The sequence below is a fragment of the Ochlerotatus camptorhynchus genome, unplaced genomic scaffold (genome assembly GCF_037179485.1).
Source record: "Ochlerotatus camptorhynchus isolate MF236.1 unplaced genomic scaffold, CSIRO-AGI_Acam_v1.1 ptg000203l, whole genome shotgun sequence".
Taxonomy (NCBI): Eukaryota; Metazoa; Arthropoda; class Insecta; order Diptera; family Culicidae; genus Ochlerotatus; species Ochlerotatus camptorhynchus.
The window spans coordinates 1,180,413-1,252,501 of record NW_027040693.1 but is presented as its reverse complement, the minus strand read 5'-3'; the positions used below and the strand labels follow the sequence as shown (position 1 = coordinate 1,252,501).

The following is a 72,089-nucleotide window of genomic DNA, read 5'->3' as shown; positions in this document are numbered from 1 at the left end:
GCTACAACTTTGCACAAGATCGCTTTTCAGCCAAACGTCAAATTAAATAGTTATTAATTGTTTAAGAGATTGATAATCTTATGGCAAGATAGAGCAACTGTATTGTGGGCAACACTGTATTCTGCAGTGTGACATAGTAGCCATGATTTTTGTCCTCTATTCTACGCGCCATAAACACCAATGTTGCCTGCTGAGCATAATCATAAGACATCAGCAACTTGAATCATTAATAACTTTTGTTCCTTAAATTTGATCGAAAACTGATCTTCAACCAAGTTGTAGCTGTGAAAATTTTCAACAAGCTTAGCAATCATTTTCCAAAGTAGAGTGGACTGGTGAGTTTTGAGATAGATATGAACCGAAATTATGGTTTCTCTATAGTAATTTCCACAAAAACTTCAAATGGTTTGTGCCAAGTCAGTTTCTCACTAAATGAGTTCAAAATTTGGGAGGCTAATCAGGACCCGATTTGGAACCGTTTGAGGATTGTGGAGCGAAAATTTTAAATTTTGCATCAGTCTACTGCATATGCTGCTTCCCCAACACAGTAATCAGAGAATCGTTTCTTGATGAAACAAGTCGAAGTGACATTCGCCTCCGGTCTTCGGGCGCGTACGAATAGGGAGGATGCAATTGCGGATCATTTTGCTGCCAATTCAGAACCACACGGCTTTACTTCCCTTCCGAAGAAATTCGTGATCAGAGATGTTATGCCTCAGAACATCCCGGTGCCGCCGACTGGGATAGAACCCAGGTAATCATCACGCTCACCTGAGTGAGAGGTAATTACGCTTACCACTACACCACCGGCGCTGCTGCTCTCCAGAGTTGTAATCCTGTAACCAAACTTGGAAGCAGGCGATACTCTATATAAATTATATTCTAACTCTTTTCTGAAATGACTTTTAACTTTTCAGGGCCACTAATGTTACGTTGGTGATAAGTTTTAACCTCCGAAACCATACAGAGTGCGTCCTTGTAGCTTCAGAGCGTAGACGACATCCATGGCCGTGACGGTTTTGCGCTTGGCGTTTTCAGTGCAGGTGACGGCATCACGGATCATAATTTCTAGGAACACCTTCAGCACACCTTGGGTTTCCTCGTAGATCAGACCGGAGATAAGCTTGACACCACCACGTCGAGCCAGACGACGGATGGCAGACCCTGGATGTTATCACGCAGAATTTCCCAATATCGACAATGCAGAATCATCATGACTGTATGTAGCCAATGGAAAGCGAGAAAATATGGTACCGGCAGAGCTGGTTGTCTATATAACAGGTTGCTAACTACGATTTTGGCGTAGTTCCGATTCACCCGTTCAATGACAAACATCAAGCAACAATGACTGGTCGTGGCAAGGGAGGCAAAGGTCTTGGAAAAGAAGGCGCCAAGCGTCATCGGAAGGTTCTGCGTGATAACATCCAGGGTATTAGCAAGCCTGCCATCCGTCGTCTGGCTCAACGTGGTGGTGTCAAGCGTATTTCCGGTCTGATCTACGCAGAAACCCGAGGTGTGCTGAAGGTGTTCCTAGAAAAATCCGTAATGCCTTCACCTACACTGAACACGCCAAGCGCAAAACCGTCACGGCCATGGATGTCGTCTACACTCTGAAGCGACAGGGACGCAATCTGTACGGTTTCGAAGGTTAAAACTTATCACCAACGTAACAAAAGGGCCCTTTTCAGGGCCACCCAGTTCATTTCAAAAAAAGTTAGAATAGAATTTATATAGAGTAACCCATGATTCACCCATTCAAATTGTCACTAAATACATCAAAATGATGCAAAAATCAAATAATTTGTTAGGGAAATAAACTATGTTCTAATTGAAGTCTTATAGGTGGATTAAATTTATTCCGTTTAACTTTCATAAACTGAGAAACCCTAATCGTATGCATTCTCCTGCTGCGTGACACCTTCGAAACCGTCCGAACCGTTAAATAATACAGAGTACAGAGGGTATAGACTTAAAGTACAGCTAGTATAAAAGGAGAGGAGCCAGTGTCGCTACTTGATAGCAAACTACTCATTATGGGAGGAGTCTGTGTACATTACCGGCGTGTTCAAAACGAAAGGCAATCAAAATTTCATTTGTCACATGCATGAGGCTACATGCCTGTGTGTTGGTGAATTATTTGGCGTGAATGTTCCCGAAAAGTTCAGTATTTTGCTATTAGAAAATGCAAAACAAACAAATTTATTGGGAAAATTTTGGCAACTTTCTACAAAAGAGTTGAGTTGAGAAATTCACTTAATTCCAAAATAAAATCTAGTGCTAACAACTTGTGTATGATTTTTTCAAACGGTGTACATATTGCGGTGATCAACAGTCAGTTCAGTTTTTACTTAGAGCCGTACACTTGACGTAGAACTGTAAAGTACTGCAGTGCCGTCCGTAGTGCCTGCAAACAGTGAAGTATGTCTAAACTTTCTTATTAAACTGAATGCAAGTACCGTAAATTACCAAGCCAAATGTCATCCGACTGACGATTAAAAACTTCCCAGTGGTAAGCACTGCCATTTGCTGTGATCTTGCCAACGCTAACAGTAGATTGCGCTGCTCGGGAACCGTTTGCTCATACCACCGTGTCGCGTAGAATGCTTCTGCCGTTGATGTGCTCTGAAATGACAGTTTTTTGAAGATTTAATCAGTCCTACCCAAAGCTAGCGATTTTTTATCGTACCGCAGATATGAGCTCTGTTCCCAGCAATGAATAAATGAATATATGAAAGTACGTGTATATCAACACTAGAACCATTTTGAAAAGTAAATCCCGATCTTCGCTTGCCTACAAATTGGAAAACAATTAATTGGAAAAAAAATCCCTGAAAACTTACCAGTGATGCTGCCGTCATTGCCATGCAGATTTCAATAACGCATAAACCATATATTATGAGCATTGAGACGTGAAGCGCTTTCTCCAAAGCACGAGCACTTCTGTATGCAGTTTCCTGTAGGTGCACTATCTCTACCAGTTCATCATGGCGAAGAACGTTATCCGTGAACTCATCCAGACGCATAATCTTCATTCTGACAATTTTGAATAAACCGCATATGTTATGTAGAAGACTCCAGAAGAAACTATGTGATGTGATGAGGAATAACACCAAATGCAGTGTTACTGCGAACGTAACTATAACAGAGGCCAGCCACAGCAGCACATTGTATCGATAATCAAATATGATGAAACTAGAATAACTCAGATTTATAACTAAACTTTACATTGGGGAAGTTACTACTGACTCTGATTCATAAACTGCACGCAATGGAGGAAGCACTCCTGTAGTAACATACTGCACTAGAATTACGAGTGGAATAGACAAAACATACGAGCAGCCGATAATAATTTCAGAACCAATGTATCCCTTGAATATCCACGTGGAAAACGTTTCCAGCTTCCTGAGCACAGTTTGCACATCCCTGTGCGGATCGGTTGAAGCTTCCCGAATGGCCGTCTTCATATCGATGAAGGTCTGCTCCAACAGACGACGGTGAATCATGACAATCACAGCCTGTGGGATGGCAAAGCCCAAGATGATTACTTCGATTAAGCATTGCATGGTAGAGGCAAAGTCAGGTTCATGTCGATAGATAAATCCAAATCCTGGAATCACTATCCATACGGTGACTTCCAGGACGAGGAATGCAGCTCTGCGTGAGTTGTAACCATAATCGGGATGACTCCAGAAGCCGAGAAGTTGCAGGTTTTTGATGATGAGGTTCATCGTCCCTGTTTTCGAAAACTGATGATTTTGAGCGCTTGGGTGAGCTTTTAAATGATTTCAAATGAATGTCTAATGTCTTGGTAGAGACACGTGAGCTCGAAAGTAAGTAAGAATCAGATACAGTAGGCGTTCATAACAGCGAGAACGTTCATTTTCTTTGGCTATATTACGTCTCAACTGGGGCTTTACACCGTCTCTCAACTTAGTGTTCTTATAGCGACTCCCTAATAGTTAATTGAGAGCTTTCTAAGCCAGAACCATTTTTGCATAAGTATAATTGTGTGACAAGCACAATCACACTCTATGCCCAGGGAAGTCGAGAAATGTTTCAACACGGAAAAATTCCTAGACCGAGCCGGGAATCGAACCCAGCCGCCTCCGGCATGGTCTTGCTTTATAGCTGCCGACTGAGCTAAGGGAGGCCCAATCTAGAGAACGTCTAGCGTACATATTCAATGCCCGCCAATTAAACTGTCAAACTCCATTAGATGAATATCATTACATACATTGTAACACTGCACCAATAATCGAAAATTTACTTTCTCAGATCCGTTCATGCATCGATAGTAGACTAGTCAATGGAGAAAAACCCCAGAAAATTAGTTCTCTAAACATACTTACCGAGATACAGATGATAGACCCAGGCAACCAGAATGCATATACAGTCTTCTTCTTCTTCGCATTTCAAGCTTATTGCATATCACATATTAGCTTATTGCGTGCTCTCAACTTAGTGTTCTAGATGCACTTCCACAGTTATTAATTGAGAGGTTTCGATGCCTGTACCATTTTTGCATTGGTATAATTATGTGGCAAGTCCAATGCCCAGGGAAGTCGAGAAATTTTCCAACCCGAAAAATTTCTAGACCGAAACCGGGAATTTAACCCAGCCACCTCCAGCATGGTCTTGCTTTGTAGCTGCGCCTTTACCGACTGAGCTAAGGGAGGCCCCATGCATATACAGTGGTGGCCTTTAAATTAGCACAATAGGCCAATTTTCATACAAACAAGCCAACTTTGGCATGTTGCAACTACGTTTTGTTTTGATCAATCGAGCTGAAATTTCGATACAGAACTATAAAAATGCTGAATTTTGCGTGTACGTAATATCAAATTATTAGAAGCGCTTGTCGGAAATTGACGGGCTGGTTGAAAATAATTCGAAATTTCCGAAGTGTTATAGTTTGTAAATTTTCAACCATATTGCTAATAAACGACGGCGATTATGGAGATTGGGGATAACGATTTTTCCACAGATCACGAGACCATTTTGAGTCAATGCTAATTTTTGAAAAGGGTGTATTTGTTTTCACATATGATTTTTTTAAGAAATTCTAACTCTTAAACAGGCTTACTTCCACTCACTTGCTATAAAAACATGATTTTCTGAATTTTGAAATCAATAGATGTTATAATCATATTTTGTACTTGTTATATACAAGAAGAGGTTGAAAGACAAGTGTTTGACACATGAAACCTGTCAAATTTGCTTTCAGATATAAAATCGCTGATTGTAACACTCTGGTAGCGAAATTGACAGATTTTATGAGTCAAACACTTGCCTTTCAACTTCTTCTTGTATCTAACAAGTACAAAATATTGTTATAATATCTAAGGATTTCAAAATTCAGGAAATCATTTTTTTATAGCAAGTGAGTGGAAGCAACCCTGCTCTTAAATACTTTATTGTATCAAACTTGTGCCTGAGAAGAATGGGGGAGGTAGCTCATCGATTCTTCCGGTTCGCCTCCTAGCATCGTGCTATAAGGTACCAGGCGATAACCAGGGTAGTTGATCGATAGCTCGATGACGTAATTTCGTTGACGTATGCAATGGGAAATTCTCATAGCAGGCGTTGACGATGGGACGTTGTCGAGTTGTTGAATAGCAACTATCGTGGTAACTCACCGATTACCTGTCGATCTGCCAAATTTGGAAAGACGTCTGCATTGAATTGTCTCATATAATAATATTCCGCCCACTATATCACAAGAAATTGCGAGTAGCTGAGTGGAATGGAGATAAGTTAAACATTGGGTACAGGACCAAGTCTCCCCTGGGTGGTGCCAGAAGATGAGCGCAATAGAATCATCAAGTTGCCATAAGGCACGGAATGAGACTATTGCATGGCTGGGTAGTCAAAGTCTTCCATTCGTTAGTCATTTCAGGTGGATTAGAATAGGTTTAGGTTTAGGGTGGGCGTTGGCCAGATTTGGATTTTTCAGATATAATCCTAAATAGGACCTAGATTATTTAATACACTAGTAACCTCAACTTCTGTCACAATGTTTCATTGCGACTAATCAACACTCAATGGGTAAAATATCAAATTTGCGGTAAATTTGAAAAAAAGGGAACTTGGAGTGTAGAGTGCACTGCCCACTGGACGATTCTGAAGCCTGACCAAGTGAGTGGGTTACGGGTTTATTTGATTGTACGTCATTTCCAAGTTATATATAGATACATTCATACCATTGGCATTTTGTATTTGAGATAAGACAGAGACAGGGTGCGGAGGGCCCGCTTAGGGGGAGGGCCCGCTTGCCTCAATTGAAACATTGAGTTAAACATGACGAATCATACCTCTAAAATAGTAGTAGTTACAGTGCCGCATTATCTAACTTTTGTTTTGTTTGTTTACATATAACTAATACTAATACCTCCTTGTTTTCTCTCTAATTTGTCTACTATGTCCCACCATCACGATGAGAGATGAGCTACCGTACATGGTAGTATGGTACACGCTCATATACACTCCCAAAATAGTATGCCGCAAGTAAGTATATCACAGAGGCAACTAAAGATCCAGAAACAAAAACCGAAAACGCTGAACGGCAGATTGGTTTACAGTGGTCGACCAGGGTGTGTGCTGATAAATTACAAAATTACAATTACATCATTATTTCATACATCACATCATTTACTGCACTACACCACCGGAGCCAGCAAAGTTCAACAATCCATCGTTGCTTATGCCTTTGTTGTCGTTTGGAACCAGTTTTGCGAGGTAGGTGACGATTGTGCGTATTTTTCGCGTAAATTTTGAAAAGGGCCTAGCCTGAACAATACGTAAAGAGCAAATTGAAACATTGTACGTCGCGTGAAAGTGGAACTTAATGAAGGCCTAAGTACTTTTTCGTAGTTTTTAGTTTTCGGATTTGAAAGATCGTCGGTTACAGTGGCCTGCTTACTGAGCAGAAAAACGCGGTCCCAGGTCCTTACATATCAAAGAGATTTATGGTAAAATCGCTTGTGTATCGTGTATTTTGCGAAACTCGTTGTTGTCGTTGGTTCCGGGTTTGAATGGACACACAAATTTGAGCAACGGTATTATGTGATATGAGGGGCTCGGTGGCCTTAGAGCAACCGTTTTTGCTTACTGAGCAGAACATCATGAGTCTCATCTCAGGCCCATCCACATTCAAGAATCGTCAATCGTTTTATTTGTTAATATGACTACATGGTAATAACAGCAACTCGGCGATTAAAAATGTGCTCGTCTGCCTAGTGGCAAACGTTTTTGCTTACTGAGCAGAAGACCGTGGGTTTAGTCCCAAGCTCCTTCGCGTTATACGATCGTTAGGACATCAATTCAGCTTATCGTTTACCAAAACGAACCCTGCTGCAAACCCAACCCTCTTATCCAACATCCCAGTGATTCCTCGTGGAAGTGCAGAGGTGTTCTCGGCTTCCATCAAAGCGAGTGTCATGTCAACACAATCCTTCCCATTCCTTTCTTGACCTGTGTTCGGGCGCGGCCGGCGCTGGTATTGCCTAATTTAAGATCACCAGTTTTTACACATTGAGGATGATTGCTAGTCCCAAGCATCGTCTATTGGTTCTCTGTGTAATTACAGCTGATCTGGCAATAACAGAGTAGCTACCGTGGGCGGTCAATCAAGCTCAAGCTCAAGCTCAAGCTCAAACTTGTGCCTGAGAAGAAGTTGTAGATAATTGATTGGACTTTAAAGGAAAAAAATATATTCACTAAAAAAAAGATAATTTTTTTAAAGCAATAAAAATATAAAATATATTCTTTTCATTCCAACGTACGATTTTTTTAATTTTTTTATGCGATGTCCTTATGTCATAAGGCAATTTATAAAGGTTAATCCAAGATGGAGCAATTTCAAATTAAAAAGTTTCTGGAAGACAAACTTTTCATTCATTTTTTTCAAATTTTAAGAATTAGAAAGATTAAGAATATTGTAATAATTGAATATGATTCGTTAGATCATAACAAATTAAAATGATTTTAGTGATCAACATCCTACCGTTTTTGAGATATATTGGTATTTCCTCGAAAATAATCCCTTTTCATAAGTTTCTCGTGATTCTCCATCTACAGTAGTAAAATATTGAAGGTGTGCATACAATTCCCTACAGGTCACGCGTTGACACCTAGAATATTGGACGAACTGTTTTTATGCAAAGGATGAGTAAGAAGTAAGTAAGTCAGTCAGCTTGATGTTAGGAAAAGCAGAGGGTATGATAATCTTCCGGCAGATTTAATGAAAGCTAACATTGGTACACTCTCTAAGATTATTTCCAAGCTCTTCAATAGCATAATAGGAACTGGATCTTATCCTAATGTTTTAAAAATCGCTAAAGTCACGCCAGTGTTTAAATCTGGCGACACTCATGACCCTTCTAACTATCGACCAATTTCAACCCTGTCAGTTCTTAATAAAATTTTGGAAAACTTTTAACAGGCCGGCTTCTAAACTTTTTTGTGTTCTAATAATGTTCTGTATAAATTCCAGTACGGCTTTCGGGAAGGCTGTGGAACAATGACTGCTATTACCGAGCTTATTGATGCGTTGATCTGTGATGTTGACCGAAAAAAGGTTGTTGGGGGCTTATTCATCGATCTAAAAAAAGCATTTGATACCATTAACCACGAAATTCTTCTGAAGAAACTTGATCGATACGGAATTAGAGGAGTTGCCAACGATTTGATGAAAAGCTATCTCTCAGATCGAAAACAATTTGTAGAAATAAATGGTGTTTGTAGTAGCTTTCGTCCGGTTAATCTTGGAGCTCCTCAAGGAAGTTACATAGGTCCTTTGCTGTTTTTGATATATAGCAACGATTTGGGAAATTTAAAACTTCTTGAAACACCAAGACTTTTTGCAGACGACACGGCTTTATTCTATCCTCGTTCTTGTATACAATCCATTTATAATGACATCGAATCAGATCTGGTGAGTCTTATAGAATATTTTAACGGCAATCGTCTTTCTCTGAATCTGACGAAAACAAAGTACATGGTTTTCCACTCGTAACGGAAAAAAAATCTCGCAATACCCCGATCCATGCGTCGGAAATTTGTGCATTGAAAAAGTTGAATCATTTAAATACTTAGGGTTGCACATAGATTCTTGCCTTTTATGGGACACTCACTTAAAGCATGTATCTAGCAAAGTTTCATCTTTATGTGGCCTCATGAAAAGAGTACGCTGTTTTGTGCCGAATGAATCATTGCTGCGATTTTATTACGCGTGTATTCATTTCATACTTCAATACCTACCCAACTAACATTTTCAGCTTTGTAAGCCAAATTTTCCAGCGTTCTGCTGTAAAGTAGCTGAAAAGAAGCTGCAGATACAGCTACAAGCAAAAGCTAGCAAAATAGTTTTGGAGAGCGTTTACTCAACTTTCTCACAACCATTATTCAATTTGTCAAACATGATGTAGTACTAGAATTTCGACTGAAATAGGGTACGTTAATCGATTTGCTTGGGACCAATAGGCTAGTCAAGTAGTGGTCATAGAGTTACTTCTATGGTATTACCAACCGATGGAAACTAACGATTTTATATTGGCTCACTACTTGACTAGCCTATTGGTCCCAAGCAAATAGATTAACGTTCCCCATTCCAGTCGAAATTCTAGAACTACACTATGTTTGTTTTGATTCACTATGAAAGTTTGACAAATAAAATGAGGGGCTTGTGGATTTTCCTATGTATCGATGGATGCATCGATTAGCTTGGGACCGAAGAGAGTACCAGAGCTGAGTCAAAAAATTGAGCTCGTTTCTTTGAGACTTTCTGGTCTTAGAGTTACCTCTATGGTATTTCTGTGCCGAGTGTCTCCTCTCCTTTACTATTGGCAGCGGTCCTTAACTTTTAGCGGGGGGATGAGCAAGGCTCCTTTATCGAAACCCCCCGGTGACGATGGTGACGAATCACCGAACCAACTACTCGCCGTAGATGGTCCCGATAGTCACCGCAGTGCACTACCCAGGCGAACGCTCCTTCGGTTCGGCTTGCTTCGTCCCTCCTTGGCTCTTAACTGCGGTGGCGAGACTGGCTCTACTGGCTGAGCCACCGCAGCGAGGACGGCGGTGTTCGGGAATCCTTGGTGGTTAGCCGGGAAGCGAAAGACACCCTTCGTTTATGCAGCTCACGAACCACGGCACTTTTCGGGAAGCTACGTCACCTCCACGCGACGATACTGGAAATTATCCCTCCAGCGGACACACGCCACGAAAAATGGCACTCAAACTTCTCGTTTCCACTAAAACGGACGGGGCAAATAAAACGCGTCGTATTCCAACCGTGGTTCGTAACTTCTCTTCGTTTTTCGTACTGGCTGACAATCACGAACAATACAACACCCACCATCAAGAATTAACCGCTCTTTTGGGACTTTTTCCTGACTTTGTAATATAAAATGCTTCCATCAAATCCAATTGAATGTTCAGTTAACCCATCTTAAAATAGATAGTTTAGTGCTTTTAATATGCCTCTCTCGCTCTCGAGTGTAGCTTCAGTGAAAACTTAGAGTGTAGCTCTACGGTGCGGATATTATGAATTTTGATAGTGATGGCACTAAACTAAACTTCCCACCTACCCAACTTTTTGTTTCACCATGTGTAAATGACAAACAACAGGCAAGAATACTACATAATTGTTTATTAATTTATTTGAAAAGGCTCAAATAAATTAACTTTACAGAGCAGAGGATTCTTGGTCACTACACAATACATATTAAAACTATAGTCAAAAGGTACAACACAATAAACACTTTATCTTCCGCTATCGAAAAAGCCTCCTCCGTCAGAACTGGAGCCACTTCCAGTGGTTTCATTGTATGGCTGTTACGCCAACGGGGGTCAGAGCACTTCCATTGCAGCAATGGACGCAAAACGTGGTCCAGCACTCACATACTCATCACTTAACGGTTGTTTTCCAAAGTCGACGACGCATCGACCGAAAAACCTGCTGACTAAGAACAATGAGGAGGACCACACAATGGTTGCTGCCGAGAAACAGACAATCGCGTGGCACACATCGAGAGTGGCCTGCTTTTGTCGACAGCCGAGTGAACACTGAAGAATGGTATATGAAAAGAGCGAATTTATGGTTTTCGTTGTGAAATGAAATAAATCCAAACGAATTGAAACCGATTTATGGAGGTTCATTTTTTTATATAATCAAATGGCAATAAGAATACTTTGCTGACTTCTATTTTATTGTGCTCTTGAATTTTTGATCAAAATTGTGCGATGAAAGCTTGCCATGAACCGTATGAAGAAAAAGCGTTTACTTTCCCGTGTTTCTATGTTCATGTGTGTTCTTCTGATATGCAAGATTTCTGAAACTGAACTGAAAATACTCGTTAATCACCACAAAAATTTAAACGTTGGGAAATTTTCCGAACGGCCATTTTCAAACCGCTTGGATATTAGATTATTACTTAATATTTTGACCTGAAAATGAAAATATTTGAAAAAATAGCGATCGAACATTTACCTTTGGCCTTAAAGTAACTTTAAAGTAGATTATTGGCTTGTAAAGTATTTTTTTGATTAATTAAAAGTTAGTCACAAAATTTATAATGAGAGAGAGAAGGATTAATAATTTCAATTTCATTCCACTACCTTATTTTCTTATCCTTGACAGATACGCGTATTTCGTCTACAATGTGCAGACTTCTTCAGTGTTTTGTACTATTACTCGACTATTATTGGTACAAGACACTGAAGTCTGCACATTGTAGACGAAATACGCGAGTTAACGACCCCGCTACCTGTACTTGTACAAATTTCATCGACGGTGTCAGCAACTTCTATCAACACGGCAACAGCAGCATGGCATCGATCAGCAGAATTCGTCAACCCAGCAGCAGCGGCATCGAGGGCGATCGTTAGACTTAGTACTCATCGCGCGAGGTGCTGAGTGTGCAGAGAAGGTGAACTGTAGCATAATTCGATTATAATAAAGCAGTCTTAGTTCAGTAGTGTAGGGGTTAAGTTGTCTTTTATATTTTTTAAAAAGAAACCCAGGTCGGTGGTTTTCTAACTGGCGCCCGAATAGGGACCTTCGCGAGTGGGAATAGTATAAGTTGAACGGTAGTGAAAAATCTTAAAAGTGTTGAAGAAAAAGCTTTCTGGCTCACAGTTGAAATCTTAAAAGTGATAATCTAAAAAAGTTCACATTTCCGGTTCAAAGAGCCGAACTGTTAGTGTAGTGAGAGTGTTAAACTGGTTCAAAGAGCCAGCCTACAGTCAACGAAGCGGAACGTGAGGACACAGTGGAAAACTCCCGATCGGTGATAGGAGCCTCAGTAGCAGACAGCAAACAGGATTACTCCGGCCCACCTGCCTCCGTTTCCCCCAACGAGCGAAGACCAGCGGACAACCCAAAAGTCTAGCAGCCGACCATGCTAGCAGTACTGTAAGTAGCAATTCTACTATTATAATTTTTGTGTGAACAAGTAAATTTTAAGTTATACCAATTTTAGTATTATAATTTTTGTGCGAACAGTGATTTTAAAGTCGCAAGTGAACAGTTTTACATTAAAATTTTCCAAAACTAAGAAACAGTACAGTAGATTTAAAGTTGTGAGTATAAAGTTTACATTAAAGCTACCAAAATTAAGAAACGGTGCAGGTTAGATTTTTATCATAAAACCAAAATGTCACTTCCAGTGCCAGCACCAGCGCCTGGCCTTGGGCCACGACCAGTACCAGAGCCGGTACGACCAACCGAAAATTTCATTGAGATTGGTAGGATTCCTGATTTTTTAAAAGATCTTAGATCTTTCAATGGAAATCCTACAGAACTAATGAACTGGATCCTGGATGTGGAAGGTATCTTTAATATGTACCGCCACATTCCTGTCGAATCATTGCAATATGACCTTATTGAAAAAAGTATAAGACGACGTATAACGGGCGAAGCAGCTGATGTGCTGAACGCCAATAACGTCGCGTCAAATTGGACTGAAATTAAGTCCACACTGTTGCTATACTATAGCGACAAACGTGAATTAAAGACACTCGACTTCGAGTTGACGACAATTAAGAAAGGGCAGACAGAGTCCTTATCCTGCTATTACAGCAGGGTGAATGAATTGTTGTCAGCCATTATAGCCCAAGTCCAAACCGATGAAAAATATAGGGACAATGCAGCGGTCTATATAGACTACTTCAGAGAAAAAGCCCTTGACTCCTTTATACGGGGCCATGAGAGGAATCTTAGCCTCTTGCTGAAGACAGCAAAACCTAAAACATTAAGTAGTGCGTACCAATTTTGCCTCGATTATCATAATATGGACATTAGATCTGGTCCACTAAGAAATGAAACGTCAAACGTTTCACTTCCAAAACCTAGAGAATTGGAGGTGCCCAGGCTTCCACCACGGCCACCACCAAGATTGCTAGTAAAGCCTCCTATGGCATTGGCTCCACAGCCACCACCTAGGAGATTATTTGCCCCATTTCCACAACGTCCGATGCAACATCAAGGGTTTAGTAGGCCATTTATGCCAACAAACCCACAGCGAGCAAACCAATTTGGTCAAATTAATCAACCGAAACCAGAACCGATGGATGTAGATCCCAGCGTTTGGTCAAGGAACATTAATTATGGAAACCGGCCACAATTCAATTTTAAGAGACCACATCCACCGTCTCAACAATTCCAAAACTTTAAGAGAGTTGCTCATCCGGTAGAGTATGAGGCAGATCCCTACGAGTACTACAACTATTACCCCGATCATTACTATCAGGAGGAAGAAATTGATTATTATGATCATTCCGATTTTTCTGAACAGTTTGAAATGCCGACATACCATGAAGATGATCCACAGCCATCAACTTCGAGTCAACAGAGCTCGGAGAGTAATGTGCTTAAAAATGACGAAAACACCGCTAATTTTTTAGAGTGGAAAACGAGTTGGTAAAACCAACTCTACCATATATTAATTTACAAACTACTATAGGCAGTTTCCCATTTTTGGTTGACACGGGAGCAAACGTTAACTTGATTTCACCGAAATTGGCTTATGCTTATGGTAAAACGAAACCATACGATTTCAATGCGAAGAACATAACCAGTGCTAATGGATGTTTCAATGCAACATCGGCAATAAATATAAATTTTTTTGAACCAAAAATTAACTTTCAAGCTCAATTTTTGTTACACAAGTTCCACCCATTTTTCCAGGGAATAATTGGAACTAGTATTTTAAAAGCACTCAACGCCGCGATTGATTTTTCGAGGGGAACTCTTTCCCTACAAAAAGGTAATGAACGGCTAGTTATTCCAATTTTGCAATACTGTCCTGGAACAGTAGAATCATCTTCTAATCTCACTTTTAGAACTGACCATCTTAGTCAATCGGTAAGAGACAAGTTAGAATCAATTCTGAATACTAACAAAGAAGTATTTCACGAACCAGATTCCAAGTTGACATGTGCAACTAGAATAGAGTGTTCGATTAATACTACTGATGACATACCAGTGCATCAAAGGGTTTACCCTTATCCCGCCGCCTATACCGATGAAGTGAACAAACAAATAGAAAAATTACTGTCAGACGGTATTATCAGACCATCGAGATCCCCCTGGACGTCTCCAGTGTGGATTGTACCGAAGAAAGCTGATGCTTCGGGCATAAAAAAATTTAGAATGGTGATTGATTACCGAAAAATCAATGAAAAAACCATATCTGATAGGTATTCAATGCCTGAAATTGGATATGTCATCGGACAACTTAAAGGACAGCAATATTTCACGACTCTCGATTTAGCCTCCGGATTTCATCAAATCCGAATGAAAGAGAGCGATATAGAAAAAACCGCATTTTCCATCAACAATGGAAAGTACGAGTTCACTAGAATGCCGTTCGGGTTGAAAAATGCGCCCGCGACATTCCAACGAGCCATCGATGACATCCTTAGAGAGCACATAGGGAAAATTTGCTATGTGTACATCGACGATGTGATAGTGTTCGGTCGATCGCTCGACGAACATTTGGAGAATCTTTCAAAAATATTAAAAACTTTAAATGACGCAGGGTTAAAAATACAGATGGACAAGTCTGAATTTCTGCATACCCAAGTAGAATTTCTAGGGTATATTATTAGTTCAGATGGAGTCAAACCCAATGAAAAAAAGATTGAAACAATTAGAGCATTTCCTGAACCTAAATCAATCAAGGATGTACGATCATTCCTTGGTATGATGGGTTACTATAGAAGATTCGTGAAGGACTTTGCGAAAATCGCAAAACCCCTCACTAACCTTCTAAGAGGGGAGGGAGTTCATTCGAACAAAAAAATTTCTCTTTCCTCTGACCAAAAAACGTGTTTTGAAAGGATGAAAAATATTTTAACGTCATCGGATATATTAATTTACCCAGATTACAGCAAACCATTTCTCCTAACTACTGATGCTTCTGATTTTGCCATTGGAGCAGTATTGTCTCAAGGAGAAGTTGGAAAAGACAAACCTATTCATTTTGCGTCTAGGACATTGTCAAAATCTGAGGAAAAGTATTCAGTACCAGAGAAAGAGATGCTCGCAATCTTCTGGGCTTTACAAACCTTTAGAAATTACTTATATGGAACACAGTTCAAAATCTTAACGGATCACCAACCGTTAACATTTTCATTATCACCAAAAAACACAAACGCGAAGTTAAAAAGGTGGAAGTCGTATCTCGAAGAGCACGACTATCAAATTGAATACAAACCCGGAAAGACTAATGTAGTCGCCGACGCTTTAAGTCGGATAGTATGCTCTTTAACGGGTACACAACACTCAGCCGAAAATAGCGATGATTTTTACATTATTTCTACCGAAGCACCATTGAATGCGTTCAAGCATCAGGTAATTATTAAAAAAGGTATAAATAATGTTAAGATCGAAACCCCATTCACAAATTTCAAAAGAATAACTATTTATATGAATGAAATTAACAACGCTTCTCTCCTACAGGTATTGAAAACACATTTTGACCCAGGTAAAGTAAACGGATTATTAACAGAAGAGGAAATTATGGGTAGGGTACAAGAAGTCTATAAAGAACATTTTGGACAAAAGAAATCGTTAAAAATCCGTTTCACACAGAGGTTATTGGAAGATATCTGCCAGGACGATGAGCAGTGGAATATTGTTCGGGATACACACCTCAGAGCACACAGGGGTGCTGAGGAAAACAAACGACAAATTCTAAGAAAATTTTACTTTCCGAAAATCCAACAGAAAGTAAAAGATTTCATTACAAACTGTCGCATTTGCCACGAATGCAATTACGACAGAAGCCCTATAAATTGTCCCGTGCAAAAAACTCCTATCCCTACCGGTCCTTTCCAAATAGCCCACATAGATATCCTCTTCCTAGAAAATCTCCACTTTTTAACGTATATCGATAAATTTTCAAAATTTGCACAAATTAAAATGACCGAATCTAGAGCTGCAATTGATTTGGTTCCTGCTATTAAAGATATTCTTCTAAAATATAAAACACCAGGAGTTCTAGTTATGGATGGTGAGAGATCATTCATGACGGGAGAACTAGTAAACTTTTACAATACATATAATATTGAAACATACATTACAGCAACAGGACGCAGTGAAATGAATGGAGCCGTTGAAAGACTACATTCTACATTGTTGGAAATTTATCGAATTACGAAAACTGAAAACCCAGGAAGATCAGTGATCGACCTTGTGAATATTTCTATCCACAAGTACAATTCCACGATTCATTCCAGTACCGGATATACCCCTTACGAAATTATCATCCCTTCCAGCAAATCCTCGACTATAGTTGAGACTGTTTATCAAAATTTAAAGACCAAACAAAAAAAGGACTTGACATATATCAATAAAAACAAAAAATATGCAAACATAAAGAGTAACATAGAAGCTTTCAAGAAGACCAGACAAAGACTAAAGCACAAAAATAGGTATAAGAAAGTTAAAATAAGTAATGTTAATAGAAGTACTGTAACGACTGACGATGGCAGGAAAATACATAAAAATGACATAAAGATAAGACAGATTTGACTGACGCAAAATTTATCATTATTTACAGACTCTTGGCACTATTGCCGCAGATTTGGACTTTGACTATACAGAAAATCGACGGACCAATCTTCATTTACGACCATGGCATTGGCCGAATTCAATATCAATACTACTACTATATACACCATTTTAATATAGAAGCTCTAAGACTCCATATGGTTGATTTGAGAAATAAATTTGAAGAGATAGAGAGGAATCAATTTTCCGAAATTATAATACAAAAATTTGATGATATCAATGACTCATTAGGAAAGGTTATCCATTCTAAAAGGCAAAAACGATGGGATGCCGTAGGCACCGTTTGGAAATTTATAGCAGGATCTCCCGATGCAAATGATTTGAAATTAATTAATTCTAGTATCAATAATCTGGTATATAGCAATAACAAACAAGTAAAAATTAATCGAGAAATAACTTTACAACTTAAGGAAACAGTATTCAAAACAAAACAAGCCATTCAGCTATTCAGATCAAAATCCTCAGAATTGCATTCCATAAACATTCTCTTCAATCTTAAAGATTTAAACTACAAAGTAGAAAACATAATCGAAACTATAATGTTAGCTAAACTAGGGATTTTAAATGAAAAAATTTTAACCAAAACTGAATTAGAAATGTTAAGGAAGGATTTAGAGAGAGAGAATGTTACAGTTCATTCATCATCGGAAGTCGTCACGTACGCCAAAACATCCATAGTCACCAATCAACGAGAGATGCTACTATTCATCAAAATGCCAAAACTAGATTTCAGAATTTTCCGCAAAGTTCATATATATCCAACATTCCATAGTCAACGACAAATCCATGCAACCAAGAAGTTTTTCCTGATTCATCGAACTGCAAAATTTACCGTTAAAACGTTAGAATCAACTATCTACAATATTGAAGATACTGAAGTAGCCGATAGTACATGCATACCGAATCTGTTAGATGGAAAAGCAGCTATATGTAACTACACGTCAAACCCCATAGAGAAGGAAGTCATGCCAATCGACATGCAACACATACTTATCAACTCAGCAAGCAACTTTACCCTATCATCCGATTGTGGTACTACCGAGAGAACTCTTTCCGGATCATATTTGATCCAATACGAAAACTGCACGGCACGAATCGATAACGTTTCGTATACAAGTAAAACCCGAAATATTATTGGAAAACCCATTCACCTCCCTTTGGACGGAATACCTATCAGCAAACACGGTGACATACTGAACCTTAGTATGGAACACCTTCACAAGCTTCAAATAGAGGCACGGAAAGATTTGGATTTACTTCGTTTAAACAGCAATAGCTTGCGTTTTCCACATTGGTCAATTTTTGGAGGAATAACCATTATTCCTATCGTAATCGGTTTAGCTATTCTCAGTATTTTCTCCCACAGAACAACCAAGGTCAAGCTACATACCACCATTCCCGAAACCATTCCAAACGTTAAGGATCATCATGGAAAAACGGAGGCCAAGGAGATCACTCATAACTTCAAAAAACTTACAATAGCGGATATTATGCCCCTGGAGGTTCATCACTAAGGAGGGGCGAGTTAACGACCCCGCTACCTGTACTTGTACAAATTTCATCGACGGTGTCAGCAACTTCTATCAACACGGCAACAGCAGCATGGCATCGATCAGCAGAATTCGTCAACCCAGCAGCAGCGGCATCGAGGGCGATCGTTAGACTTAGTACTCATCGCGCGAGGTGCTGAGTGTGCAGAGAAGGTGAACTGTAGCATAATTCGATTATAATAAAGCAGTCTTAGTTCAGTAGTGTAGGGGTTAAGTTGTCTTTTATATTTTTTAAAAAGAAACCCAGGTCGGTGGTTTTCTAACTCGCGTATCTGTCAAGGAAAAGCAAATAAGGTAGTGGAATTAAATGGAAATTACTAATCCTTCTCTGTCTCATTATACAGGTATTCCACTAAGACGCCCACATTCATCAGAGTTCAAAATTTATGTTTATCTTAAAGTTGAGATTGAGTATAGCTGTCTTCGGTGAAGTTTTAGCAACCGGTGGAAACTAACGATTTTAAATTGACTCACTACTTGGCTAGCCTATTGGTCCCAAGCAAATCGATTAACGTACCCCATTCTAGTCGAAATTCTAGTACTACACTATGTTTGTTTTGATTCGCTATGAAAGTTTGACAGATAAAATGAGGGGTTCGTGGATTTTCCCGAGGGGGGCGACACATCTAAATCTCAATTTTAGATGCTCAAAAAATCTCACACTTGCGAATCAATCTTCGAAAAATCTTCTTGCATCAATCTTCTTTCTATCTACTCAGCATGCGAGCAGCTAGCCACAGCACAACGCAATCTTTCCTGCAGCGTAGATAGAGTCGTCCCCGTCGGATGTTTCGACGGGTGCATCGATTAGCTTGGGACCAAAGATAGCACCAGAGCTGAGCCAAAAAGTTGAGCACGTTTCTTTGGGACCTTCTGGTCTTAGAGTTACCTCTATGGTTGTAGTGAATATCAATACAAGCAACTTTACTGATATGAAAACCCCTACCGCGATAATATCCAATCGCAGTCTACGCCACTTGAACTGGAACCAAAGGAGTCTAAATAGGAATTACTGGTATAAACGATAAATTTACGATGAGCATGAAAATAGTCTGATCCTGCTGAGTACAAATCAAATCAATATTTTAATATTTGTTCACATTTACGATAACAATTACTGCTCCATCACCCTCATTACATAGGGTGACAAATGCTATACTGTCCCACTTCTCTCCCGTTATGGTCAGTTCCCAATGAAATTGAGCCAATGTTGGAACGAAAGACCATTATGCATACCATCACCCAACGCAGAGTGTTACACAACTTTTAAACGCCGTTTAAGGGTTCTATGAGGTTGACACGGTGCATGTAAACCGTTTAATCGACCTCGCTGCAAATCATTTGATGACAGCGAGGCAGTCAATTATAGTAATTACACCGATTATGTCAAAAAAGACCATTGTCTTAAATACCGCCAACTGCAACTGCCATGAAACATTCTAGCGCACTATTGCCATGCAATCCATTATCAAATTGCTGCAGATTTTCGGCTTTTGGACCCAACCCTACCAGGGTCACAACTTGAGAAAACCCCTGTTCCACATGTCAATGTACATTATTTGGCTGCTGGGACCGGGAATCATCCACATCGTTCGACAACGGTCCAACTTTGCGAGCATCACCAGAGCCGCAATCGAGTCGATCGGATTCATCAATGGGATTCTTCTGTCAACGAATATGATCATCCATCGATCACTCCTGGAACGGACATACGGCGCTGTACGTTCTGTCATGCAATCAATTGCAAGCGATTTAAGCAAAGATGTACAATCGACGGTTAAACTTTTGGAAACATCCACCGACCTTTTCTTCAAAATATATATTGGATTTCAAGCGATAGTGGGTATTGCTTATACTTTATCCAATCCGGTTTTAACCTTAATCGACTATCTACAAATTGGGGTCTTACCTCCATTACAAGGGATCTTCGAGGCAGAGTAAGTACTATCAACATACTATAACATCGATACATTTAATAAATGTCATTTTCAGCTTCCTTTTCTTTGAGTTTTCATCCACGGTGTGGTTATGGTTGCTACTCATCGTTATCTGTGGCTTGACCATATTCGATTTGATAATAGTGCTCGTTTCAGTCAATAGTCTAAACTGGAGTTTAATACACCATGTGACTGGTTTGTTCAAGTTGGTGTGCATCAAAATTAGCCGTCTGGACGAACTCTCTGACGAGCGTGCAAGGCATAAGGAACTAGTCGACATAGTTCGACTGCAGGAGATTACGTATAGGTATTCTCCACTATTATGATATTTGTTATAAATATTGATTATATTTCATTTCCACTAGGAGTGCACGTGCTATGGAAGAAGCACTCAACGTATATTTGCTAATTCAATTTAGCACGTGCGTCATTGCTATTTGCATGACAATGATAACCCTCACCATGGTAGGTAGATAAACGGATGATTCTGTCAAATTGGTAGAACAGATTGTCTTTTGCAGGCACGTGACGATCGGGATTTGTTGATCAAAATGAGCCTCATGTTGGCATTTGTTCTCTTTCACATATTCGTATACTCAATGCTGGGAACAGAGCTCATGTTTGCTGTGAGTTCAGATTTCTTCCAATGAACCATTATGACTTCATCAACATACACCTCTTCCAGAGCACATCGGTGGCGGACGCTGTATACTGCACGAACTGGTACCAATGGTCAGTTTCCGAGCAACGCAATATACTTTTTATGCTGAGAAGATCGCAACTCATGACATCACTTACCACTGGGAAGTTTTTCGAGCTCAGTCGATCCACGTTCGGAATGGTATTTCTTTTCACTGTTATAACACTCTTGGTTTATCCAGTTATCGATATGTTTCAACACTTTCAGACTCTACAAGCAGCGATGTCACACTTTACGGTGGTAAGACAAATTTACGATTCACAATAATTGAATTTCAACACATCTATAAACGCTGGAGAAGGGCGACCACGTTAGGTATTAAAGAAGAAATCCTTATTTATCAACTTATAATCAAAATGTCAATATCGGTTGTAGTAAACGATAATTCGCAGACGTTTTCATTACCGTCACATGTAGGCAATGCCAAGGCACCTCTGATACCTTAGAACTGCCAAAAGTTTAATTTAAGTCAACACCATTCGAGCAGTTAAAATGAAGTTTACTACCACTAAGGATGAATGTATCGAGCCCAATTAAATAGAACTCTTCTCCAAACAACCCCTCATAGTTCCCAAAATGCCCATGGCAGTCATTTCGTCCGAAGCTCTTTTATCAAGTTCTTGTCTCTTCATGGAATCAATTGATTTTACCCTTAAAACCCTATGCAACTCAACTGAAGACCAAAACAATATACATCAACTCCAAAAGTTACAATGGCACTTCATACAATTTTATGGAAATCATATTAAATTCACCATAAGAATTATCTGATCTGAACTTCACTGTTTCGAGTCAAATAGTTAAGCCAAACCTAAAACTTTTAATAGTTCATGAATTTGAGGAAAATTTCCTACTAACGGGGTATTTATTGGAAAACAAGGGAAATGTAGCATTTCAATAATACAGCAGAAGCATCTTGAGCAGCATAATGAAGTTTATACTATGCATTAGTGGTTCTCAAATTTTTGTTGATTACGACCCTCGTTGAGAAATTCCATAAACTCGCAACCTACATATATTGTAGATGGTAAGAGAACAATGAACTTTTTTTAAAACTATTCTTTAATTTGTTAGGCTCGATTATCATTAAAATTTACCGAGCCGAGGTCTATCTAAATACAATAAATCATGGTTAAGATACATTGTTTTTCTTTTTCTTATTTTCAATTTGCTCTAAATAGATGGCATTAATCATCTTCTTGCTCTCCTCGATCAATGCACACTGTTATTGGTGCTGCAACGTTGCTTTCGATGAGATTTACGCTCACAATTGCGACAATTCCTCCTTTGTAGATGACACGTATTTAGTAGGATGCATGTCATATTGTTATATCTAGCAGTAATCAGTTAGATCTCACTGCTTATGTATTGCGTCCTTGCTGCTGAATCTTTGCCATCTCGATTATCGTTGAGTCCTGTTGAATAATTATAATCGGCATCTGTAGTGGAATACTCTTCTCTCTCTTTCTCTATCACTTTTCGATGTTTTTCGAATCTCTTCTCATGATTGACCGCCCACGGTTGCTGCTGCATTTACACAGAGAACCAACAGATGATGTTTGGGACTAACATTCATCCTCAATGTGTAAAAACTGAAGATTAAATATTTAGCAATACGCCGGCCGTGTCCGAATGCAGGTCAAATAGGGAATGGGAAGGAATGTGTTGACGTGATACCCGCAGTGGAGGAAACCGAGAAGTCCTCTGCGCTTCCACGAGAAATCACTGGGATGATGGATGTGGGGAATGATTTGCAGCAGGGTCGTTTTGGAAAACTAATTGTATAAAATAAGTTCACACACATGCATACGCACCACGCACTCACACACGCGCGCGCACTCATAACTATAAACTGCCCAAGTAACCATAGGCACAGCTGAATAACGACTTTATCAGTTTTTGTAAGTTCCGATGAGGCCCGCATATAGCCAAAAAGACGAAATAACGTGCCTATGGTTACTTGGGTCAACATCAAATGATAGATCCCTCGAAAAAAGAACTAAACTTATCTTTGTTTGCTTCTTCCGTCATGTTACATGGAGGAATCTTTCAAATCCCCATACTCCAGGCTTTTTACGATCCCCAGTGGCTGCACATTTCGGTAAACCTAGCGGAACTAAACAAAACATTCATAATGGCAATCCTCTGCTTCGTGCCCCACAAGCCAGCTGCTCATGCTACCCGGCAAGAGCTTTGAGTCCCATTCATTTGCACACAATTCACGTGCGTATCGGTTTTGCAATTTTCAACATTGATTTAAAAGCTTCGCGACACTATACTAGCATTACAAACATTAAATTGAAAATTGATGAATCAGCGGAAGAAAAATACGCTCCACCAAAATATTACGCAATTTGGACCAAAATAGACTACTGCGCTGAAAACAATCCCTCAAAACAAATTCGCTCCGCCCAGTATACATAAAAATAATTGTTTATAATTAATAAAGCAATAAATTTTACAATAGAATATCAAAACGACATAAAGGCAGACTAAAAGTAAATTGGTCCGCCCCTCGCACGCCGCTAGCACGCCTCTAGTGTTGGGAATCGAAAATCTTTGACATTGGTTTGTTTACACTTCTATAGCGAACAACTGGTGCAAGTTTGATCAAAGTAGTCGATCGCGTTCAGAAAAACGTCAAATGGAACTCGAAAGAAGAAAAGATATTATGCACAAACACTTGGAAAATTCGGAGTGGTCCGTTTCCAAGCTGGCTAAAGTGCTGAAGATTCAGAAAACAACAGTTTGTCGAGTGCTCAAAACCTACAAGGAAACCGTGAGTGTGGAAAGGAATCAGCGGACCTACGAAAAAACTGAACCCAGGGATTGTCAGCTGCGCAGCAAGGTGTTGAGGTGCGTTAAAGCCAACCCCGGTCCTTCGATCCGAGATGTGAGCAGAAGGTACAACGCCAACTTTCAAACAATGCGGAACATCCTTGCCGGCACATGAAGCAGAATTCCGTGGCCAAAAAGCGTGCAAGGCTTTTGTACGACCGTGTTTTGACGAAACACAAGGGTGTAGGAACCGAGACGAATAGACGAACGAAAACAAACTTTGATGACGGTAAGCTCCGATGTGCGGTATAAGAGGTGAGGAGAAAGGAAACTAGTGGACTCTTTCGTTCTCGCGTCTTCTTACGTAGCAACAGACGTGACGTCACGTCTGCTGTTGCATAAGAACTTCGTGAGAATGAAAGAGTCCACTAGTTTCCTTTCTCCTCACCTTTGTTACCGCACATCGGGTAAGCTCCACCTCAGATTAACTTTTGATCCCGTCCCTGTTTGGATGATCTGCAACATGTTTGCTTAGAGGCGTGTTGATTAACTCTGAAGTCGACATCAAAACAATCGGACATTTTGATCAGGACTTAATCCGAGGATAATACCGGTTGGAGCTACCACCATGACATTATTCACATGTTGTCATACATTGTTTAGAGATGTGAACAGATATGATTGAAACACTACAACGTTTGTTTTATAGGCTACACTGTTATGTGAACTTACAAAGCTATAGTCAAATGTGAATAAAATGAGTAAAACGAGTTAACAAAAATAAAGTGAAGATTATGCTTACATTTTGGTTGTATACGTAGTTACAACAATCTGAATGTGAAATTCATAATAAGAGAATCGAATTATACATTTGGATTAGCAGTTCTAATTGATTATAAATTATTTAGTTTATTTATGTGAAAAGTAAATACAAATTATTTGTTGATCTCAATGATGTTACTTTTACAGAAGAGGAAATAAATAATTCAGTAAGTTTAATTATATTTTATGTTCAGTGTGCTTATGAACGCACACTACACTGATAAATTAAACTATTCCCATTATGCTTGAAATTTAATTAATTTGACATTAAACTCAGTTTAATCATATCGAATGATTAAAAATTATTACTCTCTTTCTAAAAAAAAATAAGCGTCTGATATTAATCCCAGTTTAATCATGGTTGATTAGATTGTAGATTATCTTTTTTTGAATAAATTTTAATCATTTTTGATTCTATTTTAAAAAACTTTGATTTCATTTTAATCTTTTTTGATTATATATCAGTATTGAAAAAGAATAAAATTTAATACTGGGAAGATTATTTCGATTTTAATCATGCATGATTACTGCCGAAGTAATCATGGCTCGGACTCAATAAGGTGAAGCGGGAATCTGCATACTTTTTAAGCTTTTTTGATTTAATTTATCTTTGAGTGTACTGGAAGCTTTACAACAGTTATTAGACTTATCAAAACATCGAAACGCAAACTCTGACCGGATGCCGAGTTGGCTTAAACGTGTGCAAGAGGGGAAATTGAAAAGAAAGTGAACAAGAAAGCAGCTTGAGCATGTCATTCTGTAAATGATCGCTGTAAAGTAAAGTCGTGGTATTGAGAAGAGAAAAAAAATTGAAAATACGACAAAGGGCTACACTTTGATCGATGACGAAACATACGTCAAACTCGATTTAAAGCAGCTTTCCGGTCAAAAGTTTTACATCGTGACTAGACGTGGGGATGTACCGAGAAGATTCAAGTTCATGTTTGCCGTTCATCCGCAAGCATAGGGGCAAAGTCATCTTTTGGCCCGATTTCGCCAGCTGCCATTACTCCAAGTTGGTTCTGGAGTGGTATGCGCTGATTCCGTGTCCATTTCCACTATGCGGGCGCTGATGGGCTCCATCAAAAGGAAGGTTCGATATTTCGTTCAAACTGTAACCATCTAATGCTGTAACTTTGAAGTTTTAATAAAAGTACTGTAAAGCAATCATTAATGAACTTTTATAGGTCGCTTTGATGACAATCTAAAGAAACTTTGACAAGAGAAGTGATATGAGAATCAGAAGCGAAAGCACGGGGGTAGTAAACACAGGGTATGCTCAATAAATCTTGGATAGGCAAATCTTGTCACGTTTGTCTAGAACATTATTTGCTTGAAATTAAATTTAAAGGGGTAACCATAGAAAACGGTCCATATCTCCAAAACTATTAGACATAGAATATTGATATTTTATACAAAGTTGTTTTGGTGGCTACAGTTCCCCCCGGGGGCATCCCGGAGCTTCCAAGAGTGGCGAATATAGTCAATGACACATTTACAGTCTATCAAAAGCCTACCCTAATAAACGTGTACCATATACTGACGATATCTTAGATGGTGCGACCATACCACATAAAATTAGGATGATATCCTGAATTGGTGGTTAGGCGCATCTTATGGTTATTGTTTATGCGGGTATTGATCAAAAATCATGAAGAAAGTGTTGTCGCACGGTATGTTTTGAGTGATTAAAATATCTGACCGCATTCAGAACCTATTCCATGGAAATTATTCATATCGTCCGGCCTTTTTCCACAGAGATGGCGCTGTCCCGCTGATAATAAGTGATAAAAATCCCCATATAGAAATTAAGAGAACAGTGAATAATTCGCTTACGGTACATATTCAGGTCAAAATAAGTGAATGACCTCCTAAATAAATTAGTCAGAGACTTTGCCGTTCAGTTTTTTTCCCGGAAATTATTGTTAAACAAGCTACAGTTAAATAAAAATGATTTTTCCCCATACAGTTTTACCTGCTTTACTATCAGTCCCCAGGTAGCCAAAAACATTCTAATTTGAGAGAGAAAATTTGCTCTCACTAGTTCAATTTCTCAGCATGCCATGTATTTTGATGACACTCGATTTGTGATTTCCCTCTCACAGACTACACAATAGAGTACCTGACACTGCAAAACATGTCTGGTACGTTTAGATATGCATTTTGATTAACATCCAAAGTCCCTCCTTTTTTAGATATTCTGCACAAAATATACTTTTTGCCCCGCCTCATTCATAGAAATCGGCAGGAAATCCTGTGAGAGGTAAGTTATTTTTTGATGCAGAATGTGTAAAAAAGGAGGGCCGTCGGATGATAATCTAAATGCATATATAGAGACACCCGACATGTTCTGCACTGTCCTCTGTGAATAATTAACGGAAAACAGATTATGTGTAGTTTCCGATAGATGTCACCGCCAACAACAGCAGTGACATCTGATGGAAAATGAATGCAGAAGCTTGACAAAATGATTAATTGTCATATCTCTGTCTATTATAAGCCGACTTTTGTTCGTGGTGTATTATTTGCTTTGGAAATTCTTCTTCTTTCTGCATATTTACTAAAAATATCGACCGGCATCCTATAAAAAAAAAACTCATCACAAATTTACCAATTTAGAGAAGCCCTCCGGAAACCAGGTACTATATCCGGTATTCGGTGACCATGGTTATTTTCATGACTACATCTTGGAAGATTGAAAATCGAACCATATTTGACGACACTCCAAAGTTGACCACCTAGTCAAACATTTGCTTATCCTACACTGAACGAAAACATCCGCAAAATTTCGAATGATTATTGCATTGCTGAAGCCCTTTAACAATATGCTTTCGAATTTCAGATGATTGCCTTATGGTTAATTTCTTCATTAGCTAATGCGCATCCATATCACTGTCATCCAAATAAAGGATGATATTTATTTCAAAATTGGCTGTAAAGCATACAGCACTCAGAGGAAAACAATTTAAGAATAAAATTACTTCCAAATGATTTAACTTAGATTTATAATTCCGGTTGTTTACATTTCCATATTGAATAGCATTGAACAGCCATCATGGAGACAAAAATCGATTGTTGGTAGAGAAAACTTCCTCCACCACGAAAAAGACAAAGCGACGACTATGTTTCCACCTCGATCAGATCAACAAATGACATTCGATAAAATTATTTACATCATCATTTTGGATGATTTGCGTAATGAGGCTGAAACAATACCATATGCATTTCAATTTGAGATTACAATCATTGTACAGAGAGCATTACGTATTTCAACTGAGGTCCGTTTGCTTCTCGTATCAATGTTCATCATGTATTCAAAAGGAGCATCATCTGATCTCAAAACAACCGTCATCCGGATTCGCAAAAGCTTTTTTATGTTTCGATTTGAATGGTCTGAAGTTTCATTCGAACAGACGATGATGTTTTGGTACAGTGTAGTTGAAGAAGATGTGAATTGATTTAAATTATATTTATTCAACATATTAAGGTCTGCATCCACAATAATCCGAATACATCAAAACTTAAGTATTACACAAATTTCACATTATATTTCAAGTGTAGTTGTTTATTTCAGATTCATGGGATATGATTTAAAAAAATCACGAGGTCAAAACATAGTTATTCGGTATTTGCTTAAGCGCAAAGCATCCATTAGGGTTTGTACAGAGTACAAATTTGTTGGAAGTGTTTGATATCCTTGATTTCATGTTTCTTTCCAGAAAGCTTCCGCTTCATCAGATGGGCTCAGATATCTCTCGATTGGACGTAGCTCTGGACAATTTCGCACATTTGTGGTTTTTGGTACAATATTCACAAGATTTGCTTCGTACCACTTCATCACAAATTAAGCATAATTGCATGATGTCAAATCGGGCAGAACAAAGGGTTTTCTTTATGGCTTTTGATGAAGGGTAGCAATCGTTTCTGCAGGCACGCTTGGTGGTAAAATTCAAATTAAAGATTTATCCTCCTTTTTCGTTGTGCCTGTAGTAAATTTCTTGCAAAATCAGGTATTTTTTAGGATATTTCATTGCCTTCTTCGTCCTGAAATACTCAGCTGTAGCCATAGCAGAATGAAAAGCCAGCCCTGCAAGCTGTCAAATTATGTTTGTCGTTGCGATTTGTAACTGTTTTTACTTTATACGACTTCAGCCCCAAACGCTGTTTTGATTTTTGGACAAGACCAGGTGACATCCCTATTCTACGAGCCACCATTCGAACAGAGAGATTCGGGTTTTCCTTCAATATCCAATATCCTCTTCACTAAAGAGCCTGAAGCCTAAAGACGACTTTTCAAAATTGGAACAATCGATTATCTGTCGATTCCAATCGAGCAGAAGACCTTTCAAATGGATAAGATGTCGTCTCTTTATAAATTCAGAATGACAGGATCAGTTCGTCCAATATTTGTATCACTCAACCGTCAAACGTTCCGAAAATGATTTGAGCACACCGTGAGCAGTGGATTTAGATAAATTCAATGTTTTTGCAAGTTCCCGTAGTGACAAGTCAGGATTTGCATTACGTCCGTAAAAAAATCCGATCGCACCCGTGTTTTTCATTCGTCGCCATCTTGAACACTAAACATGGCATGTAAAGACCATCAATGACTCCCAGCGAAATTTTTCACACCTACGTGCAATATTTCAAAAGTTACAGGTGTCCGGATTAATGTGGATACAGACCATATTTATAAGAACTTAATATCATAGAGGAAACTCTAAGACTAGAAGGTCCCGAAGAAACGTGCTCAACTTTTTGGTCCCAAGCTAATCGATTCATCCCTCGAAACATAGGAAAATCCACTAACCCCTCATTTTATCTGTCAAACTTTCATAGCGAATCAAAACAAACAATCTGTAGTACTAGAATTCCGACTAGAATGGGGTACGTTAATCGTTTGCTTGGGACCAATAGGCTAGTCAAGTAGTGAGCCAATTTAAAACCGTTAGTTTCGCATTGATTGTTGTTAATATTCTTTATAGCGAAGGGCAACAATAGAAAAGTACCGCAAAACTAGGCGTCGCTGAACCAGTTTTGGCTTTGCTTTGATTCGCCAATAAATAGCGCATGTAGACTCGAATGACGAAGTGTTCTGAGCACGCATACCATTAAAAACACTCAACTCAAGCATAACTTTAGGTAGATCTGGAATTAAGGCGTGACAGATTTTGTAAACAATGATTCTCTCGATGATTTCTCGAAAGCCATGGCTGACCCTGGCAAATCGACATCACCATCGAGTAGGGGAAGACTTCCTCTACCCGATGGTTATGTTGGTTTGCGTGGGCGTGCCTTGAATTCCTAGAAATCAACGAGAGAAGTCATTGTTTACAGAAGCTGTTACGCCCTAATTCCAGCTCTATCTAGAACTATTCAAATCGACTTATCTGATTTTGTAAACAATCACTTCAATCGACGATGTGTGGCAACTGCAAGCTCACTCACAGAAACTAACAACACCAGCTGGTAGGGTAAATATTCCCCTACCTGATGATGGTGTTCCCTAATAAAAATAACCATAAAAGAGAGCTTAACGACGTGTTCGGGGTATCATCCAAATCATCTGTGGGATAGTTTACCCATTCGGGATGCAGTTCGTTTATGGTATTTGTTTATTAGGGTTTGTTTGCGTGAGTGAGCTTGCAGTTAATACACATCGTCGATTGAAGTGATTGCATACAAAAGTAGATACGTCGATTTGAATAGTTACGCTTGAACTATACGACGCTGATGTCATATTTGTCGTAAGGACTGTTTATTAAAGAAAGTGGACACTTGTTTATCAATGGTTTAGGGTTAAATGGTGAATTTTCGCTCAGTGTGTAAAAACATTGTTTGTTTTGGCAACACACATGAAAAATAAAAAATAAAAGTGAGAAATTTCGAACGATGGGTCGGATCAGCTTGTCGTTTCGAGAATTGGCAAAAAGCGTGAAGTGCAGTAAATCTACAGTGTTCAAGATTGTTAAGAAGATTGGAGAAACGTGTTCTCTTGAAGATTTACCGAAATCTGGGCACAAAAAGGGGCATCGGACCAGAAAAAGGAGCTGGCTGCAGTATGCATTTCCAATCGCATAAACCGTGTTCCGCTCGTGAAATTGCCAAAAAATTGGACATTAGCGTCTGTGCAGAATATCAAAAAACGTAACAATATCAGAACCTACAATAAGCAAAAAAACACCCGAAAGGACAGATTCATAGAAAGGTTCTTCAAAAATACGGTCACGGAACTTGTATGACGTTCTCCTTCAAAAGCCGAACCGGTGCATTTTTAAGGACGACGAGACGTACGTCAAATTGGATACCAGTACACCTCCCAGGCTGCAATTTTTCAACGCTGAGCAGAGGACAGATGTGCCTGATGATGTGGGATGAATCCGAACCGAAAAATTTGGAAAAAAGGTTTTGGTGTGGTAAGCCATTTGCTCCTGTGGCTTGAAGAGTTCTTCGTATTTCATAACGGGCACAATCAATGGTGAAAATTACAGAAAAGAATGCATCAAGAAACGGCTTCTACCTATCTACCGAAAGCATACGGATCCTTCATTGTTTTGGCCGGATCTGGCATCTGCTCACTATGCTTCTGCTACGTTAGAGATGCTCAAGAAGAAAAAAGTCGATCTTGTCGAAAAATTCCAAAATCCCTCAAACTGCCCTGAACTACGTCCTATCGAAAGATACTGGGCAGTAATTAAACGGTATCTTAAGAAAGATTGAAGTGAAGCAAGTTCTGTTGACTGCTTCAAGAAAATTTCGTCTGCAGCACAACAAAAAGTTAAGAATAAAGTTGTGCAAAATTTAATTGGAGGTATCAAGAGAAAAGTCCCAGCGTTCTTCAGAAATGATATAAATAAATAAATAAACTTTCAAACTCACTTGAAATCGGTCATATGTAGGGGAATTTACGTATTCTCGGCAACCTAAGCAGCGACCTTCTTTCTATAGCCTTTTTCTCTAAGGAACGCACACATATGCAGTATTGGTTTGTTTACAATCTATTGCTGCCAGCTGCTCTAACAATTTCAGTCGAAAGAATTGTCAAAAACTGTTTTGAAACGCTTTTGCAAAGCTCCAATCTTCTCTAGTGAGAGCGAGTATTGTCGGCAACCAGTTTTTCTTCGGCAACCGTTCCATTTGAACTGCATGTAAATCTGCTGTTCTATTATCGGCAACTCGAAATCAGCTACAATTTGTAGTGCGTGTGTTTCATTTTAAGAAAACCTTGCTAGATTGCTTTTTCTCAGTGGTAAAAATATAGTCAAATTGAAGAATAAAGAATCGTTTGCATGCATTCAGCGAAGTGTTTTCGTAAGAAAATCCAGTGAAAATAGTGTTTCAATTTGGGTTGCCGAAAATAGTCTGTCATGCCGAAGCCGTTCCCCTATGTTGATTTTTATTTATATAAAGTAAACATACGAATGTGTTCGAAAATAAATATTTTCCTTTGAGAAACAGGTTACATTCATTAATGAACAGTTCTTATTGAAATAAGTGTTGCCATACTCAAAACTTATCGAGCAACCCCCGTATAATAAACTCCAGGAAAAATCTGCGAACTTCAGGGACATTTGGAAAGCTCTACGAGCTTCAGGAAAACTCTACGATGAAGTTTCGTGAACTGCAAGGAAGCTATGCAAATTTCAGTAGATATCTAAGAACTTCAAAGAATTGGAGAAGATCAATGAACTTCAGAGTAGTTCTACAAGCTTCAGGAAAATTCTGCAAACTTCAAAGATGTTTTTCAAACTTCAGGAAAATACTTCGATCTTCGGAGAAGTTCTACAAACTTCAGGAAAATTCTGCAAATTTCCGGAACGTTTTACAAGCATCAGGTAAGTTCAATGTTCTCCTGGTAAGTTCTATGACCTTCGAGAGAGTTCTGCTAACTTCAGCAAATATCTATTAACTTCCATGAAGCCAGGAAAGCTACAAAACTAAGAAAAGTTCTTCAAATGTCTGGATAGTTTTGTTTCTACGAGCTGCAGGTAAAATATCATAGCATCTGGGAAGTACTATGACCTTGCCGAATTCAGAGACGTTCTGCACATTTCAAAGAAGTTCTAAGAACACCTGGAAAGTTTAAAGAACTTTATCGAAATTCTACGAAAGGAAAAATTTATGTAAATGGATTTTAATTTGAATGTAGCTTCTATGAGCTGTCTGGGCATTGGTGGTGTGATAAGGGCATCGTCACAATGAAATAATAGGGGTGGGCGCAAACATTAGAGTTCACCACCTAAAACAATATCCTGAGTGGCTTTGGCTTTGAATAGATAGATTTTTGAAACCTTGACAGGTGGTTAATCAACTATTTATTGGTTTATCAGTATAGGTTTGAACTATATTTGCAGAGCCGGTATGAAATTTTAAAAATTTAATTAAGTAATTTTAGTGGTTTATTCAACTTATTTATAGTGAACGGATTTTAGTAAAATAAGCAGCATATGAAAGATCATTATTATGAATACAAATGAGCGAAATTTAAAAAAGTTTGTATCATCGCGTTTCAAGAAAATTTGGTTTTGTGTTTTAAGAAGTTGTGCGTTTTTCTAACATAGCTCTAACTTCTTACACATTCATTTAAATAAGCCCAACACTATTCCAATTACCGATAAATGTTTGATGAGCCAGCAACCAAAAATTCAGAAATCTATCTTAATAAATTGTGCTCATACAGCTGTTTATATAAAATTGAAGGGCAGCTGTACACTCAATTTTGAGATACACTGAATAATTGAAAATTGCATACGACTTAAGAACCGTTCAAGCCATTTAATAGACATGGGAATCTAAACATATTGCAGCTAGCAATCGTCCAGTGCACGTCAATTAAGAGTAGGTACATGTTCTGTACATGGCAATTAAATTCACGTCCGTTTAATATCTTATGATCACATGATATACTCCTAGAGAATACTTCATGTGTCGTAGGAACCTTTAATCAAGCGCACATTTTTATCAGTTTAGGTACAATGTATTCAAAACACCACCATTATTATAATAAAATTTCAGGATTTTAACACACACTTTGGATATCATATCGTTTGTTCCAAATGCATGTAACAAGATGCAACTCATATAGCTGAAACTGAATTTAGGAGGAAGTTTATAGAATCCACAAATGGCCGCTATTTTGTTGTTTTTGATATGCCACTTCGAATTTTTGATGAAACGAATCTCAGAAGCTATAAATATTTCGTACAGCAACTTGTAATCAAATGTATGCTGCAGTGCAGCAAAAGAGTGATTATAGTTTCGCACACGAAATCCTTATAGTTTCAAAGATTCGTGCCATCAAAAATTCGAAGAGGTCAGGCAAAATATTAAAAATCGTGGCCATTTGTGGATTCTATCAACGTTCACCTTAAAGCAAATCAAAAGTAATCATTCATAAACTCGTTTTGCAGGGAAACAACTTCCTTATACTTTTAGCACAAATCCATAAGAATTAGAAACTAATTCTAAATGATTTCTAGCCCCGACACATATCTAAAGGCTAGACAGCATGCGGCGAACATAAAAATAAATCTAAACGCATTAAGATACACAATGCTGTAATATTTTGAATATAAAGGGTGATTCAGAATAACTGTCACCGATTTCACAAATATGCAATTCTTAATGGGTAAAATGGGTATATATTCAAGTATTTTTGTTTTAAAGTGTGTACAAATATCAGCTTGTATTTTATAGTAGCTTTTGAAATTTCATTGGTTTTCGATTTCAAGCAGCCATGGACGTTAAAATGGAGCATGTCATAAATCTGTATAAATTCGTGTGCTATCTTTTAGAAACTGAAATCTCTTCGAACGAATGGAACATTTATTTTTCGCGTCATTATACAGGTGAAAAGGAACCATGCGTCGCCGTTATGGCCATTTTTAAAACTGACAGTTATTCCGTATCACCCTGTAGGTTAACAATCTCGATCTATGTAGCATTCAACAAGCCCGCATATATGTAACGAGCTCAATTGCGTTTGCAACTTTTGAAATGATGGACATTAATTGTCAACTAACGAACTTATCAGTGGAAATTCACCCCTAATTGGACGGATACTTTCCCATTCCCCTCATTAACCAAATCGTCACCGGTGCAGACATTTCCATTCGATCGTGTTAGCTGTTCCTGAATGGACCTATTGTATTTCTTACAAAACCTGTTTCAACCTTCTACCAACGCAACGATGGCACCAACCAATCAGAAGGACACGTTTCCTCTCATGTCATTTACCGTGAAGTGGTGTAAACTCTGTGGTCTGTGGTTTGACGAAAACAACCGTCAGCTTGCCTGGAAACCATCATTAGTTTTATTTTGCATGATTGTTTGGTACATTATACCTTCCGCAGCATTCATCACGGGTTCAACGGGGTCATCATTCATCGTTTTAATGAAACCAATTTTGGAACTGTTTGCCATACTGATGTTTGTTTTTCGAATTTTGAATCATTTGCTGCATTTGGAGACGATTTGCAAGTGTTATTTGGATTTGCAACAAGCATTTGACCAATTTGGAGGAATTCTTCATGAAGACGTCAGAAGCGTTTTGCGGCATGCCGAGCGATCAACGCAATACCTCGCTAAGATTTACTTCTGTATGGTCTACTTCCAAGCTTCTACGTATGGTTGGGTTCCCTTAATCACTACAACCTTCAGATATTCAATCGGTAAAGAACCGCTTGAGCTGCCATCCACCGTGCTGGAAGCTAAGTAGTTATTCCGTTTGCTAAATTTTTACAAAACGTGTAACGGTCTCATTTTTCAAGTTTCATTATCTTCGATCAATTTGCCAATTTTTGGGTTTGGTTACCCACGATGTTTACATCGGTTATGGTCCAGTACTGCATGCTTACACTGATGTCATCGAATGAGTGCTTGTTTTGGAATCTTCTGCATCACGTGTCCTGTCTATTCAAAATAGTTCGGATGGAGATTGCTCGCCTCAACGACTACAAGGATCCTGTGGCGTTCAAGGAACAGCTCGCCGTCATCGCTGAAGTTCACGAGGTGTGCTTCAGGTATGGAACTGCTGTGATTTCATCGATCATATTCCTCCTAACTGCCAATCGATCTTTCAGAAGTGCTCGCCGACTGGAAAGTGTTTTAAGTCCGGTAATGGCTTTGCTGTATTGTTCGTGCATATTTCAAACATGCTACCTCATGTTCATTGTCAGTGTGGTATGATTCTGGCACTGCATTCGATCGATCGTCTAATGCATGAGATGATTTTGAATTTCAGATAGATGACCTGTTCCTACTAGCATCGATGGTTTTCCTACTGCAGTATACTGTCTTTTTGATATTTGCTTTCTCGATGCTGGGAACGGAACTAATGGAAGAGGTATGTATTAAACGTGTTGCCATGGTTTACTGACGCTGAAGAATGCCTTTCAGAGTGCATCGATTTCCACTGCGATTTACAACACACAATGGTACGAGCGGGCGGCTGCCGAACGCCGCCTATTGCTGTTTATGCAAATGAGGTCCAATCGGGTGGTGGCAATTAGTGCTGCAAAATTTTTCTATCTCACCCGATCGACATTCGGAAGGGTAGGGTTTTATCGTTGAGGTAATTACGAATGTGACCATTTAATTGTTTCCAATTGATTACATGACAGGCCATGAGGACGGCGTTCTCATTCTTCACAATCATGCAACAGTTCTACGAGGAAAATGGAGTCGGAAATCATTGATTGCAGTTCATGCTCTGAAGAAACGGTTCGTTTCAGTTGATGGATTTATTGACTAATTGACGTTGAAATTACTGTCTCATGACAGCTATTAGGATAGTTCTCAATTCAATAACTAATAACCCTAGCTCACTTTATGATTACGCAACACTGAGACTACTATGAACACAAAGAATATTACAAATTGATTCTATTGCTTACTATAACTGCTATGTTTCTCTAAATATATATTGCCAATAATGAGAAAAGTAGCATTTGGCGTCAGATTATCAGTTTTGATAGCATGATGTGGCTGTCAGTTGCATTGAATTATTTTTCCTGAAACAGCAATATAACGTTTAATTGATTGCAAACCTTTAACACTCCGAATACGATGCCTCCGAAAAACGTGTAATAGCAAGTTTGAAATAGCATAACATAGCCATTTTTTGACTAATTATTAAAAAAAAAATACATAGTACATAGTCTAGAATTCCTAGGTTCTGTAGATTATTTTGATTGTAAAAAGATTAAAAATAGGGTTGTCTACTTTATTGAAAAGCGAAAAGAGCCGTTACACGTTTTTTTTTTAAAGTAGTGTTTATGGGTTTTGCAAGTGGCCTAAGATCCATAAATTAGATTAATGTGCACATCGGAACATCCGTGAAATTGGTCAATCCACGAAATTGATCCTAGAGCTCCGCGGTTTTTTCGAAAACATTAGGAGCTGTGATATAAAAACAGTTAGCTGGCGAGACGGCGATGTTACCATCTCAGGCGTGCTGTGGCATATGCTGACAGCAACGTTCAACTTCATGTGCGAAAAAAAAACATCACGATGGTGATAAGTGGCATGCTGTGTTATCATGGTGGAGAACTTGGTGAGAATGTTCCATTACAACTATGTTTTTTGATTTGCTGTTTTTTTTTTTAAATATTAGGTATCGACGTTTCCCTTCTGGTTGCCCCGTTCAACCTCTTGTTTTTTCGCTTTACATACCATGTAACTTTATTGTTCCCAGCATCCATTAATTACGTCGCAATTTGATTATTATAAATAAACTTTCTCTTCTCATTTTCACTACGCTTTTCCTATAACATGGGCTGTTTGTCACAGATTTCTAGAACCCCCATCGACTCTTCTTAAAGCGTGACGTACTGAATGGATGGCCCCTTTTGATGCTGCTCGGCCTAGAAATTTTTCCTGTTTGTGTATGTTTCTTTCCCCATGACGATGTAAATGTAGTTGTCTCGTGTTGCTTTTGACTCATAACTAGTAGAGGAGAACGAGCGGTGTGAAACTGGTCGTCCCTTTCTTTTGCTCGTGTTTGTATGGTACAACGTGGTGGACGAACTATTCAGTGTTTGAAACGAATTAGATTCTTCCTCTTATTGACATAAGTTTCGCATAGCATAAACTTTTATGCGAGTTTTTATGTGCGTGGTGCTCCAGAGCTGCAGTGTACGGGAGATTTTTTAACAAGTGTTAGCAGAATGACCGACGGTGCTTATAAGAGCTAGATAAATGATTTTCCATTTCCCTAATAATTATTTAAATCACTTTTGTCTAGATAGTATTTATTTATTATTTATAGGTTGTGGACCAGGTTTTTGTTTTGGTACTTCAATTGTAATTAAACGGAATACATCATTGTTTTTACATCAATATTTCTCATTTTGTTTCAGTCAAATTAGAAATCCATTAGCCCACAATGCCAAATGATTGAATTAATATTATACAACATACTGAACAATATTACACAAAAAGCATTTTTTTTTCTATTGGCCTAGCTTAGCTGTAAATATGTTGATTTCTTGAATACAATTTTTCAGTTCAACATACCTGCATACATTTGTCAAATTAATTTGATTTGTCATTACCTTGATTATTCGTTCAAATATTAATTTAAATTTTATTAGGTAGTCGCGAGGGACGTCAAGTGATCTTATGCCCGCCTTAATTGAAGACACCAACGTGTTTGAGGTATATCCCGGATTCCATGGTCTCTACAAGGTTGTCTGTTGAAAATTATACTTATGTATTAATTTGTTTAAAATCAATGTTTCTCCAAAGTTGCAGACAACAAATTATTGTTATGAAATTTCATTCCTTAACAATAAATGTTATTTTATATTGGCTAAAATGATGATATGTTCTTTTTTTATTTTTTTTTTACATAATTTTTCAGTACAACAAACCTGAATATATTTTTCATTTTGATGTTTAAGTTTTTTTTTTCATTTTTAGAATAAAGTTAATGATTCGGTAGGATCCTTGTGATTTTAAAACATTAATGCATTGCTATCAACATGAAAACATTTCAAACAAATACTAATTAATACACTATTGTATCATAATTATATTAACGGATCTTCTCACAGTAGCAGCACATTGAACCCCTAGTGGCTTTAGATGGGATTGATTACAAGTCTTCAGAAGTAAGTGCCAATCTTTATTCCATATTGAAATTTGGGTAAATAGAGAATGTTTTTGATTATTTCATTATTCTTTTTCAATCGTTGCTACAACGTCATCTTTTATTTAATGGTATTATATGTTCGATCCAGTGTTGGAAAAGTTCGCGATATTTCACGAAGTTCACCAAGGGAAAAGTTCGCGAGTCATAGGGAACTTTGATGAACTTTTCCATCACTGGTTCGATCAGACTGCATATTATTATTATTATTATTTCATCTCATTATATTATGCTACATTTTTAATTACAATTTATGTTCGTTCATCACATTATGTATTGTTTAATAGTATTGTACTATGTGTATATGTTATTACAGACTTCATGTTATATTATATTATTATACATGCTTATTTATTTATTTACTATTATTCCTTACTCCTTCTTTTCTAGTTATCGGATTCCAATAATTAAAATTTTGATATTCAATGACAGCTGAATGATTTTATTTATTTTTTTTTATTTCAGAATTAACATAACTGCAATATATAGATACATTGTACATTTGTTTGATATTATTGCTCATATACTGTCTGCGGCTGTGGAATAGTTCTAGCGACGTTTCATCACTACCTGCAGCCCCGCATTGCCAAAAGCAATTGATTGCATGTTAATGCAATTATGTGTTAATTTTCCATCCGCTGATCCGAGTTTTTCCAAATACTGATCTTGATATGTGCTTTTCAGCCTTTTTTCAACTTTTTCAACTTTTTTCAGCTCTTCAAAGGAGAAACATCTTTAGATTTGTATTGTAATAATTTATTTTTCAGCATTTATTCAGGTTAATTCAAGAATAGTCTAATGCATCGTACTTTGACGCGAAGCGCTGTGCATTATGAGATGCTCGATGACCCTGGAGGGATCGTTTTTGCTTACTGAGCAGAAAATCATGGGTTCAATCCCAAGCTCTCCGTCATGACTCTTAAAATGCATGATCACTAAACAAAATAAATATGTTCTTTCGATAGCCGGCTATCGAGAGAATAAAAAAAAAACAACAAATAAACAATACATACTTTTGGTTGCATCGCCAACTTGAGGTGAATCCTGCACATGAACATACATATTCATGAGTCGCCTTATATGTGGATCCTGAATATTACTACATACTTTGATATATTGTTTTACAACCTGTATTGTTTCTAGAGCGCGCTAGGCGTTGATTTATCTAAATGTTGCTTGATAACAATGCATTTAAAAGATGAGAGAAGGTAGGCACCATTTTATTGTTCACTTTATTGTGTTTTATTACTCATCGAAATTAAAATTAAGCAGATAAGGCAGAGGAAGCAACAACAATACTTAACATTATATGCTTATAATTATTATACAGGTACCAACGACCAATGATTTATAAATAACAAAACTTGTTTATTTTTTTATATTTCGTATTTCACTACATATATTATATAAATTATACATTGCATGATATACTATTACTATCAGCTTAATATTTCAGTTTACCCAAGCAAGTCATCGAAATTAATATGAAGCTGATGAAGCAGAGAAAATAACAACATTAAATAATATTATATGTATATAATTATTAAGCAGGTTATTCTCGTCATGTTAGTTATTTATCACAATTTTTAGCATTATTGTTAGTATCATTTGGGCAAAATATATTTAATTGCTTAATATATCCTATACATTTTTAGGTTCTGTAGATTATTTTGATTGTAAAAAGATTAAAAATAGGGTTGTCTACTTTATTGAAAAGCGAAAAGAGCCGTTACACGTTTTTTTAAAGTAGTGTTTATGGGTTTTGCAAGTGGCCTAAGATCCATAAATTAGATTAATGTGCACATCGGAACATCCGTGAAATTGGTCAATCCACGAAATTGATCCTAGAGCTCCGCGGTTTTTTCGAAAATATTAGGAGCTGTGATATAAAAAAAAATATTTGGGTTCATGACATAAACACGGACCTAGATGGCCATGAGCGCGTGCTCAGGAAGATCCGAAACATCTGTAAAAGTGGTCAATCCATGAAACTGATCCTGATCCTAAACATGGACCCGGGTGGCTATGAAACCGTTCTTCAAAAGATTCTGATCATTGGTAAAATTGGTTTATCCATGAAACTGATTCTAGAGCTCAGCAGTTTTATTTAATCCCTTGGAACTTTTAAGTATGTTCCGGGTCTTTCGGAGGACAGTCTCATAGCTATCAGGGTCCATGTTTGTCATGACCCCAAATTCATTCTATCATCACAAGCCCTAGTGTTTTTTTTTTCTAAAACTGCGGAGCTCTAGGATCAGTTTCATGAATTGATCACTTTTACGGATGTCTCGGATCTTCCAGAGGACGGTCTTAGGGCCATACAGGTCCATATTTATGTCATGAACCCAAATGCTTTCTTATATCACAGTTCCTAATGTTTTCGAAAAAAACCGCGGAGTTCTATGATCAGGGGTTTATGGATAGACCACTTTTACGGAAGTCCCGGATATTTCGAGGACCGTTCCGTTACCTCCAGGTTCCATATATAGGAACCATGACTGTATTCTGGTTGATTATAAAGATCTTCTTTTTCTTCTTGCTCGCATTTTCAAGCTTATTGCTTAGCGCATATTAGCTTATTGTGTGCTCTCAACTTAGTATTCTAAATGCACTTCCACAGTTATTAATTGAGAGCTTTCGATGCCAATACCAATGCATGAATTTGTATATTGTGTGGCAAGCACAATGATATTCTATGTCCAGGGAAGTCGAGAAAATTTCCAACCTGAAAGATTCCCTCGACCGGATCGGGAATCGAACCCGCCGCCTCCAGCTTGGTAATACCGTGCATTTACTAACTAGGCTATAAGGCCTCCATAATTATGAACATTTGTGCCCATAAATCTAAATTATGGATCTTAAGCTACTTGCCAAACCCATAATCACTTCTTAAAAAAACGTGTAACGACTCTTTTCGCTTTTGAAAAAAGTTGACGACCCTATTTTCAATCTTTCTGCAATTAAAATAATCTTCAGAGCCTAGGAATTCTGGAGGTACCACAATTTTTGAAATTCATCCAGAAATGGCTAATTTATGTCATTGCAAACTTGCTGTTACACGTTTTTCGGAGGCTTCGTAGTCGGTGTAAAGTATTTTACCCACCGTGTTCGGAGTGTTAAGATGTCAACCTATCCGGCACCGCATGTAAATCGAAGAAGTGTGAGTAAGAGGGAAACAGATTTGTGGGAAAACAAATCATTCACTCATCCATGTGTGCTAGATAGAGACAGACGATTAAATGTCAAAAAGGGCTAGAAAAAGGGTTAGAAATTGTCATGATCGTCGAAGTTAGTGGTAACAGTAGCAGTGCTTTCGGCACGTGGCGTTGTACATTTTTCTCCAGTACACAACGAAAGGCTCCCCGCAAGCAGCTAGCTTCAACGGCGCCGGTGGTGTAGTGGTAAGCGTGATTACCTCTCACCCCAGCAGGCCTGGGTTCAATACCAGTCGACGCCGCCGGGACGTTCTGAGGCATAACATCTCTGATCACGCCTTCCTTCGGATGGGAAGTAAAGCCGTTGGTCCCCGGTTCATGAGTTGATGGGTCGATAGGTAGGGTCCAGGTGTGGGAGCTGCCTTCCTGGCACGTCGGTAGCATTGGTGCTCAGCACGGAAAACAAGATCGACGGAAAAAAAACAAACCAAAAGAAAAAAAAAAAAAAGCAGCTAGCTATCAAGGCTGCCCACAAGAGCCGTCGATTCACAAGGAGGAAGAAGCCGCACTCTTAGTGAATTGCTGTGGGCCATCTATGCCAAGCGCGTCACTCTCGTTCCAAACAACATACAGCTCATCAGCCTCATCTGTGTTGAACACCCTAATAGCTCAGCATTACTCAACCATCATGATAAAACGGTCCTTTTTAGGACTACTATAAATCTGTTGAATAGTAGTTTCTGGCCATTTTTCAAGGTCATCAGTCGGATGCCAGTTCCCATAAGTTCAAATCTAACATTCCATGTATTTTTCAGGCAACATTAAAGGTGCAATTTCAAAAACCAAAGTCGGTTGCGGCATGATTTTGATCCAGAGATGATGGATTTTAAAATTTCATACGAACCTGATAAAATGAAGACTTTATCAATTTTCAAAAGGCCACTATTGAAAATTGACTGCGAAAAGCGCTTTCCTTTACTCAGATTTCAAAATCGAATTCCATCCGATCTCGCTGAATTGCGTTTATTCAATGACCGCGTGTGGTTTCCGCTCGTCATCAGCAGCAGCAGTGCTTTCGGCGCGTGGCGAAAGACTCCACGCAAACAGCTAGCTATCAAGGCTGCCCTCAAGAGCCCTCGATTCACCGAAGAAGGAGGAAGAAGCCACACCGCTACTGATTGGATTCAGTTGCTCGTCGTGATCCGCTGTGGACCATCTATGCAAAGCGCATCATCCTCGTTCCAAACAACATATAGCTCGCCAGCCTCATCCGTGTTGAACACCCTAATAGCTCAGCATTACTCCAACCATCACGACAAATCGTTTTTTTTTTCAGGACCACCATAAACTATTGTTGTTTAGCGGCACCGGTGGTGTAGTGGTAAGCGTGATAACCTCTCACTCCAGAAGGCCTGGGTTCAATCCCAGTCGGCGCCGCCGGGATGTTCTAAGGCATAACATCTCTGATCACGCCTTCCTTCGGAAGAGAAGTAAAGACGTTGGGCCCCGGTTCATGAGTTGATGGATCCAGGTGTGAGAGCTGCCTCCCTGGCGTCGGTAGCATTGGTGCTCAGCACGGAAAACAAGATCGACGGAAAACAAATCAAGGAAAAAAATTGTTGTTTAAGAGTTTGCTGCGTTTGCCCGCCTTGCTGCCAGCCGCATCACCCCCAAAGCTCTTTGATAATGTACCCAGCAACCAAACGTTTGTGGTCAAATGCGTAACAGTATTGAAGTGGTACACACTTAGATTGTTTTGCAGCTCGACATTTTATTTTGCTGGATATCAGTGAAAAACTTAGCAAGATTCAGTAGTATTTTTGATTGTTAGCTGAGATCTCGGTGAAATTCCCGTTTGTCAGCTGAATTTCGGTAAGTTTTTCACTGAGATCCAGCAAAATAGAATTCCGGGTTGTTGGGTTTTGCCCATCTCGGCAAAACAATCTAAGTGTGTACATAGAAATTCTCGCATTGATCGAATATCACATGACCTTGGAAATTAACCAGAAACGCTTCGAATTAAGGTAGGTTTTCTCAAGAACGCTAGAAATAAGCAAAAAATCTCGAATTTATATGATTGGTCGTGAATATCTCACGATTGGAAAATTTAAACAAGAAAGTCCTCTAATAAATGTTTGCTTTTTTTTATTATCTATTGAACTCGTTTTTGAAAAACCAAAAAATCGAGGCGTTTCCGTTATGGTAGAAGTGGTTTTCCTAACACAGTCGCTGAAATTGATATCGAGCACGTAATCCTACGTCAAATCTACGGTCGTGTTTTGGATACAACCTCTTACTTTATTTTGTTTTAAAGTCTGCGGTGCAAATTTGTAATTTCCGGAAATTTAAAAAAATTTCTGTAGAATCGTTCTTGACCAAACATAACCTCAAATCTACGAATAAAACCAGTAGGTGCAGAACCCCGTTCACACCACATCCTATATTATGTTATATAGCCTCCCTCATAAAAATGAACCATAATTTGACCTTATCAAAAATGGTTTATCTTCCACGCTCTTAAAGCTACCTGTTACGACTATGTAACGTTGCATAAACGTTTGAGTTTTAACCTTACTTTTTATGGTTTTTTAGAACTGGATATAAAAACAATGAGTGTTGAGAACCATTTCCATTCAAAATTCTTGATTTTTCCATATAGTCTCATAATTAAAACTACAATAAAACCTTATTAACTGCGGTTCAAATGAAATAAAGTTTGTAAAGGGTTAACTACCTCATTTCCGGCCTATTAAGCACAACCCGCACTTAGTCTTTCTTTATCTAGCGCAGTTTAGCACCAAACGAAATGTTATTAATACTGATTGGCTTCCACATTTATTTACCTTTCCGTGTGTACCGTAAGATTTGATAAATATTGGGCGGACTACTTTCGGAGAATAAAAACACCGGAATTAACGAATTCTAAACCGCGTACTTTATTCGTGTCTTATCTTACAGAGATCTGAATTTGGAATGAATGAAAACAGCGCTTGGCGCGCAAAAGAAAAAAAATAGCATTGGGCGTTAAAAACAAAATACATCGAGTACACACTGAGAAATTGTATACCTTATCATCCCTGCTCAATTTCTGATGGTTGAGAGGTTAAGTTCCCCCCGCAATCGACAGAATGGCCCACCTGGTAGTGACTTCGTCATGATGTCTGCTACTTGCCGCTCCGTCGGAATGTACTCCATTCGTATGCGTCCCTGCTGAATCATGCTTCTGATGTAGTGCAACTTCACGTCAACATGCTTCAGCCTACCGTGGTCCTTTTGATCTTGCACCACCTTTATGGTGGACTGGTTGTCCTCAAAGAAAGTTACAGGAACAGCAAACTTGTAACCTACTTCCTCCAGAAGACGGATCAGCCACACTCCTTCACAAACCGCTGTGCTGAGCGCGACCAGTTCAGCTTCAGTGGATGACAACGAAACAGTTTGTTGCTTTCTGGTCAACCAAGTCGTCACGCAGCCGAACACCTTAAACACGTAACCCGTCACCGAACGCCGGTCGATGACACTGTTCGCCCAATCCGCATCGCAGTAAGCCGCAACAATATCCACATTGTTATCACCTCTGTACTCCAGTCCTATGTCAACAGTACCCTTAATGTACCGTAGAAGCCGCTTCAAATGTGTCCAGTGCTCCTCAGTCGGACAACTCTGGAACTGACTGTAATAGTTGACCGAAGCGCAAAGATCTGGACGAGTTGTTAAGGTTACGTACATTAAACAACCAATTAGCTCCCTGTACGGTTTCGATGTGCGCTGCGACTCTTCTCCTTTCTGGAGTTTCAGGCGACACTCCATCGGTACCTTGCTTGGTTTGCAATCTGCCATGTTGAATCGATTCAACAAACCTTCGAGGTACCTGCGCTGACTAATGCACATGATCCGCTTTTCGACGTCTCTTTCAATCCGCATACCCAAGAAACTGGAAACTTCGCCAATATCGGTCATGTCAAACTCCTTAGAAAGACAAGCTTTGACGATTTGAATCTCCTTCAGGTTGCTTCCAATGACCAGAATGTCATCCACGTATAGGATCAGGTAGATCTTCCGCTCCTTCTCACCTCGCCAATACAGACACTGGTCATTGCTGCTCCTCTTGAACCCTAGCCTAGCAATGAATCGATGGAAGCGATCATTCCAAGCTTTCGACGCCTGCTTGAGGCCGTATAGTGACTTATGTAGCCGACAGACCAAATCTGCTCCTTCCGCAAAACCCTCCGGTTGTGACATGTAGATTTCCTCACTCAGATCGCCATTGAGGAAGGCCGTGCGAACGTCCATTTGGTGAACGAACATTCGCTCTTGATTAGCCACAGCCAACATAGTTCGCAACGTGTCCAGTTTAACTACCGGTGAGTAGGTTTCCGTGTAATCAAAACCATACCGCTGGCTGAAACCCCTCGCAACAAGCCGAGCCTTATATCGATCTGGACCACCTCCTTCGCCTGGCTTTACCCGGAACACCCACTTGCACGAAATCGGCACTCGACCTTTCGGTAGCTTCACCAGTGTCCAGGTTTTATTCCGCTGCAAAGAATCCATCTCGTCCTGTATTGCCGCTTGCCACTTCAGCCAATCCGGCCTCTTCTTCAATTCCGCGATGCTTCCCGGTAAGTTCTCGACATACTCCATTGCACCTAGAGCCACACCAGCAAACATCATGTCGTAGTCCTTCGCCCACACTGGGGGCTTCGAGATGCGCCCCGAAGATGTCACACCAGTTGTCTCACCACCACTTGCTTCCTCAAGAGTATCATCACCTTCTTCCGCCAGAGTTTCATCGCATGAATCAAACACTTCGGACGCTTCTTCCCGATCAAACTCGTTCTCACATTGTTCGTTTTTACACACTTCTTGTTGTCCATGTCCATTTACACCTTCTTCGTCGGAGTCCCCTTCATCCTCAACGACCGCAATCACTGAGGGGCCGATGACTCTTTCAGTCCACTTAATGTCTTTCATAAAATCACTTGCCCTCATTTTCGATATCTCGTCAATAATCACATTCCGAACAGTCACGATTCTCTGCTCCTCGGGATTCCAAACTCGATATCCGTTCGTTCCATATCCCACGAAGACACCTTTCCAACTCTTCTCGTCGAGCTTTCGTCGCTTTTCTTTTGGAATGTGGCAGTAGGCCATGGATCCAAACACTCGCAACTTTGACACATCAGGCTTTCTTCCCTCGAACAGTTCATACGGTGTCAGTCTCTGACCGATAGCGCTGGCCGGACTCCTATTCACCAAGAACGCAGCAGTTTGGACCGCCTCTCCCCAGAAATCGCGGTTGATTCCGGAATCGAACATCATTGAACGAGCCTTCTCAACTAACGTACGGTTCATCCGTTCGCTAGTGCCGTTTTGCTCAGGGCAGTAGGGCACAGTGAATTCCATTTTGATACCCTTTCGCTGGCAAAACGATCGCATTTCCTTGCAGGTATACTCCCCGCCGTTGTCGGAACGAAAACGGGAAATTTTCGCACCAAACTTCGCTGTCATCTGCGCTTCGTATTCCTCAAACCGCCGAACCACCTCGTCTTTCGAATGGATTAGATATACCACCGTGAACCTGGACCAATCGTCGATGAAAGTGACGAAATACTTATGGCCATTCCTTCCTGTCGGCGTAACTGGCCCGCAGACGTCGGAGTGTACGAGCTCCAGTACCCGACTCGACCGCCGCTCTTCTTGCAGCGTGAACGGATTTCTCGTTTGTTTAGCTGCTACGCACGCCTCACAAATCACCATAGATTTATCGCTACCGCTTTCTTTCAGGTTATTCACCATTCCATTCTTGATGAGGCACGACAAATTGCGCTCCCCGAGGTGTCCATAACGACGATGCCACAACTCTGTCGCTTTACTAATCTGACCCGAGAAATAAACGGAACTGCACTCACCTTTTGCTGCGTAAAAGTTGAGTTCGTAGAGCTTATCACGCCTCTGGCCGGTGGCAACTACCTTCGACCCTCGCTGGATTTCAACTCTACCGTCCTCGAACACGACTCGCATACCTGCAGCTTCGATCTTGCTAATGGAAAACAAATTACAGCGCACTTCCGGGATAAAAACCGCTCCTGCCACCGTCGCTTTGACAGTTTTTCCACCAACCACCGCCAACACCGGAACATCACCAGTGTACTTCGCAGTTACCCACTCTCCACTCTTTGCAACGGCGATCCGCATCGGCTGCTTCAACGGAACGAGCTTCGAAAATAATCGCCGATCATTGCAAATGTGCTCCGTGGCACCGGAGTCGATGAACCACTGGATCTTGCTCTGGTTGCTTGACATTTTGTCACTGGTCAGAAACATCACACCGTCATCGTCCTTTTCAGCCACCTGCGCTTTTCCGGAATACTTCTTCTCGGTCTTCTTCTTATCCGGGCAGTCACTCGCCTTGTGGCCTTCCTTCTGACAGCTGAAGCATTTGAAGATCTTCTTCTTCTTCGCTGGTCTCCACTGCGCACCGCCAGAGAAAGCCGCTTCACTTTTCACATTGCCATTAACACCGCCACTTGTCGCCGTTGTGCTCTTCCGTTTAATTTCCTCGTCGAGCAGCCGGCACTTCACAAAATCCATTGTAAGATGCTCCTCCGGCTGCGACTCGATCGAGGTCACCACCGCTTCGTACTCGGATCCCAACGACAACAGCAGTCGGCAAACAACATCAATATCATCCATCGTGCCACCAGCGTTACGATACAGACGAATCAAACGATCGAATCTGATGAAATGATCCTGCAACGAACCTCCCGTGTACCGAAGATCGTGCATCTCGCGATTCAAGTGTAGCCGCTTCGCAACGCTCTTCCGCTCAAAAATCCTCACCAGCGCATCCCACATCTGCTTGGGAGTTTCACGTCCTTGAAGGTGCTCCAGCTGGTCATCGTGTATACGTGATACTATCAACGATTTGCATTTTCGATCCCGCTTCTGGCGCTTTTCCAATGCCTTGGATTTCGTGAGTCTAACCTCCGCCGAATCGCCCGGCTCGACCTTGAGCTCCGCCACATCGCCCACTTCCGTTTCGATGCACTCCACCAACTCATGCTCTTCCAGCAAGGTGAGCATCCGGAATTTCCACGCGACAAAGTTCGACCCGTCGAAAATGGCGACACGAATGGTTTCCTCCCGTTCCAAGCTCATTTTTCCGCACTTACGACCGAAAAACATTTCACTCGACCAAAACACAACCAGAAATCGTTCCTGGGCCCATAACCTATTGGGCGGACTACTTTCGGAGAATAAAAACACCGGAATTAACGAATTCTAAACCGCGTACTTTATTCGTGTCTTATCTTACAGAGATCTGAATTTGGAATGAATGAAAACAGCGCTTGGCGCGCAAAAGAAAAAAAATAGCATTGGGCGTTAAAAACAAAATACATCGAGTACACACTGAGAAATTGTATACCTTATCAATAAAGAGAGACCAATCGTTGAGATATTGTCAAAAGTCTAACACTGCTTCTTGACACCAAACTCGGCCTACGGATTCTAAACTCGGCCTAACGCATTTAAACGCCATTGAAACGCCAATGAATTTACTTCGGCCTATCGGATGAAGATTAAAATTGATTCGATCGGAGCGCTTCTTTTGTTTTTGGGAATAATAGCTGCAAACCTTCATATCTTGCGTTGTCGTTGACTTCGTTTCGTAGCATATTAACTAAAGTATCGTACCAGACGCATAATTGACTTGTTAACTCTGAAATCATGGATTTATTTGAAGTTTTCTGCTCGATAGGCCCAAAATTGGCGATTAGGCCGAAGTAGTTCTCTACTCTATGATAATAATTTTAACAAATAACCTTTTTTGCTATAACTGGGATATAGTTTGCGTACATAAATTTAGCCATAATTTGTATGATTCATTTAAATTATAACCACAGAAAGAGTGTTTCAAGTTCGATCAATAAACTATTTTATTTCATAACAGAATTTTATTCCTCATTTCAAAAGATTTATCAAAATTAACAATTTAAAAAAATATCTAAAAATAACTTTCTACTTTGAGTTTATTCAAAATACTTTAAACCGCGTTTTACCGAACGTTCCACTTCAAATTCTCAGGTTTTGTGAAGCACGTTTGACTGCTGCCTTGTTAAGGTTGCTGATTTTAACTACCAGGGCTTTACGTACACGTTTCTCAACAGCGAAGTACGTAATTTGGTTTATCTTCCATCAAGCCGCACAGCAACACCTTCTGAGAGTTTTTCTGCAATAAGCACAAAAATTAGCTAAATAGTCGATTTTCTAACGAGCTGGATAAAACAATGAGCCATCCTCTTTTAGCACTCCCCCAAATGGGGCGTTGGTTTTTTCGTTACGCTCATGTTCCTGGGACGCCAAGTTGGCCACAAACATGCTATCGGATTTTGACTGACAATCGATTTCCCTTAGGTTCTTCGAGCGTGATATCGGTGGCGTCATCATCTGTGAAGGAAATCTATGAAGAGAATATAAGAAAATAACATCCCTTATATATATATAACCTTGAATAAATTGTTAAGTACTTACGTCTTGCTCGCACTACAGCCAACAATCAATACGAAACTAACGTAAATTGGCTGCTTGACTAGCCTATCACAGCAAAAAAATAATGTTGATATCACGTCAAAGTGGATGCACTACAATCATGTCGAAAATATGGTGTAATATTACTTGCTAAAAAGGACAACATTATCATAAATACAATGCATGAACTGACATTACGCTGCTTTTACTGCATTTGTTTATTTATGTGGTCATAAAAATTACATGAAATTTTCGACATAATTGTAGTGCATCCACTTTGATGTGATATCAAAATTATTTTTTTGCTGTGATTGGTCCCAAACAAATCGATTAACGTACCCCATTCTAGTATAAATTCCAGTACTATACTATGTTTGTTTTGATTCGCTATGAAAGTTTGACAGATAACATGAGGGGTTCGTAGATTTGCCTATGTTTCGAGGGGTGCACCGATTAGCTTAAGACCGAAGAAAGTACCAGAGCTGAGCCTAAAAGTTGAGCTCGTTTCTTCGGGACCTTCTAGTCTTAGAGTTACCTCTAAACAGCAAAAAAAAATGAAAATCGATCAATGTAATTCAAGCTGATGTATGAAATAATGATGTAATAGCAAAAAGCAGATACAATATTACATCAATGGATGTAATTTTGTTCGCAAAATCGATGTACATCGTACAACGTTATATTACACAACCGATGGATTGACCTGGTTGTAGCAGTTTGGATGTAATATTCAACAACTTTTTTTTTCTGTGTATGCTATTATAGCCCTTGTAAAATTTTTGACAGATCTTCTGTCGATAAAATATAAACTATGATTGACGTTTGAATCATCCATATCGATAATACAAGCTAAAGTGTGACTAGATCTATAAATTCCAAAAATCTGTAAATCTCTGGGAAGAAAATTAATCATTAATATTATTAATGATCAGTGAAGGAAAAGGAGTAACCTACTAAACGTTGAGTTGTTCTCCACGGCCGTGTAAAGACGAAAGCTGAAGTAACAAAAGCTTTCGATCGCTTTGTAAAAGTCGGACCGCACGCCTGCTGCCATCTGTAGACTCGTGCTTTGAAATGCATGCAATCATTCGAGCAGTCTACAATATACACACTGAAAACGAAACTTCCACAGAGAGTGAGTCACTTTTACTCATTCTTATGGAGCAATTAACCACTTCATTCGAGCAGTTAAAATGACGTTTACTACCGCTCGAACTTTGAAATAAAACATTATTTTGAGATTTTTTCTTCTAGAACCACGAGAAAAGCAGCCATCATTGCGTTTCATTATAATAGAAATTAGTTGGTCCAGTTTTGTGGAATCGCTGGTAGAAAGTCCCGCCAAAACTGCTTGACAAAGTGGTCAATTTCTAACAGCTTATGTTACTCATGCGCTGAATGACCAACGCTTTTAGATATTACTTCATACGAATGAGTAAAACTGGCTCACAACTCTCTCACTCTCTGAGCTAGTTTCATTTTCAGTGCAAGACAGTGTAAAACGCTGTACAGACTGGAGAGTTATAACAACAATCAATACGAAACTAACGATTTTAATTGGCTCACCACTTTAGTAGCCTATTGGTCCCAAGCAAACGATTAACGTACCCTATTCTAGTCGAAATTCTAGTACTACGCAATGTTTGTTTTGATTCGCTATGAAAGTTTGACAGATAAAATGAGGGGTTATTGGTTTTTCCTATGTTTCGAGGGGTGAATCGACAAGCTTGGGACCGAAGATAGTACCAGAGATGAGCCAAAAAGTTGAGCACGTTTCTTCGGGACCTACTTGTCTTAGAGTTACCTCTATGGTTATAACATGTTATAACGGTTGTCAAATAATTGCAACACAGAAACCACCATCAAGATAGCGCTGTAACATGTTATAACTCTGTAGTCTGAACATACTATAACTCAAACTCGCACAATCGTAGTTTACCCGAAGACTTAATAAAATTTTCCTCGATATTTCAGAAAAAAAAAACTTTTGGAATATGAGGAAACATTTCACTCAGTATATTAGTATTACTGCCGTGTGACCGTGTGACAATTTTCACTTTTTTTTCCATTTTCATATTCAGTGCATCAAAAAAAAGCTTGCATTTCGATTATTATTAATCACAGGGAATTTTGTTCTACGAACGTCACAATAAGCAACATGTCGATTTGAAATCTCTTTGCTGCAAAGTGACTTCCGTAGAACAAAATTTCAAAAACTACAAGGGACAGCCCTATGGGGTGATACGGGCAATGGTGACGTAGGACTACGTGGTCTTATATGTTATTATAAATGTTATTTGTTAACTGCAGCAGGAGCTTGTGTTTTGTGTAGGAATAGGAATTTGAGCGGTGTTCTCTCTGGTTATACTCTTTAGGCTCTGAACCATTTGGTGGATTTTTTTTTAAATTTTGGTTAAAATTTGACGGATTGAAAAGTTATCGATTAACCCTGCTATCCGAGCGTGGTTATTTCTAAAGCTAAATTTTGACAATCGTTGTTGAGTTCTTCTCGAAAAGCGGTCGATCGACAGCACAGGGATTTTCGAACATAGAGAATAACTTTCAAAACTTTTAACCACGAATTAAATTTAACTCGGCAAATGGTTCACAGCCATGGTATGACTATGATAGCCCTGAAAAGAACCTTTTGATATGAATTTTAGTAGGGACATATTCAGTTCTTTTGGAAAAACTTGGTGGCCCTGGAGACCACGCGATGGTTCACCGCAAAATGCGGAACAACCGTAAAAGTGGTAAATTCATGAAACTAATCCTAAACACATCCACGCAACACAACTCAAACGTTTTTTTTCAAAACAACTTTATTTTCCTTGATATGTTTTCCGTGCTGAGCACCAATGCTACCGACGCCAGGGAGGCAGCTCCCACACCTGCACCCTACCTATCGACCCATCATCTCATGAACCGGAGGCTTTACTTCCCTTCCAAAGGAAGATGTTATGCGCCGACTGGAATTGACCACTTTGTCAAGCAGTTTTGGCGTGACTTTCTACCAGCGATTTCACAAAACTGGACCAACTAATTTCTATTTTTTTATGAAACGCATAAATTTTGGCTAATTTTCTCGATGTTCTAGAAGAAAAAATCTCAAAATAATGTTTCATTTCAAAGTTCGAGTGGTAGTAAACGTCATTTTATCTGCTCGAATGAAGTGGTTAATTGAACCCATAAATTCGGAGTTGTGATCGGAAAATTGACTCTTGGGTCCACGCAATGGCCCTCCAGAGGATACAAATAATCTCTTAAGGCTGTGAACCCTTTGCCGGGTTAAATTTAACTCGTGGTTAAAAGTGACATTTCGAAAGTTATTTCTTATGTTCGAAAATCCCTGTGTTACCGATCGATCGGTTTTCGAGCAGAACTCAGCCACTGTTGTCAAAATTTAACTTCTTGTCGGTCAGAAATAACCACGCTCAGATAGCAGGGTTAATCGATAACTTTCCATCTGTCAAATTTTAACCAAAAGTTAAAATAATTCACCAAATGGTTCAGAGCCTAAAGAGGAAAATTCATGAAACTGATCATAGAGTTCTTCTGATCTTTCGATGGTTCACCATTAATTACATCCGAAACACCCATAACATTGTTCAGTTCTTGAAACTGAGCTTAGAGGTCCGCTTTTTTTCAAAACCACTCATTGTAGTTTCCCTACTAAACATCAAGTCGGTTGTTTGTTGTTGTTTTGCTTGGCAGCAACTTTTCGGCTTCGCATATGTTGCTGTGATGTGGAAAGTGAGTGATCTTGCTCACTTAGCAATGTGAGTTACTCGAGGTGCCTCAAAAGCAACTCTAAAATTGCTCATGATTAGGAGCTGTCTTATCCCTTGGATGCATTCGATAAAATCTTGTTGTCTGTCAAAACGAACCACACTCGAAAAGGTGGGTTATTTGATAACTTTCTATCCATCACTTTTAGTTAAAAACTCTGAAACATTTCGGATTTTCTAGATCGGACCGGGAATTATGCCACCGCTTACGGGTCAATCATACCTTGCCTTACCTGACTAGGGACTGAAGCCCTTAATTTCTGAACTGAAAGCCTTAAGCTAAAACAAAATTTAGTTATGTTTATGAACACTCTAAAAATTCTGCATTTTATAGCCATATTTTCATAAAATCTTTGTTACAAAACAAAAACAAAAACTTCTCGACCAAGTGATTAAATCTTTTGGTGTGATTCGAGGTGTAATCTGCTGCAAAACACTCATCTCTCACTTCCATTGTCTTCGAAAACATTAAGTGCAAAGGGTGTCCAAGAAAAAATGGACCGCTCACCTACACAAGTAACCTACACACACATGTTTTCTTCACACCTCTTGCACCACTGCTGCAATAATGTCGGGGAAAAACAGCAATGTAACGTCACAGTTGTAGCTAATAACAAAACCTTCAAAAACTCTATACATTATTTTGCGGAATTCTGTTGATGAAAAAAATTAGGGGCAAATGAATGTAAATGAATGCACGAAATGAATGCAAATGATGAATGTCATGCCTGGTCACAACTATCACCATAGACGAGTGCACGGGTGAACTTTTGTTCATCTACTGAAATAAAATTGACACAACCGCGGGGCCCTGTTTACTAAAAATGAACCCATGAATAATGCTCGCGTAACATTTTAAAAGGGCCTATCGAGTTTTTTAAGCAATTAGCTAGGTAATTTTCATGAGAACCGAAGTACGACCACGCAAACCAAGAGCACTATAGGGAAGGGGAGAATTTCCCCTACCCGGATGGTGTTGTTTTTTAAATGCAATCTTCGATGGAAAGTTTGTTATTGCCCCGATATCAAAGCATATTAATCTCGGTAGAAGCGATTAGGCATAGCCAAAGGTACTATTACTTTTGCACACGAACCGCAAATCTCCTTGAAAAACTGTAAATTTCACGTAAAGTTAAACAGGCGCGTGACTAATCGAGTATATTTTTGTTTTGCTATAAAAGCATGACCATTGCTTTAAAACATTTCTCACGGTGGTCCAGAATGCGAATTATTATGACAAGATAAGCGTCAGCCGACGTCAGCACATTCAGCTAAAACAAAATCCACTTTACTCTATCTGATGCAATTTTTGCGTCCGAAAAAAAACTTCAAACACAAAACCTTCGAACAAGATAAGTACCGACACATATGTACATTGTCATCTGAACTCACAACTTTAGGTCCGTGTTCTTCTCTTAACTAGAAATAAATACACATTTCAGTTCACCGTGCATTCTTATCAGTGTTCTCGTAAGAATCTACTTTGATCTCAATAATGAAAGAATAGGGCTGCTTTTCTACTGTCGAAATTATCATCATTTTAATTTCATGATTCTTTCCGCTGTGCTACTACAAACAGAGAGTAGAAATTCAAAATTTGTATATTTTGTGGGAGCTGACATTTGTGCCTTTGAAGTTTCATGCTAAGGCTTCCTTAGAGTATCACCTTAATGTTAGTTGGTATTTAGCTTTCCGCATCAAAATTTCTTCATCCAACATTTTTTTCAACAAACAAACAAACAATACAAAACTCTGCAAAGGCAAAATTGTTACATTGAGCTGACTGCTAGGTGATCTATTGGGAATGACCTAGTTCTTTCAACAAATATAGAACAGCTCAGGATTACGACAGTCTCAACAGTAATGATGCGGCGCATGAAGCCATTTCGTGTTTACTAATACAGTCTATCACGGGTGGTCTGTTGATCAGGCTTCACAGCTAAGCTACTATACGTATCAACTGGAAACTTACGCCCGTTCTCAACGAAGTTTCTAACCACTTACACAGTTGTTGATAAATGGAACATTCTCTAAGCCTACTCCGTTTTGACACTCGTTATGTGCAAGGATGTAAATAAAATTTCCAATTGGATCCCGCCTTTAATAATGTAGCCGTAGGGTCGAAACTACCCACTGCTCGTGCAAAGCTCGGGAAGCGTCCTTTGAAACAAAATTATTGCGGCAGTCTATCGATGTAAGACGTGAGCCAATTAAGTAGGCCATCAATAACGTGGATTATGAAGGCAACACGTGATCGGCCGTTGTATTATTGATAGTTTTAAACTGAAACTGTTTTATCGGATCGGTGGAAAAGGTTGAAGTTTACCCAACAGGGAAATTTGACAGTTCGAAAATGTTAATTTATTTATGTTTGAAAATCCCTCTGTTATTGAAAACCAGAACTGAGTAGAAGGTACTCATATTTGTGAGTGATAGTGATTTGATTTTTACTATATTTGAACGAGCGTTGAACCATAGAGGTAACTCTAAGACCAGAAGGTCCCGTCGAAACGTGCTCATCGTTTTGGCTCAGCTCTGGTACTATCTTCGGTTCCTAGCTAATCGATGCACCACCGGTTGGAAACTAACGATTTAAAATTGGCTCACTACTTGACTAGCCTATTGGTCGCAAGCAAATCGATTAAAGTACCCCATTCTAATCGACATTCTAGTACTACACTATGTTTGTTTTGATTAGCTATGAAAGTTTGACGAATTAAATGAGGGGTTCGTGGATTTTCCTATGTTTCGAGGGGTGGGCTTACGCCAATTTAAAATCGTTAGTTTTCACCGGTTGGTCGAACGAACTGTCAAGTCAAGTGATAGCAAGCCGAACAATGCATTAGCTCCTAAGACTGTGCTCCAATTGGTGAATTTTCACTTCGAAAATAAATTATAATGTTCGAAAATCCCTCTGTTGTTGCTCTTCCGAGTTTCTAGAAGGTGTTTGTCAAAATTGATTCCTGGTCTGTCAGAACTAAGTCTGGTGGAATAGCAGGTTTATTTTAAAATTTTCCATCTGTCAACTTTAAATGAAAATTCACCAAATAGAACATAGCCTGAGTAACATCGACAGATTCTATTCGTAGATTTTTTTTTCTTTGCATCCCCACTGGCACTTGCGGCACTGGGTGACGTTTTGGAAATTTTCTCCTGTCTTCCTGAAGTGTTCCCACTTCCCTTCGACATGAAGCATAAGGTGAGCTATTTCTAAGGCCTTAAGGTTACTAACTAAATAAAAATCATTTAAATACCGTTGCGTGAATCGTCAGGACGGGATTTCATTTTCATTTTGATTACTTGGACAGGCTCAACTCCAAGTAATTTTGTCAATTCATTTTTGATGCAGGGATTCTCCACTGCGCAGACCTTTCAAGACAACCTTGAACAAACGTTCAGTTTTGGTGTCATAAGTAAAAAAAAAAGTGTGCTGCTTCTCAGTAAGGTACTTCCCAAGTAACATTGCAAGCTTTATAGAAGTTTTATAGCATTTTACAAGCCTACATCATGGTCTGCAGAACTCTCATAAACCAAAATTGTTACTTAGGCTGAGAAGACGTTTGCATGAAAATCGGAAGTGGTTACAATAATAGAGGGAACCTTTTCCTTTTTGGCATTAAGCCGGGAATGTTCAATGGAATTTTGCCTGGATGATGGATCATTCTCATCATCCGTAAGAATATCAAATTGACTGCTCAATTGAATTTCATCAGAAGGAGGATCAAGCGATTGCCCTTTTCTTTTGCGCTTAGGAGCCATGGCGATTGAACCAAGTTTCTCCAAATCGACTTCCAAGCAGATTACTATAAGAATCCGAAGGATCGAAGAGGAATTTTCCCAATCGATATTCAAGAAGAATAACCGCGGGTAGAGTCCAAACAAGGATCGAAGAGGAATAATTTGACTCATGAGGTAGAAATTTTACAGTTTGAGCACTGAAAAGTGCTTCCTTCAGCAAAAAGCAAATGGATCCGCTCGGCAAGAAAGCACGATGTCCACTGGGTTAACAATATCTGATTCAACTTCTCCGTCCAGCACTTCGGGGTCTGCTTGAAACGATATATCGACTTTTACAGCAAGGAAACTGTTCAAGGATCCGCTTTGACGCCATTAGGTATGGTTATGTAGATTCTTTCTTGTAGCTCGCCATGCAGGAACGCTGTCTCCACATACATTTGGTGGCTGGCTCTCTTTGCAACGCGACAGCTAAAGCCACCCTAATTCAAGCTGAACATTCCATTAGGTCTTAAGTAACATTGACAGATTATCTTCGTCGACTTTCTTTTTGTATTCCCACCGCCATGTAAAGACATTCCCATGTAGTTTCAACACACATATCGGTAAAAGAAGCTTTTATCTAGCATCTTATAACTGATGTAAGAACTTAGCACTCACCAACTACCTACTCGGAGATCAAACATACAGCACCCGGTCGACTCAGGCGACAAGAGCAAGCTCCGGAACACTCAGGGTCGGCTAGCTACCGGGTAATCAGAGGGTTTTGCGATACAAAAACGAAGAACTTTCACTTTTCTTTAAACGCATTTATTTGCCACTTTCTGTATTATATGCGTGTTGTTCTGTGTTCATAATTTCGTGTAATATGTGTCGTGTACAAGGGGTAAGTCACTCAGCACATTGTGCCTGAATTATATTTTACACAGCTTGGGCACATCCATCGGCACATTTTCGGCATACCTTCGGCACAATCTCGTAGACATTAGATTGTTGTAAATAAAATGGGAACACTGCTGGAAAGCTGTCATTGAAGTTGTGCAGAACATTACGTGCTGTTTGACTGTATGTTCGAGAACATCTTCTAATTTAATATATCAGAAGAACTCAGACCAGCAGTTCACTTATAGATCTAAATATTAAATATAGGTTCTAGAGTGGACTCAAGAGGAAGAGCCACTTAATAAGACCTTATTCGTATCTTTAATTCAAATAATGCTGCACATCACACAAAACAAACTAAAGAAGTCTATTCAACACCCTCTATAGTCGGTCTCTAACAATGCTCCCCACCGGTTCCAACTCTTTCCGGCCGAAAGGTTAGATTTCTGGTCTGCCTTTTAGGGCATTATAAAACACTAAAACACAGGACTTTTATTACCCTATGGATCACAAAACACCGAAAGTTCACACATCCGCCACTTCCCGCGTCATCCTCAATCCGATTTATCCTTGCGATTTCAAACCAAAACATTCAAGATGTCAGAAATACCGGGTTGCCGGGATGGGTATTTTACAAACAATCGCAGCTTGCTCTATGACCGGCACAATCGGCATACTTGCGGCACACTGACAAAAAAGATGACCCAAGATTGGTGTGCGGAGTGACCTACCCCTTGGTCGTGTAGCCTAATCGCGTTGTTTACTGTACCGGTACATACCGCTGCTGCCGTTGATGGTAAATCGGGATGGCCGACACAGTGACTCCTGTCCTACTGTGCGGCCGGAACTCTCGCCAGATTGGCGAAGCGAGCGGATGACGGGCCAGCGGGCGTTGCTGGACGGTGGGATGGCAGGCGTCGTCCTTCGTTGGCACGATCGGCCGACCGTGGCAAGGCCACCTTGGTCAAGTCGAGAAGGGAAAACTCCTTTACGATTATGGTCTACGTTTGGCCAGGTAATATTGTTTGGTCCTTGAAACTGAAACTGTTTCCAATTTCACGAGCCGGCCGTGTGCTGACGGATGACCTTTTTAAGGTCCAATATAAAAAGAGGTCCTGAACGTTAGCTTGCCCTAGTGCACCTAGCTGCTGTTGGGGGGGGGGGGGAGTGTCATGGTTCACCTTCTAAAACACCAACCACTGCACTTAGCTAATTAAGGGGAAGCTCACCGCTCCGAAAAAATAATTACGTTTTGATTTTTCTAAAAATATTGGAAAAAGATTTCCAAATTTTAAGAAAATCACATATTTTTTAATTTTTCAAAAAAAATTCACGTTCAAAAACATTTTTTATAAGTCATTATGGCATAAAGTTGGACTCAAAAAACCACAAAACATCGACTTTTCGGTTTTGCTGAGAGTCCATTTTTTTTTTCATGATGAGATAGAAAAAAAAAATTTACATGTAATTTTTGACAAAAATCTAAGGAACAAACTGATTTTCTTTGATTTTTGATATTTTTTACCAATATTTAAAAAAAAAATAAAAATGTACCGAAAATATTTTTTTATTTTCGGGCCGGTAAGCTTCCCCTTAAATTGCGTCTTAGCACACAGACGCCTGATATTGAAAAAGGCCGATTTTGGGCAATGGCCGTTCTTTCTCCAAATTTTCCTTCATCCCGTCATCCCGTCATCCTTGTTTTGTATTGTTGTTTGTAGCTCTATGGTGGACATAACGTAACGGCACAACATTTTCACAGCGGTACAGAACTCTATCACTTCTGTGGTATACGACTGTTCTTGCACAAGAAACGTGAAGGTTCTGAATATATAACATAAATGACAAAAACCTATGAACTTGTGACCAAACGGTTACAATCTAATATGACAAACACAACAAGAAACAGTTATGTGCTCAAGTTATTAACGAAGGAGAAAGTCGATGAAGAGAATTGATCAATGTTACTTAGGACCTAATTATAGATAAACATTTCAAAAGGTCCTATCTGCATTGAGCTATTCTCTTCATCGACTTTCTCTTCCATTAATAACTCAACTTCAAAAGTATTTCCTGCTGTGTTCAACGTTCTAAGCACAAGATAGGAACTGCTGCTATCAAACTGTGTGGCAAAATTAGCACCAAATGCATTTGCGTAGGCGTGGTTGTCAAAAGAGAAAGTTGATGAAGAGAATCGATCAAAGCAGATAGGACCATTTGAAATGTTCATCGAAAATATGTTCAGCTTGAATTGTTGTCAGCTTGGCCACTGGTGCATAGGTTTCGTGATAATCGAGGCCAAGTTTCTGGAGAAACCTTTTTACGGCCAACCTAGCCTTGTGTCTTACAATATTTTCGTCAGCATCTTCCTTAATGCACTTTGGTTGCAAAGGTTTCACTCCTGTCGGACGCTTCAACAGCCGCCACACCTGATTACTTATCATCGATTTCAGTTCATCATGAACAGCTGCCAGCCAGTGGTTCTAATCGTCACGTCCTTCGATCTCCTCGTAGGATTATGGTGGATATGGAAAACCAGAAATTTCAACAGCAGAGGTTGCTCTAAATCCAGTTAGAAAATCTAGCAACTTACCTGGGAGCCTGCGCTCCCGTTCGCTGCGTCTAGTGGTTGACTCCTGACAGTAGTCACTACTTTGCGAAGGGAGCACCCCAGGATTTACTTCCTCTTCCAATTCCTCGTAAGAAGCTCCATCATCGGACTTATCAACAGGACCTTCAACGCGGGGAAGATTTTCAACAGGGTTGTTTGATGCCTCCCCTTCTGGCTCGTGCAGTGTGGAGATCACCAAGGAAACTTGAGATGCTTCATCATATGGAAAACATTCTTCATTGATCTTCAACACCTCTTGCGATCAACATTTTCTTGCTTCTCTGTCCCAGAGCCGGTATCCACGCGGCGCGTATCCAATCATAACCGTCTCGTGACTCTTGGGGTCCAACTTTTTCCTCTGCTGGCTGGGGATCCATGCCATAGCCTTACACCAAAAAATCCTTATCTTGCTAAGGCCAGGCTTCACGTTTATCCATTTCTCGGCCGGGGTTACATATCCAACCAATGCCACCGTAGGACAATGGTTCAAGAGGTACGTTGCAGTTAGAGCCGCTTCTGACCACAGGTTTTTCAGAACCTGCGAATCAATCAATTTTGATCTTACATTTTCAACCAGGGTCCGGTTGAAACGTTCAGCTACCCCGTTTTGCTGAGAGGAATAAGCTACCGTTGGTTGAATTTGAATGCCTCGCTTCTTGTAGTAATTGCATCATTCATTCGAGAAGAATTCCCGGCCTTGATCCACGGTGAGCTTACAGATTTTAGTCTGCCATTGAGTTGTACTCTCTGAAGGAACAAAACACCTCTCTTGACCTCGACGACTTGTGAATAACACGTTGATTATGGCCTGCGAGAGCTTCTTGACCGAGAGCAGGTTGTATCGTAGATCCGGCAATAGCACTACGTTCTGTATGTAAAATTCAATTCCTTTGTTAGACATACCTTTGATTTCATCAGCAAGCTTCCCAACACGTCATTCTTGGCCACATAAATAATATACGGATCTTTCAATTTTCGCATGGACCGTAGATGGCTTGCATCATTTACAAGGTGATCCCCGAGTCTATGCAGGAGTGGATCTTCCCAGTTTCAGGCTTCCTCTGGTCACCGTTTGCAATGAACGCAACTGCCTTACTGCCAACAGCTGCATTAGCGTTACCATCCGGTTTATTCACACGACAGTCCTTTTTCATGTGTCCAGGTTTTTCCACAGCTATGGCACTTGCCAGCAAACTTATTCTAGTTCTTTATTTTACCTCCGATAGACAAGGCATTATTGTCCTCACTCGAGTCATCCAGCCGGTCGGTCCGTTTACTTTTCTCAGCCAGCAGCCGCTGCTTGACTGTTTCCAACTTCAGGTCCTTCACCGCCAGATTCTCGAGTGCCATTTCCAAGGGATCATAACTATCGGGTAAAGTTAAGAATAATTGCGCTATCAAATCACCTTCTTCCATTATTTTAGCTCTAGCGGACTTTAGTTGCCAGACAAGGTCATCGAACGTATTGAAATGAGTTCGCATGGATATTCCTTCCTTCTTGCGTAGCCACTTTGCAAAGGTTTCTTCCAGAGGCTTGCACATTTCAGAGGCTGTTCCCTTTTCTCGGACAACTTCAAGGAGTTCATCCGCAACAAATCCCACAAGTACAGACTTGGCCTTCCTGTCCGTTTGATGTCATTTCGCACGAGCTTCAGTAGCAGCTGGGAATTCTCCCGGAAATGCCAATTTTCATAATTCGGGATTCCTTCCTTCACTGGACTCATCACCTATTGTAATATATGGACTATGTGGCTGGGCAGGCAGGCAAAGACACAGTCGTAAAAACCAGTGTTGGAAAAATATCAAAACAATCAAATCTCACCTATACCCAAGACTACGCTTGATTTTCGATTGACAAAAATCAACAAGCAAAAAACTGAGGTTAATTTTGCACGCTGTGATATCATAGCTCGGAAAATCAAGCTAACAAAACTCACCAGCTGCAAATCTCAACAAACTGTGGTGAGATTGAGTTTTTTTGCTTAACACCCGAACGCAAACTAAACTTCCATAACGGCTGGCAGCAATCACTTCGTGTCTGCCATCGGTGGAGAGTAAAAAGAGATAGCAAACTATACCTTCTCTTTCTAAGAAAGCGATGTGCAACGGAATCATTTTTGTATCGGAGTCAACTCTCCGCTTGATTTTAGCACGTTCTGAATAGTCTCGCAATATCAAAGGAGCTTGTAAAATCAATATCAAGCACGATATTTTGGTCCAATATCACGCGTGATATAGAGAGTGTATGAGAGCGGAAAAATATCATTTGATTGATGATTCTGCCAACACTGGAACAACTACAACTAACGTTTATTAGATTCTAAATGTGGTCTTCACAACCTGAAAGCTAGTTTGGGAATACCAGCGTTTGATCTTCTGCAAGCGCTTGTCAGCTTTACAAAGCCTACTTCTTTAATGACTACATTAATGATTTTTTCGAGGAGGGCGACACATCTAAATCTCAATTCTAGATGCTCAAAAAATCCCACACTATCAATCAATCTTCGAAAAATCTTCTTTCATTTCTCGCATCTACTTGCATCGCGCTTCATCTTTTTGCACGAAATGTTCACAGCAAAAAATTAATTTTAATATTACATCCATGCATATTACAGGATGCACTTCAATCATGTCGAAAATCTCATGTAATTTTTATGGCCACAAAAATAAACAAATGCAGTAAAAGCAGCGTACTGTCAGCTCATGCACTGTATTAATGACAATTTTGACCTATTTGGCAAGTAATATTACACCATATTTTTGTCACGGTTGAAGTGCATCCACTTTGATGTTATATCAAAATTAATTTTTTGCTAGCTGGTGTAATATTACTTGCCAAAAAGTACTAAATTATCATTAATACAGTGCATCAACTGATATTACGCTGATTTTACCGAGGGGGCGACACATCTAAATCTCAATTTTAGATTCTCAAAAAATCTCACACTAGCGAATCAATCTTTGAAACATCTTCTTGCATTTCTCGCATCTACTTGCATCACGCATCATCTTTTTGCAGGAATCTTCAGAATCGTCATCAATCTTCTTTCTATTTACTCAGCGTACGAGCAGCTAGCAACAACACAACACAATCATTCCTGCAGCGTAGATAGAGTCGTCCCCCTCGGATTTTACTGCATTTGTTTATTTTTGTTACTCTTGGATGTAATATTGACATTTATTTTTTGCTGTGTACAGTGCTGCCACCACCAATGGTGGTGGCTTCAGCATCTCTCCTTCTTGGCAGATGATTGATCACATCACATAATGAATTCTATGTGAGTTCCATATAGATATCATTGGACACATAAAATGCTTATGATTTAGGGATGCAATTTCCAATAATGGGATCACATGAAAGTTATGTGAAATTCACATGGATATTTTCCACTAGTTATGTGATTTATTGTAAGAGTGTCAGTACGCCAGACAAGATCGACGGAAAACAAATCTAAGGAAAAAGAAACAACATGCACTGAACAACATTATTGCTTACTTTTAATAATATTATCTGCGTTAAATATTATTACGCATTGACTCACAACATTTGCAAACAATCTAGACTGTGAAAGCTAATCAATCATTCCAATCAAATGAGCTTTTCTTTCAGTCTTCATCCATCAGTCATACAAACATCCTTTATTCTCCAACGGGTTCATTGCATGTCATAATTGAATCATCGGTCGCGTTCTTCGACCCTTTTTCAGTTGAGTAAGCGCAACCAACCGTCTGATGACCTAGAATCACCGACACCCCTTCTAGAACAGAACACAACGGAAAACTGCATGTGTAATCCTTCCTGTCCAGAACCTCGCAGCGGTGGTGATTGAATTTTCTTTCATCATATTCTATCGAAGCGTAACTCCTTCGTCGTCGTGATGATTCAGAACCACCACCCCCAGGTCCCAGCTGGTGACGACTAGTTCTGAGAGCAATGATTTCATCTGTCAACAATGCCCGAAGGAATTTCGCCGATATCATCCCGGAAAGTTAAGCAGCATTGAAAAAAAACACTCAAATTTACGACCTAGCTTTTCTCGGTAGATATGTGAATTAATCAAGCCAAGTCCAGCTCTCGGTTCGCCAAAGGAGGCAGGCAGAAGTATTAAAGCCAACATCAGAAATAGCTAATCTATCTTAAGTAGGTACTGAAGAAGATCCTCACCTTTTACCTGCTGGCGGTGGACACTTTATAGAACATGATACGCTCTAACCCTCCAGACGGTAGAGGTACAGCAACAACAACTTCAGTGCGTGATGCAACGCAGAAAACTTATCGCACATTCGGTGACTCATTGAATGCCCCATACACTTCACGGTTCGATCCTCGTTAAGTTCTTGACGTTATCGGAAAACTAACAATGGAAGCACTCGTTTCAAGTGGCGATAGGACACTTCCCTGTGTGTAATGATTACCATTCTCTAGCATTTACCTTAGGTTCTATACGTTATTCAGGTGCCAAGTTCTAACCAATGTGTCATCGTTACCTCCGATGCATGTTGCGTTGCGCATATTCGTCTGCACCGTCACCCTGTCTCGCAGATGTATCGGTTCGTCAAAAAAGCGGCCTTGCGATAGTAATTAGGCGTACACGACGACGGCGGCGACGACGCACAGTGGCATAATGCTGAATAAAAGGTGGTCAAAACGTTTTTTTTCTCTCAAAAATGTAGAGGATGGGTATCTTCGAAGAAGTTGCTTACAATGTTGTTCCGCATCTTTTGAAACATACACCTGAATTACTATGAAGCTAATATTGCACATGCAAATTCAAACTTGTTGTAAGTATCAAATTATGGGTTTATGTCTTCGACAAAGCTGCAGAACAATTAATTATGAGAAGTGTTGCAGAAGGCACCAAGTTTGTATATCTTAACCCTAAAGAGATACAATTGGTTTCATTCTAGGACTACATTAAAATTCGTTTTTGATCAATCCAACATGTTCTAAAAATTTTTGAACATCATTAAATTACACAATTATGAAAAAGTTAAAAAATTGGTTGGCACCAATGTGATTTACAGTGCTTTAAGCCTCAGTGTATACGTCTTTCGTATCAATAATTTACTACCTAACAAACAATTTGAGTTGATTAAAAGCGGAATAAGCAATCTTTTAGCCTTAATAAGCTCTTATTTTACTTCCAATGTTTGTTGGGCGGCGCAGAAACTTTCAGGAATATTAGTTAATGCCATAAGCTTTTGAGCTACCACCTAGGCCATTGAATGTACTAACTTAATAGTAATTCAAGTGTATATTTCAAAAGTTGCGAAATAACATTTTAAGCAACTTCTCCCAATACACCTACCCTCTAAAACGTCAAAAATGAGAGCAAAGCTTTTTGACCGTCTGTTTTCAGAATTGTGCCACTGTGCGACCTGTGGTGCCAGGGAACTTGTACGTGGTGTGAGTCAACGTTCCGTAATATGTACCACCGAAACGGTGATAATGGCTCGCAACAGGTAAGAAGCAGGTGCATTAGCACGAATCGCTCGATGGTGACTAATGTGGGCTCTAATCTGAAAACTACGAAATACCTTTAGTTCATTGGAATGAACCGATTTAACTGAAAGTGTTCATGACTAATCGAGAGTTTTCGATATTGCCAATTCATTGAAAAATTAGATTACTCTCCTTAGTATGTGATACGTTTTTAACTCATACAAACCAGTTAAGACCTGAATCTGTAATCTTTTCTAATCTTCAACGAAATCCACGCGCTTTTCCAGCGGTCTTATTGCACCAAAGTGTACCCTAAACATCCATCTTGAACATAAATGAGAAAGATTTGGAATTACAATTATGTGAAATTATTGAAAGATAAAATTATGAAGTGCGAAGGCATTGACAAAATCGGATCATTACTGCTTTCTGATTACAAAATCAATTATCCGATTGGGATAACGTTTCTTTTACTTTCTTTTATATGGCATCCCGAGATGATGAAGTAATAAAATGCCAAAAAAACAGCAACAAAGCTTATCTGTTAATTAATTCCGCCTAATTATGTTTGGCGTCATGGATACAACATAATATTAATGTCGTTTTCGTTTTTGCGGTGTAGCTGCACCGGTGTTACACTTTTACACCGAAAGCGTTCGTTTTTGCTTTTCGTGCTATACCAGTGTACCACTCTTTCTGCACTGATCGAAAAGGTGTAGCACTTGAAAAATTCACGGTGTAGCTCGGAGGACACCAATACATTCAGAAAGTATAGTTGTCAAAAGCCGCTGTTTTCATTTTCGTCGTTGCAGTCGTGAAGCAGATTTTTTTTTTCATCAATTAATTTTAAATAAAATAGAGTCGAAATGGAAGAATTTCTCCGATTGTTGGAATCATCTTCATCGGAATCAGAGGACGAATATTTCATGATATTTAATATTCCTGATAAGAAAAGAAAGACACAGATTCGGATGAGAGGATTTGTAGCGGATGCTGTCGATAACTATTCAGACGAAGAGGTATGGTTCGCAAATTGTTTTTAGAAGTTCTATGATCCAATTTGGCTATATTTTTATTTTTTACACCATATATTGCACATGGCTTGATTGATCTGGTTCATTATCTGAAGTGAACTACAGGATGATTTGGAGAGCCTAGAACATCTGATATACATCTGAATGTATCAAAAATGGTTTAAAGAGGTTTCATAGTTTATATACATACATACATTCATATACATTTCCACATTTATATCGTTATGAAGCAACTTTAAAATCTAGAGGGAATTTATTTCTTTAACTGTAGCCAGTTCGATTTGGTTTGCAAACATGGTTAAATTGTCATATTTAATTATCTTAAAGATAAATCGTCCAACATTTGTAGAGGTAAGAGGTGGGACCATCATCATCATCATCAACGAGGTGTTCGAAGTATCATCCAAACCGTTTGTGGTATAGTTCTATTATTTGGGTAATCGTTCGTTTATGGTATTTTTATTAGGGTTGCTAGATGTTTAAATCGGATAATTTGCCTGCAGATTTTTCGTCAACTGGACTGGAACTTCCGGACCCTCACCCCGACGGGTCCCCGCATCTCGGACCAGGACTCTAACATCCACAGCCCACCCTTAATCGCACCCGAAAAAGAGCAGGAGTTTTGATGCCCTGTCTGCAGATCGTAAGTATTAAGTATGTTTCTTTCAAACATAAGAAGCATGTTTAAAATAAACATATTTATTTTTGTTCGCATAGTTGTCAAACCAAACAAAAATATTCACGTTTATTTTCAAAACGAATATTTTTAACATAAACGTAACATTATTTTTATTTTCAACATTAACATCACATGACCTCAAACATGTAATACGATTGAAATAAACCTTATTTATTTTTGTTTTTTTTTTTTTAATTTTAATAGTACATTTTCTGAAACAATAAAATGTATTGTCAAATCATTGTACCGAAAAAAATAACCGATTGCTGCATAAATTTGATCAAAGTATGCCGGACTTTAGGGAAGATTTATGAAATTCAAGGAAGTTTATCGAACTTCAGGCAAGTTCTACGAACTTTACGGAAGTTTAACGAACTTCAGGGAAATTTTATGAATTAAAGGAAAGTTCTACGAACTTCAGAGATGTTTCCTGAAATACATGGTAGTTTTTCTACGAATTTCATTTTTTGTGCCGTCGGGAAATCGTTTTAAAACGATTCTCTATTTGGAGTTCCGAAAACTCAGACCCCAACTGGGATTTGATCGATATTCTTATCATTTGCCACAGTTGTTTCTTATTTTTCAATTTTTTTTTTAAAGGACCTATTTAATCCATGTATTCCTTGTACAACGAAAGCATAAGCTTAGTTTCGCCATCGTTCCACGCGACACCAGAATAGCAAGCGGACGATGGTTCGTCATCATTTTCATTTTTTACGTCAGCTGGTTGGTTGTTACGGTTGGCTAGTTGGTGGTCAGAGTTTGTTGAGTGATGTTCAAAACTGGATGGTTGGTAATCAGTGTTGTGCGATTGATGCTCAGAGCCAGTGATGGGCAACTGAACCAACTGGTGCGCACCGTGTGCTGGTTCGTGTTCAAAAAATACTCCTGTGTTTATGTAAGCGTGTACCCTGGTTCGGTTGAGTTTTAGTGTACCAGTGTGTTCTAAATCAAAACCGTGTGCCGGTTTTCGAGTTGATGTTCAGAACCGCAGCTTGAAAACCGAAAACCGGTGTGCTAGAATTTTGGTTTTGGTACACGAGATATAAACCGTGTGCAGGGTTCAATTATATGTTACCAAAACCGGGTATACCGTTCTTGGTTCGGAACATTGGCAAGAATTAAATAGCAGTGCTCCCAAAAAGGTGAGTAAAATATTTGTACCAAGCGACAGTTATTAATTCATTTGCCAAATATTTTGATAGACAATATTGGTAGCGAAGGAACTAGAAATCATTTTGAAGTCTGACAAATACTCTTCGATATGGGTATTTTTGGAGTCCGCGTGACGCCTATAGTCTGGAAATCGATAACCGATACCTTCTTGAAATCCAGAAGGCGTCATCCTGTTGCAGATAAACTGAGAAATCCTGTCAAATACCCTTCGATATGGGTATTTCTGGAATCGGGGTGACGTATAAATACCGGAAATCAATGTCTGACGCCATTTTGAAATCCAAGATGGCGGCTTACGGTTGTAGGAAAACTGGGAAATACTAGTAAATACGCATCAATATGGGTATTTTCGGAATGGGGATGACCAATTTAGACCGGATATCAATGTCAGGCACCATCTTGAAATCCAATATGGCAACTTCCGGTTATAGGAAAACTGAGAAATAGTAGCAAATACCCTTCAATATGTGTATTTTTGGAATCAGGATGAGGTTTATAGACCGGATATCAATGTCAGACACCATCTTGAAATCCAAGATGGCGGCTCCCGGTTATTGAAAAACTGGGAAATAATGTCAAATATCTTTCAATATGGGTATTTTTGGAATCAGGATGACGTATACATACCCGAAATCAATGTCTGACGGCATCTTGAAATCCAAGATGGCGGCTTCCGGTTATAGAAAAACTGGAAAATACTTCAAATATCCTTCAATATGGGTATTTTTGGAATCAGGATGACGTATAAAGACCGGAAATCAATGTCTGACGCCATTTTGAAATCCAATATGGCAGCTTCCGGTTGTAGAAAAACTGGGAAATAATGTCAAATATCCTTCAATATGGGTAGTTTTGATATCGAGATGACGTATAAGGACCGAAAATCAATGTCTGGCGCCATCTTGAAATCCAATATGGCGGCTTCCGGTTGTATAAAAACTGGGAAATAATGTCAAATATCCTTCAATATAGGTATTTTTGGAATCGGGATGACGTATAGAGACTGGAAATCAATGTCTGATGCCATCTTGAAATCCAAGATGGTGGCTTCTGGTTGTAGAAAAACTGGGAAATACTAGCAAATACCCTTCAATATGGGTGTTTTTGGAATCTTAATGACATATAAAGACCGGAAATCAATGTCTGACGGCATCTTGAAATCCAAGATGGCGGCTTCCGGTTATAGAAAAACTGGAAAATAATGTCAAATATCCTTCAATATGGGTATTTTTGGAATCGGGATGACATATAAAGACCAGAAATCAATGTCTGACGCTATCTTGAAATCCATTCAGATTTCACAAAATGGCGTCAGACATTGATTTCCTATCTCAAGACGTCATCCTGATTCCAAAAATACCCATATTGAAGGATATTTGGCATTATTTCCCAGTTTTTCTATTAAGGGAAGCCGCCACCTTGGATTTCAAAATGGCGTCAGACTTTGATATCCTGTATATATACGTCATCCTGATTTCAAAAATACCCATAGTGAAGGATATTTGGCATTATATCCTAGTTTTAATCTTACCAGAAGCCGCCATTTTGGTTTTCAAAATGGCGTCAGACATTGATTTCCGGTCTCAAGACGTCATCCTGATTACAAAAATAGACATATTGGAGGATATTTGGCTTTATATCCCAGCTTTCCTACAACCGGAAGCCGCCATATTGGATTTCAAAATGGCGTCAGACATTGAAATCCGGTATTTATACGTCATCCTGATTTCAAAAATACCCATATTGAAGGAAATTTGGCATTATTTCCCAGTTTTAATATAACCAGAAGCCGCCATCTTGGATTTCAAAATGGCGTCAGACATTGATTTCCGGTCTCAAGACGTCCCCCTGATTCCGTAAATACCCATTTTGAAAGGTATTTGACAGGTGTTTAAAGGTGTTTAATTTTTTTTCTATAACCGGAAGCCGCTATCTTGGATTTCAAGGTGGCGTTGGTTGACGATTTCCGATCTCCACGTCACACCGATTCTGGAAATACCCACATTGCGTAATACATCATTTGAATTCACAGTTTTTCTGTATT

At 39.3% G+C, this 72,089-nt stretch overlaps 2 protein-coding genes across 2 annotated transcripts; both read left to right on the top strand.

Annotated features, from left to right (window-relative positions):
- Positions 1–20,079: 20,079 nt before the first annotated feature.
- On the top strand, positions 20,080–21,528 carry LOC135702896 (odorant receptor 49b-like). Its single transcript, XM_065223953.1, has 6 exons — positions 20,080–20,561; positions 20,617–20,868; positions 20,927–21,026; positions 21,083–21,187; positions 21,247–21,402; positions 21,469–21,528. Exons 1-6 carry the CDS (start codon positions 20,080–20,082, stop codon positions 21,526–21,528), a joined length of 1,155 nt encoding a protein of 384 aa, XP_065080025.1.
- Positions 21,529–35,461: 13,933 nt separating this feature from the next.
- On the top strand, positions 35,462–36,557 carry LOC135702965 (putative odorant receptor 85e). The gene is made up of 6 exons (XM_065224041.1): positions 35,462–35,574; positions 35,631–35,882; positions 35,943–36,042; positions 36,104–36,205; positions 36,259–36,414; positions 36,483–36,557. The coding sequence occupies exons 1-6, from the start codon at positions 35,462–35,464 to the stop codon at positions 36,555–36,557; spliced, it is 798 nt and encodes a 265-aa protein (XP_065080113.1).
- Positions 36,558–72,089: the final 35,532 nt, after the last annotated feature.

Coding starts and splice junctions, on each gene's coding strand:
- LOC135702896 (XM_065223953.1), top strand. CDS start 20,080: ATGCAATCCATTATCAAATTGCTGCAGATTTTCGGCTTTTGGACCCAA. Junction 20,869..20,926: donor CTGCAGGAGATTACGTATAG/GTATTCTCCACT, acceptor CATTTCCACTAG/GAGTGCACGTGCTATGGAAG. Junction 21,188..21,246: donor GAACAGAGCTCATGTTTGCT/GTGAGTTCAGAT, acceptor CACCTCTTCCAG/AGCACATCGGTGGCGGACGC.
- LOC135702965 (XM_065224041.1), top strand. CDS start 35,462: ATGGTCTACTTCCAAGCTTCTACGTATGGTTGGGTTCCCTTAATCACT. Junction 36,043..36,103: donor TCATGTTCATTGTCAGTGTG/GTATGATTCTGG, acceptor TTTGAATTTCAG/ATAGATGACCTGTTCCTACT. Junction 36,206..36,258: donor GAACGGAACTAATGGAAGAG/GTATGTATTAAA, acceptor AATGCCTTTCAG/AGTGCATCGATTTCCACTGC.